The sequence below is a fragment of the Vulpes lagopus genome, chromosome 3 (genome assembly GCF_018345385.1).
Source record: "Vulpes lagopus strain Blue_001 chromosome 3, ASM1834538v1, whole genome shotgun sequence".
NCBI lineage: Eukaryota > Metazoa > Chordata > Mammalia > Carnivora > Canidae > Vulpes > Vulpes lagopus.
In genome coordinates this window covers 120,923,751-120,990,682 of record NC_054826.1, presented here as the reverse complement: position 1 = coordinate 120,990,682, position 66,932 = coordinate 120,923,751, and the positions used below count along the sequence as shown (strand labels likewise).

General features: G+C 49.2%; 2 protein-coding genes and 1 non-coding gene across 5 annotated transcripts; 1 reads left to right on the top strand and 2 right to left on the bottom strand.

The window, feature by feature from the left end:
• Nucleotides 1–13,102: 13,102 nt before the first annotated feature.
• On the bottom strand, nt 13,103–13,238 carry LOC121488585. The gene has a single exon (XR_005987189.1). It is a non-coding gene; the product is annotated as a U4 spliceosomal RNA (small nuclear RNA).
• Nucleotides 13,239–13,343: 105 nt separating this feature from the next.
• NUBP1 (nucleotide binding protein 1) lies at nt 13,344–34,433 on the top strand. Its single transcript, XM_041749664.1, has 11 exons — nt 13,344–13,416; nt 13,496–13,600; nt 15,520–15,653; nt 22,396–22,464; nt 24,998–25,030; nt 25,629–25,719; nt 26,347–26,501; nt 29,119–29,229; nt 29,499–29,601; nt 32,574–32,657; nt 33,190–34,433. The coding sequence occupies exons 1-11, from the start codon at nt 13,398–13,400 to the stop codon at nt 33,246–33,248; spliced, it is 963 nt and encodes a 320-aa protein (XP_041605598.1). The 5' UTR covers nt 13,344–13,397; the 3' UTR covers nt 33,249–34,433.
• On the bottom strand, nt 33,347–64,703 carry TVP23A (trans-golgi network vesicle protein 23 homolog A). 3 transcript variants are annotated; one of them, XM_041749665.1, is made up of 8 exons: nt 64,591–64,703; nt 64,269–64,348; nt 37,276–37,420; nt 36,682–36,771; nt 36,325–36,453; nt 34,914–35,045; nt 34,122–34,181; nt 33,347–33,574 (listed from the first exon to the last, which is right to left on the bottom strand). In XM_041749665.1, the coding sequence occupies exons 1-7, from the start codon at nt 64,597–64,599 to the stop codon at nt 34,122–34,124; spliced, it is 645 nt and encodes a 214-aa protein (XP_041605599.1). In that variant the 5' UTR covers nt 64,600–64,703; the 3' UTR covers nt 33,347–33,574. The 3 variants fall into 3 exon arrangements, with proteins under 3 accessions (XP_041605599.1, XP_041605600.1, XP_041605601.1); XM_041749666.1 differs by having other exon boundaries at nt 34,914–35,042; XM_041749667.1 differs by lacking the exons at nt 64,269–64,348; nt 64,591–64,703 and adding an exon at nt 37,936–38,062.
• Between the last annotated feature and the right edge of the window lie 2,229 nt (nt 64,704–66,932).

The following is a 66,932-nucleotide window of genomic DNA, read 5'->3' as shown; positions in this document are numbered from 1 at the left end:
AGAGCTGTCAAGAAAGGGACCAAAAAGACTCGGCGTATGTTTTAAGCACTAAAGGTTCATGTCTAAAAATAATAATGTGACTAATACTTAAGGGTATAAAGTAAAATTTGGGTTTCTCCCACTACCTCTAGTTATTTTCAGTCTTCCTAGATATAACTACTATTAATCAGAATTTGTATATTTTTCCAGAGATCACCCATGCATATACAAGCACATGCAAGCAGAATCTGGCTGAGTTGGGCTGGGACAGGGCTGGAGATGCTGTCTTCTTTCAAGTCCCCAGCTGAGGCTGGTCCAGGGACCGCACTTGGAATAATAGACTCTGAAATCAGTTCCACGAGGGAAAGGACCTTGTTTGGGATTTTCCTTGTCATCGCATCCACGGCACTCAGTAGAACACCTGGAACATAGTCAGTGCCCAATTTGGGTTTGTGGAATGAATGAAAAAAATGGATGGATGAGTGGATGGGTGGATGGATGAAGCAACAGAACTTCAGAAGCCGTTAAATGAGAAAGATGAGAAGAGTAGGCTATAGCTCAAATGAAAAAGGAATGGTAAGCCTGCCAGCACAGTTCAAGAGGCTCAAGGAATCAACTTCTAAACATTTAGCAAATGAAAATACTGAAAGTAAGGCCTTTGGAGTAGAGTTTTTACTTTTTACCTCGCCGCAGTGGGGCAGTGGCATTTCCAAGTTTCAGCCATGTTGTAGCAGATCTCAGGACTTTATTTCTTTTTGTAGCTGAATAATATTCCATTGTATGATGGATCGTTCATGTTTATCCATTCAGCCGTAGATGGACCTTCGGACATTATGAAAAATGCTGCTATGAATATTCCTATACAACTTTTCAATCCTCTTGAATATATATCAAGGAGTATCAAGGAGAGGGAAATGCTGGGTCCTGTGATAATTCTGTTTAAGATATTGTTGAGTTTTAATAAAGTTTCAAATTAGCATGTTTTTCTTGCTTATTCTCTATTAAACAGTATATGTAGAAGTTAAATCAGGGAACCCCTAGAGGGCACCTGGGTGGCTCAGAGGCTGAGCGTCTGCCTTCAGCTCAGGTCGCGATCCCAGGGTCCCGGGATCGAGTCCCGAATCGGGCTTCCCGCTGGGAACCTGCTTCTTCCCCTGCCTGTGTCTCTGCCTCTCTCTGTGTCTCTCATGAATAAATAAATAAAATCTTAAGAACAACCAAAACAAAGAACCCCTAGCTATGCAGTCAGCCCCGACACATGCAGGCTCCCTACACTCTGATTTGAGAGTCAGTTCCTAATGGCTGGGAATCGGTGGCGCTCTCTCTGGATACAATTTTCATCTCCAACCCCTTGTGCAGACAGTAGGCTTGATACACACAAGGGGAACCAAGATGGAAAGAAACCAGAACTTGGTTACTTCCATCTGTAATTCTGTGTGACCACTCATGCCCAGAATGTACAACAGTGAAGCAGAGAGTGACCTTCAAGGTATAATATTTTTATTTGGAAAGTGTACATTTTTAGTTCGTACATGAAATCTTTTCTGAATGCAGTGCCTTTAAAACTGAAATGCTATCTCTGTATTTGTCAGCTGTATCAAAACCAACCAGGAACAAAACTATTTCCCAAAATACTGTTGTATACAGGGCAGGGGTGTTAATACAATTATCTACTTGGGCTGTCAAATACGGTAGGTAGTCACTGATTAGAGACCTCTCATCCATCATGTTTTATTTATTCATTTTTCAGTCTCCCATTTTTTTAAAAGATTTTAAAAGATTTATTTATTCATGAGAGACACACACACACAGAGGCAGAGACACAGGCAGAGGGAGAAGCAGGCTCCATGCAGGGAACCCAATGTGGGACTTGATCCCCCGACTCCGATGTGGGACTTGACTCCCCCGACTTGATCATACCCTGGGCTGAGGGCAGACGCTCAACTGCTGAGCCACCCAGGGATTCCTCCCTCAGTCTCTTTTAAGACATGTGGATGGAAAACGCATTCTCTTTCTGGAATCTCTGTAGGAGGTGGATGGGGAGAGGCTGGGGAGCTGGGAACATGGACACTTGAGTGACCCCCCTCCCCCAGTGGGGCTCCCCATCATCAGCCAGCTCTGCCTCCCAAAAGGCAGACACCCACAACCAGCACTGACTACCACAATCTCTGCCTGGATCCCGCTGTAATGAGATCGCTGCTGACTTCCACGGGCTGTGAAGGGGACAGCTTCATGTCTGTGAATTTAATGGGAAACCCAATAGTCTGGGGAAGAAAAGAATCTTACTTAGGTGATGGCTGGAGCAGCGTTGTCCCATGGAACTTTCTGCTGCGATCAAATCAAATCAAACATTCCTTGGGTGCCCCCTGTGGGTAGGCAGGGATCTTGACCTGCACCTGCTTGGCAGCCAAAATTGGGGACTGGAGGTGGTTCCAAGCAGCGCTTAGAAAAATGACAAAATAGGGACACACGTGGAGGAAACAGAAAATCCAGAAAGAAGCTGCTTTCAATTCAGCATCTTTGTCAGATTGCATCATTCAAGAACAAAACCTGCATTTTACCATAAAGCGTTCCCCACTCCCCTTTGAATTTAAGAGGGTATCTTTTGGGATACCCTTGGCTGGTGTCTAATAACCCAGCAATCTTTCTGGAAATTTCCCTACCGATACATGCCTTTGTGAGTGTTAAATGCATGTTCATAGGTCCATGTATTATTCACAGCTGTGTTGATTGTAGCAGCGGAAAAAGGCAGAATTAACTGAGGTCCCCCGGTACGGGATGGCTAAATAAAAGCCATCTTTTTATGCTGTAGCATAAAAAGAAGATGGACTTGTAGTTGCTGATAAGAATGGATTTCTAAGATATAAGTAAAGAAAAGCAAGATACAGGACAGTTTACATGCTACAATGCCACTTGTGCAAATATATGTGTAGTTGTATACACGGAAACACTCCTGGAAGGATACATAGGAACCAGTATCAGGGTGATTACTCTTGGCGGGGAACAAGACTGGAATTGAGGGGTGAGGGGCACAGTGGGAGACTTTTACTTTTTGGTTAAGCCTTCCATACCAATATATATACACACACACGTTCACAAGATTTTATTTTAGCGTATACATGTATATATTTCATGTATGCTAATGTATATAGAGTCTGGTGTATATCTTATATATCTTCCATACTTATAACTTAATAGGACTTCCACTTCTGGCCAAGATTGGATAATAAAGATTGGCTGTACCCTCCCAACTGAGACAATTCAAAAACACTCAGAATATATGATTTTTAAGTCACTGGACATCAGACCATGAAGGACAGTCACCCCTGAGGGATGAGAAACAAATGAAGCCAGTTGTACAATTAGGCCAGGCTCACTGCCTGGACAAAGCTTCCAGACCGTGGCACAATTCCTTGAGTTGAGAAGACAGAGCTGGGAAGGCAGGACACCAGTGTGGCCAGAGTCCAAAGGACAGAGCTTTAAAGTGGAGGGAGCTACCCACAGAGAGCTCTGGACATATGCAGAATGGCCCTCTTCGGGAATCATCCTGAAGGATTAGAGGGAACCATCCCCAGAGCTCCCATGGGGTGCGGAATAGCTCCCTATCCCACCAACCACAGTAGAAAATTTCATAACTTGGGCAGCATCAAGTCAAATACTCAGGAGGATTTTGCCTTCATGTTAGGACAAAATTAGCCCAGGACTTCTAAGGAAGCTTAAAAGCAAGATCTCAAAAGATAAAAATCTTTCCAGTCAATTAACCATGCCCCAGAAAAAAAAGATCAAGAATACTTGTAAAAGGAGTAAAATTTTCAGCACTCAACAAGGTAAAATTCACAATGTCTGGCATTTAATAAAAAATTACCAGGCAGGCAAGGAAGCAGGAAAATATGAATGATAATCGGTGTGGGGAGAAATCAACCAATTGAAACCAAACCAGGAATCACACAGATAATAGAATGGGTAGGCAAGAACATGTTAAAGATTTTTAAAAATTTTATCCATTTGAAAGAGAGAGAGAACATGAGCAGGAGGGAGGGGCAGAGGCAGAGGGAGAAGCAGGATCCCTGCTCAGCAGGGAGCCCGATGTGGGGGTGAAACCCAGGACCCTGGGATCATGACCTGAGCTGAAGGCAGATTCTTAACCGACTGAGCCACCCAGGTCCCCTGAGAAGGACACTTTAAACATTATAACTCCATTACATGTGTTCAGGAAGCTAGACAACAGATAGGATACGTTGAGTGGAGGCACGGCAGATATATACACACACACACGTACACACACCTGAATTGAACATTGAGAGATAGAACTACAATGTCTGTGATGAAAAATACACAAGATGGGATTATAGGGCTGCCGTAAAGAATCACAGATTGGGGGGATTAGAAACAGCAGAAACAGATTTTTTTTTAAATTTCATTTATTTATTGGAGAGAGAGAAAGACAGCATGGTGCAGGGGTGGGGGGGATAAGAGGGAGAGGGAAAAGCAGGCTCCCCACTGAACAGGGAGCCCAGGACCCCAAGAGCTGAAGTCAGGTGCTTAACTGAATAAGCCACCCAGGTGCCCCCAGAAATGTATTTCTCACAGTTCTGGAGCCTTGAAGTCCAAGATCAGGGTGCCAGCCCAGTCGGTTCTGGCAAGGCTCTCTCGCTGGCAGATAGATGGCCACCTTCACCTTGTCTCTGTGTCCCAATATGGCCTTTCCTTATGTAGACAAAGTGAGCTCCTGATGTCTCTTCTTATAAGGGCACTAATCACATCACAAGACCCAAGACTCACAGCCACCCTAATCACCTCCCCAAGGCTCAGCTCCTAACACCACCACATGGGGAGTCAGGGCTTCTATATAGGAATTGGTGTGGGGTGGGGGGAGACCAACATTCAGTCCATAACTCGGCAGATTGGGATAATGCAGAAGAAAAAATCGGTGAAGTTGAAGACAAAGCAATAGAAAGTCTCCAAAAAGAAATAGAAGACTGAAAAAAAAACCTATAAAATATTGCTGAGAGAACTTTAGAAGAACCTAAATAGAGCGCTATATTATGCATGTGGACAGGAACCCTCCATAAGTGTTAAGATGTTACTTCTACCTCAGTTGAAGGTCAAAGTCAAAGCAAACTCCAATGAAAATCCCAGCAGGTTTTTTTCTTTTTTTTCTTTTTTTTTCTGGGTAGAAACTCATAAACCGGTTCTAAAATTTAAATGCAAATTCAAAAGACCTAAAATAGCCAAAAACAACTTTGAAAAGCAAAAAGGAGGAGGATTTAGACTTTCTGAATTCAGGATTTATTGTAAAGCTACAGTATGGTATCGGCATAAAGATAGACAAAGATCAATGGAATAGCACAGAGTTCTAAGAGATCAATGCAGAATAAAGTATCCAGAAATATATCCACATATTCACAGTCAACTGATTTTCAACAAAGGCACAAAGTTAATTCTGTTGAGAAAGGATAGTCTTCTCAACGAATGGTGCTGGAACTATTGGGTATCCATATATATATTTTTAAAAATGAATTTCAGCCCACACCTTGCACTGTATACCAAAATTACATATAAAAATGAGCTCCAAAAAAAAAAAAAAACGAACTCCAAATGGGTCACAGACATAAGTATAAAGTCTGAAACTATAAAGATTCTAGAAAGAAATGGAAAATCTTTGTGACCTCATGTTAGGCAACGATTTCTCAGATGTGATACTAAAAACGCAATCCATAAAAGAGAAAACTCGCAAACTGGGCCTCATCAGAATTAAGAATGGCTCCTCAAAAGGCATTAAGAGAATGAAAAGACAAGACACAGACTAGGAGAAAATACTCACCAAACGTATAATCGATGAAGGGCTCATATCCAGAATATGTAATATATTTTTTAAAGATTTATTTATTTATTTATTTATGATAGACATATATATAGAGAGAGGCAGAGACACAGGAGGAGAAAGAAGTGGGCTCCATGCCAGGAGCCCGACGTGGGAATCGATCCCGGGACTCCAGGATGGCGCCCTGGGCCAAAGGCAGGCGCTAAACTGCTGAGCCACCCAGGGATCCCCCAGAATATGTAATACTCTTGAAACGCAATATGAAACAACCAAAAATGTTTTTAAGTGGGCTTAGGATCTGAGCAGACATTTCGGTGAGGAAGATATGCTAATGGAAAATGAGCACATGAAAAGATGTTCAACATAATTACACGCTAGGGGAATGCAAATTAAAGCCGCGGTAAGATATAGCTGGGCACCTACAGGAACGTCAACGTATTTAATCTTCCCAACAACTAACCTTTTGAGGCAGTTAATATTATTATTGCTGTTTTATGGAGGAAGAAGCTGAAGCATGGAGAAAAGACTCAAAAGCTGGCAAATGGGGAGCTGGGATTTGGGTGCAGATACCTGGCATTGAAGAATGCATGTTCTTAACCAACATGAGTGGGGTTCCCTATATGTAATAGATCTCTTATTTTTTTACTCAATTTTATGTTAAGTGCCTGCAGTATATATAGATAGCTCTTTGTTAGATATTTTTGCTGGATCCATGGGAAGAGAGAGAAAATTCTCTACACCTAAAACTTAAATTTTCGGACTACTTTGATCATAGGTGGGGTGAGAATGCCACCTACTGGCACAAAGTGAAACTGCAGGCACCTCGAAAGCGTGTTTTCTCCACCTGCTTGTGTTTAAAATGCTCCCGTCCTGCTGAATCAGTACCGAAATGTTTAACCAGGTTGATCCAGGTGCTAGTCTTAGTTCATTCCCTAACCTGCTGTGTGATTTTGGGCAACTTTCCCCATCTGGGCCCCTGTTGCCCACATTTGTAAATAAGGTGCAGGATCTCACCCCAGCAGCTCTCACCTGCAACCCTGAGTCTACTTAAACACAACCTGTATTGGATCCTTGCTCTCTGGATGTTCTGTGTTTGGTGCTTTACATGAATCACAGTGTTTTATCCCTACGGCAACCTCACGGGGGAAAATAAAATGCCTTTATCACCCCCATTTTACAGGTGAGCAAACCGAGGCTGATGGGAAGGCATTTGCCCAATGTTGTTCAGCTCAAAAGAACTGGAGTCAGGATTTGAACATGTCCTCTGACTTCAGAGCAGGAGCTGTAAAGCCCGGTGTCATCTGCCTTCACCCATCTCACATATCCCCACCACAGGAGTCTGTAGTGCCATGGCTACTGACCCCGAAGGGTTATTTCTCATTTTTAAAAATTTTGACAATTTTATTGTTTAAAAAATAAGTGTCACGTTTGACATACAAAGTAATTTTAAATGTCCCTGAAGGGTTTTTGCTACAATTTATAATAAGTATCTATTTGGTCTTGCTCCCCATCATTGACACAAAGCTAAAACTCTGGCAATTTCTGAGTGAGTAAGGTGTATCTTGTTATGTTAATAAGGCGACTGCACGGACAGGGGCTGGTTGCCAGGGAATCAACCTCCTGATTGGAGGGATGGAATATTCAGTCCCTCCGCACCCCCAACCCTCCCACCCCCACCTGACCTCCCAGGGCCTGGAGGTTGAGCCAATCCCCAAGTGGCCAATGATTTAATCAAGTGTGCCTGTGTAATGAAACCTCCATAAAACCCATAAGGACGGCGTTTGAAGAGCTTCCAGTTTGGTGAACCTATGGGAGTTTAGGGAGAGTGTTGTGCCTAGTGAGGGCATGGGAGCCCTGTACCCTCTCCCTGTAACATTGCCTTATGCATCTCTTCCACCTGCCTGGTCCTGAATTATATCCTTTTATAGCAAAAACGGTAATCTGGTAAGTGGAAAGTTTTTCTGAGTTCTGTGGGTCACTCTAGCAAGTTAACCGAATCCAAAGGGGGTGGGGAGATCATGGAAAACTGACTTTGTAGCCACTCGGTCAGAGAGAACAATCTGGACTTTTGACAGGCATCTGCAGTCCAAGGAGGGGGTCACCGAACCTACAGCTGGGCAGACAAAAACACCGGTGACAACCTGGATTTGCAAATGACATATAATGTCGGGGGTGGGGGGTGGGGCAGGCCTGTAAAATTGAGCCTGTAACCTGTAGAATTGATCACTATCTCTAGGCAAAATAGCGTCAGAATCAAGGGACCCAGCTGAATTGTAGGGCACTTGGCTGGCATCCTCAGCATTGTGTGTTCAGAGAAACCACACCCCTCACATTGGAAACTGGGTTGAGAGCTTCTTTACGTGCCAAAGCCCCATGCCCAAGGGTCTAACTTAACTAATTGTGGGGGACTAGGTCCCTAGTATAAGGTCCCCTAGGGGATCATAACATGCAGCTGCCTGGTGCAAGCTACAGGTGACTTAGCACCCTAACTCCACATTTAAGGTCTAACAACTTGAGAAGCATAAACAAACTTTAAATTAAAAACAAAACAAAAAAAAAAGGGCAGCCCTGGTGGTGCAGCAGTTTAGCGCCGTCTGCGGCCCAGGGCGTGATCCTGGAGACCCCGGATCGAGTCCCACGACGGGCTCCCTGCATGGAGCCTACTTCTCCCTCTGCCTGTGCCTCTGCCTCTCTCTCTCTCTCTCTCTCTCTCTCTCTCTCTCCTCTCTCTGGGTCTCTGTGAATAAATAAATTCTTTAAAAAAATAAAAATAAAAATAAAAGAAAAACCCTACATTTTTAAAGCCGTTTTAGCCATACGGAAAAATGTATCACGAAGTTCGGAGAGTTCCCGAATATTCCCTCTTTACCTCCGCCACCCGGATTACCCCCATTATTAACCTCTGGCGTTGGTGTGGTCATCTGTTACAGCGGATGAACCATGATAACGATTCGTTTTCAGTAACTAAAGTCCCTGGTGCAAGTCAGAGTTGGCTCTTGGTGGTGTAGGCTCTGTGAGCCTTGACGCACGCATAACGTCAAGTCTTCAGCACCACGGCATCAGGATAGTTTCCCTGCCCTGAAAATCCCCTGCGCTTTGTCCAGTCATCCCTCCGCCTCCGCCTCCCCCAGGCCCTGGCAACCACTGATCTTTCTGCTGTGTCTCTACTTTCACAAACTTATTTTTAAAAGCACTTAAAAATGTAGCTAATTAAATCTTTTGGCACTTAGTAAGGTTTCCACATTTGCAACGACAACATTTCCAACTCTCGCTTTGTAGCTTTTAGTCGCTGCCACCTTTAATCGGGGGGACAGAAATAACAATTTTAAATTTAAAACCTATCAAACTCTCCAAACTAAATAAATGTAAAGGAGAGGTAAACAGACTTCTTCAAATGCTGGGTCTGGTTCAGTTTGCGGCGTTCACACTTTTCCACGCTGCTAAATACAGCAAACTGGGCTCCAACTTCTGGAACACGCCGCCGTGTTCAGGAAAGAAGGCAGTGGATTCCACAGGCCATTAGCACCTGCTTCCATGGGATGATGCAGAGAGGTGACCTGTCAGAGGAGGGTCGGCAGGGAGGACAGTCGTGACAAAGGAGCCGTGTGAGCCAGGATAATGGCTGGCGTACCAGGGAAATGTCCGCTGTTCAGTTTTAGAGCCTGGCACGCACAGTGGCACACAGTGAGCTATGGGGCCAGAGGGGTCAAATGGGCCGGAGGCGGGCACCGAAAACCATGTCCAGATTGGTGTGAACCTGGCCATAGGGAGCTGTTGAAGGTGCGCAGGTAGCAGAGTGACCCAGGCTGAACTGTGAGGGGAAAGGACCCTAAGACATGTGGCAGACAAACCCCCTGGGGAACCTTTTTGGGTGTGGCCGATTCTCCTGATGGAACGTATGTGATGAGGGGTCGATCCTGGCTGGAAGCATTTAAGCAGCATCGTACAAATCACACGCTCTCCCTTGAAGCCTGCATTCAGACAGTGGCAACAGGAGATGGCAGGGCCTCTGTCTCCTGAATCCCCGAGGAATGGCGAGCAGGTCTCTGCCAATGAAGCTGTCCAAGTAGCCGGAGCCAAAAACGATCTCTGCTGCCTTGAACCTCTGCAGTCTGCGGGATGTTTGTCCTGGCAGCAGAGCCTAGCAGGGCTGCTAGGAAAGTACTGCAGGCCCAGGGGAATGAGGGTCCAGAGGAAGGCAGCAGGGTGATGGTGTCATGCAGTGTCAGCTGTCTGTTGCCACCCCAGACTTGGGAACTTAAGATAATAAGTGTTTATTTAGCTTATGTGTCTGTGGGTTGGCTGGATGGTTCTTGTAGACTCACTCACACACCTGGTGGTTGCCTGTGGGTCTGGAGAGGTGGCTCTGCACCACTTGGCTGGAGTCTCCCTGTTGTCTCAGGGTCACTGGTTTGGAATGGGCTTGGCTGGGACCACCAGGTGGCTCGGCTCTACCCCATATGTCTTCCCTTCCGTGGGCTAGCCTAGAGATGTTCCCCTCGTGATGGCAGAGAGGAAAGCAAAGAAAGCAAAAACAGGCAAGTACTTGTTTTTTGTTAGGTCACACTAGCTAACGTCTCCTTAGCAAAGTAAGTCACATGCCTGAGCCTTGCGTCTAGGGTAGAACAGAGGCTCTGCCCGCAGTTAGAGGACACACATACAGAGAGGGGTGAGGAGTTGGGGCCACTTGGGCAACTACAGCATCACATCACAGAGGTGAAGCCACAGGACTTGATGCCTGATTGGACATGGGGGGGGGGTATCGTGACTCTTTACAGCCACGGCCACTAGCCTTTACCGCCACTGCTACACATGCCTGCCACTTTGTCCATCTACATGTGGCCTCTTTTTGGCTGCCCCGTGACTTGTTTTGACCAGTACGATGTGAGAAAGTGACCTTGTCTAGCTGCCACATAAAGGTGCTCAGGCTAAACCACTGAATGATTGGAGACCACGTGGAGAGACAGTGGCCACATGGAGGGAAACTAAGGCACACGTGAAAATGAGAATCTCCTACTCAATTCCCCTGTGGACGGTGCCACGTGAGTGAGCCCAGATAAAACCAGAGGACTCCTGAGAAATAATAAACCATTGTTGTTTTAACCACTATGAACATACATACATGGGGGTGACTTGTTATGGGGAGTTGCTAACTTGCTACAGGGGAGATGGTGAGAAGGAAGCAAGGCTGATGCTTAGACTCTGGACTCGAGTTCGTAGAGCAGTAGCATTCTCTAATATAAGAATTCCAGAAGGAGGAATAGGGTTTGAGGGAGGAGTTGTGGATAGAGGAGTGTGCCTCTACCGCCGGAGAGGCACCCACGTGGTAAAATCCGCCAGGTGGCAGCTGAACTAGGAAGAGCGGGGCTGGAACTTCATGATGGATAGTGGATGATGCCATGGACCTAAAGCTGCTCACCCCAGAAGGATGTGGAAAGTGTGCCTACGAGTGGGCCAAGGACAGAGTTTTGAGGCGCACCCCTCTTCAGAAGTGGTTCTCAAACTTTAGTGGACAGAACTGCTATCTGGTGAGAGTGTAAAGATGCGCATTCCCCAGCCCAGCCCTTGAATTTCTGACTCAGGTCAGGATGGGCCTGGGAATCTGCTCTGCAGCCTCGTGCTTGCCCTACTGCTCGCACGACCACAGGTGGAAAATTCTATCCCAGGTGAGACAGGAGTTTGGCCGGGGATGGTGGGAGAGAGATGGGAGCAAAGCTGAGGGGAGGCTTATTTGATTTTATTTCTTAGTGTAGAATGTGATCGTTTACAGCCTTGTGGGGAGGAGTGCGTAGTGAGGGAGAGACTGAAGAATGGAAGATCTTTCTTCCCTGCTACTGAGGAGACAGACTTGCTGAGTGGAAGGGTCCCCTGGGTAATCAGAGACTGCGGGGCTCTAATGTGGCACTGCTGCTGAAGACAGCTGGCGGGAACATGCCGGAAATGTCTGCGGGGACCTCAGGAGGACATGAAGCGGGCAGGCCTCGGGTCCCTACTGTGTGGCTGGGAGGGTGGGGAGGAAAGAGCCTATGGTCAGGAGAGTTGGGTGGAGCCTTCTGGCTGTGAGACCCTGAGCAAGCTGCTTAACCTCTCTGAGCCTCACTTTCTTCAGTGAAAGGAGGATAATGTGCATCCTGCTCCCAGTGTACGGCATAGTGGTCAGGAGCCCAGGCCCTACACCACAGTTTCCTGGCACCCTAGCTATGCTGCTTTCCAGCTCTGAGACCTTGGGCAAGTCATTCTTGGTGACCCTGTCTTCCTACCTGCAAACTAAGGTCACAAAAGTCCCTGCAGGTGAATTCCTCTCTGACCTCTCTGACCCCTGGGCTTGTTCATGCTGGTTCATTCCCTCTGAAATACCATATGTCCTCCCCACCGCCACCCCGTCCCTCCCTCGGCTTTAAGGAATCGCCCTGGTTGTCTCGTGTCGTAGCCTTTGTAAAGCTGTAGTTACCTGCTTCGTCATCTGCTGCCCCAACCAGGCTAGGTGCCAGGACGACAGGACTCGGGGCGGTTTGGTGGCGCCAGCACCTCGCACACGGCCACTTGGCACCGCGTATCACGGATGACAGCCCGGGTTCATCACTCTGGCTCCCTCGCTAGGAGCTGTGTGACCTGAGGAAGGAAGTTCAAACATTCTGTGTTCTCATCCGAAGGCACAATTCTGGAAACACTGCTAGAACGGATTCAGGCCAGAATGAGGCTGAGTGCAAGGCTGATGAACAGGATTCTCCCATGATCTCAACAAATCGCTTCAGATTCTTTCTTCGTCACAAACGGAAAAGCGGACCATCCGATGCAGAGGTGGGACGGACGCCACCTTCACCAAGTGGTCGAGGATGGGACCCACTGGTGTCCTGTGCCTCTGGCCGTGGCACAACAGTTGTACACATCCGTCAAGTACCTTCTGCCAGAATCTCTTAACCTGAATCTAATCATGAGGCAGGGAATCAGACAAATTAAGATACTGGGGTGGGTTTTCTATAAGGCAATTGGCCTACACCATATCCAAATGTATCCATGTCCTAAAGGATGACCCCCCACCCCACTCCCCAAAAAAGGGTAAGGGGTGGTGAGAAGAGGACTGTTCTGAATTAAAAGGCACTGAGAACAGAGGAAGGTGCGACTTTTGATTGGATCCAGGATGGGGGTGGGGGTGGGGGGAGCAGATCTTATTTGGGACAGCTGAGTAACCTTGAATATAAAGTTTATTTTAGCTAATAACTTTGCATCGGTATCAAATTTCTTGGGTATGAAAGGGCATGGAGGTGTCGCGTAGGATAACGCCCGTGTTCCCGGGAGCTCCGTGCTGAATAATTGACGAATGCTCTCGGCAGCTCAGTTTAAACCGGGACAGAAATTGGGAAAAGTTTTCAATTAGCAATAATCGCGCCTCGGATAAACCTCATTGGCTACGATACTGCCACTGCGCAAAGCTAGTCCCCCTCCCCCTCCCCAGCACCTGACGAAGTCCGCGCGTGCGCACAGCCCCCTTTCCGAGACTTATTTGGCGCGCCTGGAGAGTCAGATTGGCGCCGGGAGGCGGAAATACGTAAGGGCGGGTTCCGGTGACCGCGCAGACGTCGAAGGCGGCCGAATGGAGGAGGTGCCTCAGGGTGAGCGCACGGAGGGGGGCGTGGGTGGTGGGGCTGAAGGGACAGGAGCCACTCTAACTGTGACCTTGTCACCGCGCAGGCTGTCCCGGGACCGGCAGCGCCCAGGCGGGCCGAGGGGCCTCATGTCAGGGCTGCCCCAACCAGCGGCTCTGCGCTTCCGGAGCCGGCGCGGCTCCCGACCCAGGTGAGGAAGGGGCAAGGCCTGAACCGGAAGTGAAGGGCGCCAGCCAGGAAGAGGCGGGACCGGGAGGAGACCGGCAGTGGGAAAGCACCGAAGGAAGTAGCGGGATGGGGCGGAGCCTGAGGATCAGTGACTGGCGTGGAGTCCAATGGGATCTCAGGAGGGGCGGGGCTAGGGGTTTGAGCGACGGGGCCCCCGCGGCTGGAGAATAGGGTTTATAGACCTTGAACTAGGGGTTTGCTCGGGCTTATTATTTAGACAAAATTGGTTTTTTTTGGGAAAAGGAGCGATTTTCTCACTCACTTAGCATAAATACGTATTGATTTCTCCTGAGCATAGTGCTCTGCGCTGGGGTTACAGCTGTGAGACAGGGTTACTGCCCTAACGATATTAAGCTAATAGGGGAGACGCTCCATAAATAACTGAGCGAGCGAGGAAATCATCGCAGTGATAAGTTCGGCGAAGGACAAGTCGCAGGATGGGGAAGGCTCTGGGAACTCGCCTAAAGGATCTTAAAAAGCAGGAGGCGGGATCCCTGGGTGGCGCAGCGGTTTGGCGCCTGCCTTTGGCCCAGGGCGCGATCCTGGAGACCCGGGATCGAATCCCACGTCGGGCTCCCGGTGCATGGAGCCTGCTTCTCTCTCTGCCTGTGTCTCTGCCTCTTTCTCTCTGTGTGTGACTATCATAAATAAATAACAATTAAAAAAAAAAAAAAAGGAGGCTGGGAGGATGCTGAAGGAGTTGAGCGGGAGACTGGGGCTGGATTCCTGGGTCCTGCAAACGGGGTGACCTTGAGTGAGAGTCCTCAGGTCTCTGAGCCTCCGTTTCCTTATCTAAAGTGGAGGAGGGGCACCTGGCTGGGTCAGTCTGCAGAGCGTGCAACTCTTTTTTTTTTTTTTTTTTTTTTAAGATTTTATTTATTTATTCATGATGGGGGGCTGGCAGAGACACAGGCAGAGGGAGAAGCAGGCCCCATGCAGGGAGCCCGACGTGGGATTCAATCCCGGGTCTCCAGGATCGCGTCCTGGGCCAAAGGCAGGTGCCAAACCGCTGCGCCACCCAGGGATCCCGCCTCCTGCTTTTTAAGATCCTTTATGCGAGTTCCCAGTTCCCAGTTCCCGAGTTCTTCTTTAAATAAGAAGAAGCTAGTATAATTACCTCATGGTGTTATTTTAAGGAATTGAAGTGAAATGTTGAATGCACAGAAAATGTATGATCTGTGATAGTTACCTGTGACTGGTCCTCATAAGTGTTTGCTCTTTGTCAGGGACTCTCAACCTTGGCACTACTGACATTTGGATCTGGATAATTATTTGGGGTAGGAGGCTGTCCTGAGCATTGTTAGACCTTTTTTTAAAGATTTAGAGACAGAATGCAGGCAGGGGGAGAGACTCTCCAGCAGACTCCACTCTGAGCACAGAGCCTGAGACAGGGCTCGATCTCATGGCCCTGAGATCAGAGCTGAAACCAAGAGTCAGATGCTTAACCAACTGTGCCATCCAGGCACCCTGCGTTGTTAGCCAGTTAGCAGCGTCTGTGGCTCTACCCCCTGCATGCCAGTAGCACCCCTTTCTGGTGACAACCAGAAATGTCCCCAAGGCAGATTTTGCCCCTAGGTTGGGAACCATTACTATGTGTGGAGCTCTCCTGGAGCTGGGAGTGTAGCAATGAACAGTTCAGATAATTTCTATTCTCATGGAACTTGTATCCTAACAAGAGGAGACAGAGAAGTGAACTAATAAACAAGAAAATGTCAATGATGTCAATAGCCTTTGTAGTACTTACTACTGTCACTGATTATGTGGTATTTCACACACAGTCCTGTGAAATAGTCCCAGAGATTTAGCTCCTTCTAGTCCATTGGAAGAGTGACGTTTGAAATTTAGTCAGAGACTTCATCACCTGATTTGCTTTCTTTGTAGCCATAGAAGAAATCAAAGAAAAAATGAAGACCGTGAAACACAAGATCTTGGTGTTATCTGGGAAAGGTGGTGTTGGAAAAAGCACATTCAGTGCCCACCTTGCCCATGGCCTAGCAGAGGATGAAAACACGCAGGTGAGACCTTGGGAAAAACTGGAAGAGGCTCCTGTATGAGAGTTTGTGATGCTTCCTAGAGAACTGATCCCTTAGACCAAGTTGAATTGGTCTCGGGAATCTAGATCCTTGCAGAGAGAAGGAGGGAAATGCGTGGGGGAAATGCATCAGATTCTCTGGCTGTGAAAATGGATAGCAGGTGTAATGTCTCTTGGCATGCTGATTATTTTGTTAAGTTCAGACTTCTTTTTCTTAGCCACTTTCTACTTGTGTCTGGGTGTGCAAACTATAACCTATGGGCTTATTCAGCCCCTCTCTTGCCTTTCTATGGCTGTGAGCTAAGAATGGTTTTTATGTCTATAAATGGATGCTTTTTAAATTATTTTTAATAAAAGATTTTATTTATTTATTCATGAGAGACAGAGGCAGAGACACAGGCAGAGGGAGAAGCAGGCTCCTTGCAGGGAGCTTGATGTGGGACTCAATCCCCAAACCTGGGATCACGCCCTGAGCCAAAGGCAGACGCCCAACCAATGAGCCACCCAGGCGTCCCTATAAACCGTTGCTTTTAAATTGTTTTATAGTATCCTTGATTTTTGTCTACAAAACCTAAAATACTGTTGACCCTTGAACAACAAGGGTTTGAACTGCATGGTTCCACTTACATGTGGATTTTTTTAGTGGTACTATAATATATTTTCTCTTCATGTTTTTCGTAACATTTTTTCTTTAGCTTACTGTAGTAGTGCAGTGTATAATATACAAATAGGTGTTCATCAGCTGTTACCTATAAGCTTCTGGTCGGCAACAGGCTATCAGTAGTTAAATTTTGGTGGAGTCAGAAGTTACACATGAATTTTCATGTATAAGACCCCTAATTCCCACCTTGTTCAAAAGTCAAGTGTATTTTCTCTTTAGCTCTTGAGGAAGGAAACATTTACCAAGCCTTGAACTGGGCCTCTCACCTAGTACCCAAGTATACACATGAGCATGCAATCACCAAATTGCTCAGTAAAAATCCAGCTGCTCTCTGGATTTCAGCTTTAATGAAAGATGCGGTATGGAGAAGAAGAAAAAAATAATTTTCACCACAAAGTTGGAATGGAAATTTACAGTACCTGCGATTTTAAAAATACATTGGGTTATTCATGGGACTCATGATAATTTTGCATTGACCTTAGAAAAGTGATCCTATCACTTACTTTACACTTGATACCTAATAAAACCATGAATACTGTGTTTTCTAATTTTTTTTTAAACACGGAACACATTCCATCTTTGTGTTCTTGTAAAATGAAATTTTATTCAAAATTCCAGTGGAAAAAATGCTTACACATCAGAACTGCTAGAGCACCACGGATGTCTCTTAGAACCCAGCTCTCGGGGACGCCTGGGTGGCTCAGCGGTTGAGCATCTGCCTTTGGCCCAGGGTGTGATCCTGGAGACCCCGGATCGAGTCCCACATCAGGCTTCTGCATGGAGCCTGCTTCTCCCTCTGCCTGTGTCTCTGCCTCTCGCTCTCTCTCTGTCTCACATGAATAAATAAAATCTTTAAAAAATAAAGAACCCAGCTCTCTGTCAGGGTGAGCCCTGAAGCAAGAGACCTCGCTAAGGACTTGTGTGCTGGCTCTGTGCGTGCCCTGGGTTAGAGAGCCTACTGTTCTCAGGATGGGAATTGCCAATTAACTGCCCTCTCCCTTCTCACGACACTGTTCATGTTTCCTTTCCAGGAAAGCAGTTGTTTTGTTCATATTGAAAGCTGTGTCTCCCCATTTCAATTCTTCCCATGGTCTTCATGCCTTCTTCGTACATTGACTTATTTCTCAGTATTTGTTTTCTCTTCATGCATTTTGAATGAATTAATTTTATATATGAGGGTTGACTTTCAGTTCAGATTTCTCTTCTAGCAGATAAATAGCTTTTCCCCTTTGACTTAAAAAAAAAAAAAAAATACCAGTAGGGGTTGTAGAGGTACATTTAATCTAATGTTGAAATTTCAAAACTGCCACACATTGTCCTTTCTATTTTAAAACTCTAAAAGCTGGTTAAATTTCAGTGTTGTGTGCTAATAGTAGATAAGCCGTCCTATGTAAGCATGAAATCGTACTGTAAGACCTTAACATAAGACTTTATTTTCTCTGCAAAAAAAGTCAGCTACACTGGGCCCACCATTCTGACACATGCACAGTACACACACAGGCGCTGAGACACCACCCAGTCCCCAAGGACTCCAGGAATACAGTTTTCAAATCACTGGATTAAGAAATTAGAGTTTGCTTCAGGGGTGGGCAAACTTGTTGTGTAAAGAGTCAGATGGTGAGTATTTTAGGTTTTGTGGGCCATATGGTTCCTATAGCACCTGTCCAGTCCTGCCCTGACACACAAAAGCAGCCATAGACCATCTGTAAACAAACTTGGCTGTCTTTTAACACAATTTTATTGTCACTGATACTTGGATTTCATATAATGTTTATTTCATGAAATAGAGTTTTTTTAATTCCACCCCCATCCCCAGCCTTCTAAAAGTGTAATAACTGTTCTTACCTTGTGGGCTGTACAAAAACAGGTAGCAGACTGCGATTGGCTCCAGGAGCACTGGTGCTTGCTGGGAGAGTGCGTCTTTGGAGGAAGACTGAAAGTCTGGGCCAGCCTGCCCTTCTTGGGAGTGAGGAGGCTGGACTTGGTGAACTCAGTGTTCCTCGCACTTACCCAGGCTCTCCATTCTGCCTTATTCCTCCTTTCTGTTCCGATCATTTTCTTTTCTTTCTTTTTTTTTTTTTTTTTTAAGATTTTATTTATTCATGAGAGAGAACAGAGAGAGAGACGGGGGGGGGGCGCAGCGGCAGAGACACAGGCAGAGGGAGAAGCAGGCCCCATGCAGGGAGCCCGACGTGGGACTCGATCCCGGGTCTCCAGGATCAGGCCCTGGGCTGAAGGCGGTGCTAAACTACTGAGCCACCCGGGCTGCCCAGTTCTGATCATTTTCTAATAGTGGAGCTGTTTGTGCTGGCCTGCCAGTCGCTGAGGTGGGCTTCTCTGGAATCTGGCCTCCACCATCCCAAGATGTGCTCTAGGGATGTGGGACCAGGGAGAGATGACTGGGCTTGGAAAGGAGGTGCCTGGACTGTGAGGGGGACCAATGGGGTATGTGTATGTGGCTCCTCCAGTGAAGAGGGCTGAGGACGAGGCTGAGCCAGACTGGGGGAGGCTTTGAATGACCTGCTAGGACATTTGGCAAGCAAAGAGGCAGGGTTTGAGTGTTGCTTTGGGAGCATTGCAAGGATAGTCAGCCGAGTGTGTGATTTGGGTATCATCGGAGGGTACAGGAAGCTGGATGGGAATTGGTGTTCTCCTCTCCGTGAGCAGCCACGAGGATCCAGATCAGGGAACAAATGAGGGCAGAGTCAGGGAGGTAGAAGAAGCAGGGCCTCAGCACTTTGGAGCAGAGGGGCAAGTCAGAACTCTGAGCATTTGGGGCAAGGTGGTGGGCAAGGTAGAGCATGGTGGCCAGGAGTACAGGCTCTGCAGTCTGCCCAGGTTCACATCCCGCTTTGCCCATGCCGCCTCTCTGACCTTGGGCAGGTTACCAGCCTCTCTGCCTCGGATTTCCTTGTAGAATGAGAGTCCGGAGCGAGTGAGATAACGCACAGTAAATGTCCACGACAGCAATCAGTATTACTTTATCCACTGCCTGGAAGGTGGGGGAAAGGCACTGATGATTTCTGCTTTGGCACCAAGTTTGTAGCCTACCCCCACCAAATACAGTGCTGAGTAGGTTCAGAATCCACTTGTTGATTTATTCTTCTGTTAATCAACAATCTCCTGCCACCTGAGGGTCAAATTTGTATTGGCCAATTGGTTGGCCAAAAACTGATTATTTCTAAGAGAGTATCCGTATCATCCAGAATGCTCTTTGCTTTTAGAAGCTATCAGGCATGTGTGTGTACGTACGCACACAATTTTTTTTTATTTAAAATCAGATGATTAACATGGTGTAGTATTAGTTTCAGGGTAGAATTTAGTGATTCTTTTTTTTTTTTTTTTTTTTTTTTATGATAGTCACACAGAGAGAGAGAGGCAGAGACATAGGCAGAGGGAGAAGCAGGCTCCACGCACCGGGAGCCTGACGTGGGATTCGATCCCGGGTCTCCAGGATCGCGCCCTGGGCCAAAGGCAGGCCCTAAACCGCTGCGCCACCCAGGGATCCCCTGATTCATTGTTAATAGTGCTCATTACATGAAGTGCCTTACATGCCCATCACCCACTTAGTCCATCCCCCTCACCCACTTCCCCTCCAGCAGCCCTCAGTTTCTTTCTTAGAGTTACGAGTCTCTTATGGTTTGTCTCCGTCTCTGATTTCATCTTATTTTCCCCTCCCTTCTCACATGTTCATCTGTTTTGTATCTTAACTCTCTGAAGATGGGCTTTAACCAGGCCAGATACAAGTACGTACTTGGAAATAGAGAATTTTTTGCATATTATGGTGCTTCTGTGTAATTCTGCTCTGAAGTAGTTTGCCCGGACTTTGCAACTGACGGAAAATGCTCCATCCAGTGTGAAAATATGGCAAAGTAAGCTGGTTTTCTTTATGCAACAATAGCTTACCAAAAAAAAAAAAAAATCTGTACTTAGGAAAGTGTATTTCCCCACAAGTCCTACTCATGACTGAGAATGCCGCTGTATCCAGAGGGTGCGGGATGTTGACAGATCGTAGACTCCCGTCTGCCTGGTTGATTAATCTCAGCGCACATTCCTCCCTTCCCTAAATTCAGAGGGGAAACACCCAATCCCTTTTCTGTCTGGTGGAAGCTCATCCCTCTCAGCAGGACTGTTCTATGTTAGTGTTCAAGGCAGACAGGCGTCCGGTGGCTTATAGCAAAGGCCCATGAGCCAAGAGGGAGCAGAATTGGGAACCATCCCCACCCCCCCGACTAATCACAGGCCAGCCAGGGATGTGTGAGTTGTGGTGAAGGGAGCAGGAGGAGCCTTGGTGGTTGTACCTGAGCTGAGGGACACCAAAGACTATAGCATTAACGGGTCCACCTTGGGGCTTCCGGGCTGGAGTGTTTGAGGCTCCTGTGGCTTGTAGACTTTGGAGCTGGAAGGGGCCTGATGATTTGCACACTTGTTTCACAGATCAGAAGCTTCAACAAAAACATTTTGTAGGAGGTGACACAGCCATTTGAGTGCCAAGAATCAGGACTAGAGCCCACCTTCCATGACCTCTTCTTAAGGGGATGTTTGGGGGTGCTGAGTATGGGAAAGGTCTGGATCCTGACAGCACTCTGCTCCACCAGTCTGTGGCTGGAAGAGAGCTGTGGCAAAACCTGTTTGTCTCATCAGGTTTCTAGCACCTTCCACAGAGGCCCTGGTTAAGATTTACCCAGGCACTTTGCTCTCTGCTCAGGTTCTCTGGCCTGAGCAGAAAGGGAATCCGTTGGATAGATTTAGGGTAGTTACAGGTTCAGCAGGAAGTCCGCAAAAGACAGGACACGGGGCCCCTCGGAGGTCTGCATAGTGGGGACATGTCACAACTTCTTTGAGTACCACCCCAGGAGTGAATGCCCGTGATTTGTTTCCGCATCCTCACATCCTTCCACTCCATATTCACCTAATTGGTTGTGGGGAGCATAGTTCCTTGAAATGTTAAATTGTTCCTGAAAGCAAGGGCAGAGACTGAGTGGCTAGAAACTGGGAGTCCCTTTCAGTCTGTTAGGGTCGCGGTGAGGGTGTGGTTTCCTAAGTCTGGAGGCTCTGAGGTAGAATGTTTGCAGTCATTAATGCACTTGGTCCTTCTTTGTCTGTAGGTGAAGGCAGGCAGGTCGTCAGCCCAAGCATCGCTCTGTTGCTTCTTCAGTTGGTCCAGCAGAGGGCAGGGGAGGCAAGCGGCTGATAGGAGAATGAAGAGTCTTCCTGATTACAGTACAGAGTGAAGAAGCGGAGGTGGGGCTTTGCTGGGAGCAAAGAAACTAATTTAGGGCAAGTTAAAAAGTTACCCAGTGGTGGTGTACTTTAGATGCTTGATATATGAGCTTTCAAGATGAATATTAACTCTGCTGTTCAGACTGTCTCAGATCTTCTCGTTTCTCACACCCAGAAAACAGCGTGTCTGGGGTGAAAGTCTTCCGAGGTTGCATATTCACTAGCAAAGAGCTTTTCTAGACTTCCTTCTTATTTTCAGTTTTATTTTAGAAATTGAGGTTAAGCCATCCTTCACCTTCAGGATCACAAGATAGGTGAGCTTGGTGAGAGCTCAGCATGAGGTTCTACTCTGGCCCTCCTCTCCAGGCCCCCTGGGGTAGCAGAAAGAGCCCCGGTGTTGGGAATCACCAGACCTCAGGTTAGTCGTAGCTCTGCTGCTTGCTTACTGAGCAAGTCACTGGGCTTCTCCGGACCTCCATGTCCTCTTCAGGGTAATGATAAAGCAGGGTAATGATACTCACTCCTTAGGCATGTGGTAAATGCCGAGTGTATGGTGCTTGGGCCTGATACTGGGCCCAGAAGATCACCCTGGAGTTAGGCGCCAGACTTGGGGGATGGGTGTGGAAGTCAGTGATGTGTGGATGTGCTTTGCCAAGCTCTCTATACGAGTTCTAGACTGTGTGTCTGTGGCCTGGAAGATGAAAGTTGGAACTCCCCCGAGATTCCTTTCCATTTCCCCTTCCTCCTTTCAAACTCAGACCCTCTCCCCCTCCCAGTTGTGCACATCTGGAACATGGTATATTCTGTTGCATCACTGGTTTGGTCTCTTCTTGTTTCCCAGGTTGCTCTTCTGGACATTGATATATGTGGGCCATCGATTCCCAAGATAATGGGCTTGGAGGGAGAACAGGTAATAACTATAGTACGAACCTCAGGGAAGTATCCTCACAGCAAACCATAGCACCGAACTGCTAATCCCAAACCAAGGGGTCAACAGAGCCATGTGTTCTTAGGTGGCCATGCAAAGAGCAGCTCGGTGTTCCTAGCCTTCCGGCCTCAGCATCAACTGTGAGCTTTGGGGTTTGGAACCATATATAAAGTACACCCGCACCACTTGAGAAGCATTAGTTTCAGTGCCTTCTTAGAGGGGAAGGGAAACAGCAAGCAAAATGCAGAAGTAGGACACAGAGACTTCACACTGCTGGGAAAGCCAGACCAGTCTGTGCTTGGTTCTGTACCCTGGAAACAAGGGAATGTTTTTGCCCTTGTTGTCACCCCTGGGGAACTGAGACTATGAGGTGGGAGAGTGATGTGGGGTGGGGGACAGGCCGTGGCACCACCACAGTCCATGCAGGTACTGGTTACTCCCTCCTGGGTTGCAGGGAGCAGTCCCAGAAAGGGTCCCTCTTAAAGGCAGTGCACTGAAATGGGGCTGGGCGGGGGGTAGGGGGGTGCTTGGATGTTTCAGGATGTCGGATGGGTTCATTCTTTATGTGACTGTTGGGTGCTAGGATATAGTGGTGAGCAAGACAAATAAAGCCCCCAGCCCTGATGGGAAGAGGCAGCTGATAGATAGTAGAAAATGAAAGCTGGGTAAGGGGACGGGGTGAGCAAGGGTGTGGTCAAGGGCACCCCTCTATGGAGAGCTAGCGAAGAGCCTTATGGGCCAAGGGAGCAAATGCAGGAGTCCTGAGGCATGAGTGTCTGCAGCAGGATGACCGGTGGCAGAGGGACAAGGGGAGGGTAGCTGGACAGTGGCCTGAGGCATACAGGCCAGGCCTGTGGACTCTGCTCAGGGCTTGGGCGAGGCTGCCGAGGGTGCTGGAAAGGGGTGATTCCATCCAGGGTGGAGGCAGAGCTGCACTGTCCAACGTCTGTGCCCACGTGCCCATCAGTAACACTTTGTAGTACTCAGCCACAGTATGGCTGTGTGTTTGTTTACTTATGAGTTATATACATCTAGCACTGACTGTACCGGTACATGAGTGTTTGATAAACACTGATATTTTCATTATGGTGTTGAATGGTGAGATAAAACAAGTCCCACTATTTTCTTCTACACTGCGGGTCATTTCGTTTATTCCTCTTTTAAGCCTGTCACCATGGAGAATGAGTTTTAAATAGGAATGAAGAGTGATGGTTGTTTTTATTTTTATTTTTAAAATATTAGAGAGAGAGGGCCAGAGATAGAGCACGAGCAGGAAAGAGAGGGAGAAGCAGGCTCCTCGCTGAGCAGAGAGACCAACATAGGGCTTAGGACCCCAGGATTATGACCTGAGCCTAAGGCAGACGCTTAACTGACTGAGCCACCCAGGCGCCCCTTTTTTTAAAATTAAGACCTGGGTGAACTAGGTGCAGAGAATGAAGAGTACACCTTGGGTGATGAGCAGGGACTCAATGTATGGAATTGTTGAATCATTATATGGTACCCCCCAAAACTGATAACAATGTTGCACGTTAACTGTACTGAAATTTAAAAAGGACACAAAAATTAAAAAAGACTTTAAAGCCAGTCACCCAAGATAATGTATTACAGGGTTGCATTTCTATGAAGTGTCCAGAACAGGCACATCTGCGGAGGCAGAGAGGAGATGGGAGTCGCCTAGGATTGAGGTGGCATGCACGTCGGGGTGAAGGATTGGATGTGACTGTCACAAGGTGTAGGGTATCGTCTCGGAGTGATGAAAATAACTGACTGGTGCCCAGCTCTGGGAATATTCTGAAAGCCACTGAATTGTACACTTTGAGCAGTAGACTGGTGTGGTATGTGAATCAGATCTCCCTAGAGCTGTTAGAGAGGTAAGACTTCTTCAAGAAAATGGGCCTTCTGTCTTGGCTCCTAGGTTGCCCTAAAGCCCAGCTGCTGAGACTCGTGTAGTTAGAAGTTGAGTCAGTTCTAGTTTCACGATGAAGAGGCGGTGCAGAGTTGAATGCCAGCTGTTAAAGAATACCTACTGAAGGAGAGTGTGAATCTTGAAGTGGCCCCACCCTTCCTGTTGGCCCCCTCCTCCCAGGGGTGCAGCAGACCAGCACTGAGTCACTGACACTTAGGCCACAGGTGGGGCAGGTCCTGGGCTGCCCATCTCGCTGAAACAAACACCTTCACTCCTGGATTTGGCAGAGGCAGCCTTGCCCGCACCACAACCACCTGCGTTGCCCCAGCCACCCCCAACTGGTCCTTGTCCTATTTGTAAAATACCTTAGACGCCAAATTATGTTTGAATTCAGCCAAGTTTACCTCCTGACTAGATCTCTAAGCAGAGTTTCAGAACATTCCAACGTGTGTGTTGTGTGGGGGGGTACAGCTTCTGTTACCCGCTGCCTCTCCCCCAGCTGCTCACTCTCTAATGAGAATTGAGTGGGAGCTTTAAAGACAATGAACTGTAGTATGCCCAGAGTGCAGAATTTCTTACCGGTGAACGTCGATGTTTATGTTCATGCAGGTTCACCAGAGCGGCTCGGGCTGGTCTCCAGTGGTGAGTTTTTACACCTTTGTCTTATTTGCCGGGTAGTGTATTCCGGGTCGTGTGTTCAGAACGGCTATGGTTTGGGCGGGCAGCACTTTCCTCAACCCAGCTGTCTATCAGTTAAGTAACAATCAGCGTGCCCTTGTAGACATAGGGAGCACGGGTAATGTCAGGGATTGGCACACTGTGTCTGTAAAGGGTCAGACAGTACATATTTTCAGTCTGTGGGCCATACACTGTCCAGCATTGTAGCATGAGGGTCATAATGTGCAAGCGAATGACCATGTATTCCAAGAAAACTTGATGGACAGGGCCAGAAGGTGGGCCAGATTTGGCCCTGGAGGCTGCGGTTTGCCAGCCCAGGGGAGGGTAGCTAAGGACATACTTCTGCTGTGGTTTCTTCACTCTAGCACATGGCCCCAGGGGGCCTCGTTCAGGTCCCCCTGTATGATAACCCTTCCTCTCCCAAAATGATTTGTGAATTCAAAGAATGAATAGACCCAAGATCACATGATCATTTTGTTCTCAAAATGCTTTCAGCTCCGATAAACGACAAGGAAGTGACCTGTGCTGTGGTTTTAAGTGTTCTTTGCTTCATCCTCTCCAGTTCGTGGAAGACAATCTGGGGGTGATGTCGGTTGGTTTCTTGCTCAGCAGTCCTGATGATGCCGTTATCTGGAGGGGACCAAAGAAAAATGGTTTGCCATCCTGCTTTCTCTCCGTGAGCATGATCTTCCAAGAGCAGAACTACTTTAGGTTTCCTTTGCAGCCTGTCCCATCAGCATGGCAGCAGTCCTCTGCTGGGCTTTGCAGAGGATCATGGTTAAGCATCTGGTTGCCTCTGTCTTTGCTGGTTGAAGAGAGCTAGTAGAGATACTCGTTTTTGTTTTATAATTTATAATGTCTACTTTGAGTTTCTCTGTCTTTAAAGCCTATGTGACATTGGAATTGTTTTTACTCTAGTTTTATAGTAGCTTATTTAGGTCCAAGATGTGAGTGAGGTGAAATCCTAGCAGGTTGATTGGGCCCAGAGCTTAAAATAACAATGCAGAAGTGTCATTTGTAAGGCAGGGCTTCTCAGCCTTTGCAGTGTTGCCATTTGGGGCCAGATAATTCTTTGTTAGGGGAGGGGTGGACTGTGCTCTACACTTGCAGAAGGTTAGAGCACCCCGGGCTTCTACCCACTGGATGCCAGTAGTTCCCCGCACCCCAGTCATGACAACCAGAGAGGTCAAGTGTAAGTGAAGAACATAAAGTGCCTCTGTAGAGTTGTAGGTACGGAAAAGAGAGAAAAGGCATCACTGGCTCGCCCTCTCTCTCCTTAGGCATGATCAAGCAGTTCCTTCGTGATGTAGACTGGGGAGAGGTTGACTACCTCATCGTGGACACTCCTCCTGGCACGTCGGATGAACATCTCTCGGCTGTCCAGTACCTGTCGTCGACACACATCGATGGGGCGGTGATCATCACCACTCCCCAGGTGAGTGAGTGCCCCAGTAGAGCTGGCTTTGAACTGTGCTGTGTTGGGAGCTTCTTTCTCATATGGCTTTGAGACCCTTTTCTGGAAGCAGCTCCCCAGAACACATGCTCCAATAGTCCTCAGGGTGGATCTACAAAAACTTTGTTAGAAGTTTTATCTTTGGTATTTGCTGTTAACAAGTAGGCATTCCACGATTATGTATGTGCACAGATCAAAGCAGTAGTGGCTCAGAATTGCCCTTCACATTTCCTTCACTCAGCCGGCAAGACCACTGGTGCCATTCAGTTTGGCTTATCCCTCGTGGTCCTGTTACCTCTGCTGTGCTCATGCTTCAGTCCTCATAACCCTCAGTGCTGCTTCCGTGCATCTTTCCCACCAACTCCCAAGACCGCCTGGTTTTCTGTAGAGCCACCCTGGGGTGTATTCTAGATAAGCTGCTATGGTCCTTGCTGCTGCTTTAGCAACGCCCAGCTCTTGTTCCAAGCCCAGAGGCCATACTGAACCCAAACTGAGAGTGCGCGGTAGTGTCATCCTGAGTGAATCCAGCAGTGAATAGACGCAGTCTGGTCTGCGATGTGCTTTATTATTGTTGCCAAGAAACCAGCAGATTATTCTGCTCAGCTGTACCTTTTGTCATGATCCTCTTCTCCAATCCTAAGGAAGCACACCAAAGGGGGCCTCAGTCTGTGAATTAGTATCTCCTCATGCTTCACCAAACCTTCACAGAGCAGCACCTATCTGTGGCTCTGTGCCAGGCATCAGGGAGGAAATGGGCCTGTCCTCCCTCATGGCCTGTATGATTCACTGAGGAATGTGGGTACCAGACACTGCACACATGCAGTGCTCCAACAGCGGTGTGACACGCCCAATGGGCCATGTGAAGATGCCTGGGTCGGGGAGTGGTAGGACGGGATGCATGTGAGATGTCTGGTGCCCTGTGGAGGGTGTCTTGGAGGCACGTGGAAGAGCAGGATGCCGCATAAGTGGCCAGAGATAGGGAACACCTGGCCTAGGGGGTGGCAGATGGATTTGTCTTTGATAATGCTTTCAAATTTTTACAGTGTTTGGGCCCCACTCTAGACCAGCAGAACTGTCAAGGGTGAGTCCCAGACGAGTTACCTAAAAGGAAAAATCTTTTTGGAATAGAGCACTGTGCTGTGGGATGTTGATAGTGGGGACGTTTCATGGGTGTAGGGGCAAGGGACATATGGGAACTCTTTCTGCCTAGTTTTGCTGTGAACATAAAACCATTTCTCAAGATGGCCTGTCCAAAGCCACATTTACTGTGAAAAGAGGGTGTGGTGCCCCCCTTGGGCTCCAGAAGAGGGAAACAGATGGAGCAGATGCTGGCCCTTCTCCAGGAAGCCATGGGAGGACGCTCCACCCTTTGTGTGGAACGTTTATGGAGAGTGTGACTTAACACGAGGGTCACCCACCTTCTCAGAGCCCTTCACTGCCACTTGCACAAGCAGGTGACTCTTTTGGGGGTCCTTTTTGACAAAGCGGGGCCACCAAGGAGAGAACCACAGTGGTGCAAGGAGCACGGAGACTAATACCAGTTTATACTGGTTTACTTTCTAGCTAAATGCCTTTTTGTCTGTACCTCAATCTCATAGGGATGAAGAACCAAATGTGTGCCTGGGGAGAAATAGGTGACTCGAAGCCTTGAACCTTTGGGAACTCAGAAGCGTTAGAGCCACAGAGGGTAGAGTGTGGCCACACTTGACAACAGCAAGTGAGGAATAATGTGTCCGTGATACCGTGACCTAGGGGGCATAGAGAGGGTGCCAAGCCTGGATGTCACACTCTACGTATCACTGTAAAAGGAGCTTTTTAGAGTTCAGAAGTGAATTTGATCTAACTAGACTATTCCTCATTTTCTTCTTGTCTATAAAGTTGTTTGTGCTCATAATCTAGATCAAAGGTTAGCAAACTTTTTCTATAAAAGGCCGGATAGTAAATATTTGTGGACCACACGGCCTGTCACAGCCACTCATTTGTACCATTGTAGGATGAAAGCAGCCAGTGATAATATGTAGAGGAACGTATGTGGCTGTGTCCAGTTTATTTTAAAAAACAGGGGTGCCTGAGCGGCTCAGTTAAGTGTCCAACTCTAGGTTTTGGTTCAGGTGGTGAGATCAAGCCCCACGTCCGTTTCCATGCTGGGTGTAGAGTCTGCTTGAGATTCTTTCCCTCCCCCCATCCCACGCCCTTTTTCTCTCTTGAATAAATCTTTAAAAAAAAAAAAAAAAAAGCCAGACATTGAGACTGGCTCACAGGCCACACTTTGCTGTTCCCCTGACCTAGAAAATAGTGCAGTTTGGCTTGGTGTAGTATATCAATGAGAAAATTAGAACATGAGGATATGATAAAAGGTCCTTTTTTGTGCATTTGTTTTCTGTTGATATTTGGCTGTTCACATTTATCCTTTTGAGGTTTGGCGGGGAATAGCAGCTAGCATAGGGCTTAGTGCATGGATGACACTAACGAGATACTTACTGAATACTCTGTAAGGTTTCATGGTGGTCAACCTACTACATTGCACCAACCGTCCCTGCAAGCACGCCAACTTTTTTCTTATGCTTTGACTTTGAAATGGTGTTTTGAACCTTGATAGGAGGTGTCTCTCCAAGATGTCCGGAAAGAAATCAACTTCTGCCACAAGGTGAAGCTGCCCATCATCGGAGTGGTGGAGAACATGAGTGGCTTCATCTGCCCCAAGTGCAAGGTGGGGGCGCATTGGCCCATGGCTCGGCTAAGCAGTCCCTTCTGAGGAGGAGGAAAGCCTGGGGAGGGGTCTCTGTGACATGGTTTATGCTTTTCCTTGTCACTTTGGAAAGTAGAATCACAATCTCTATTGCTGATTTAATGAGAATTCTTCTAGTGGTTAATGTTTCACATTCAGACAGCCATTTTTTTTTAAGTTGTTTTAAAATGTCCATTTTTAATGATTCTGAAATAAAATCCTAATTCTTCCCTTTTTAACTTACCTCACAGAAGGAATCTCAGATATTCCCACCAACGACAGGGGGTGCAGAAGTCATGTGCCAGAATCTGAAGATCCCGCTCCTCGGAAAAGTGCCTCTGGATCCACACATAGGTGGGTGAGTCTAATTGCCATCCTGACCCTCCATTGCCAGATGGGGCCTTTACACCCTGCTCACTCCGCACGGGCATGACTGGGCAGTGCGGCAGCAGACGCAGAGCCCACCCTCAGGAGCTCAGCTCCGGCCTAGGGACACAGGCATGTCACCGTGGGAGTGAGCAGACCGAATATGAAGGGTGTGGTTGGGTGAGGCGTGGAGGGTGGGGCGAGGACTGGTCAGGGAGGTGCTGGGAGGCCCCAGAAAAGGAATCCACCAAGTAGAGAGGACAGGACAGGGAAATGCCATGGGTGTGTGCTGGGATCCTGTCTCAGACAGGAATTAGGTTCTGAAGTGAAAGGCATGAATCAGAATTAGCCTTGAAAACCCCTTAGGAAGACCGACCTGCCTCCTGGGAGGTCCAGCACAGCGTGGACAGCCCTGTCTCTCGGCATTAGATGAGGGCGTTGGCCTGCCTACGGGGGCCCCGTGCATGAAAAATGTTTCACCCTTTTCATCCCAGAGTCCTCTGGGTCCCTTCCATGAGCGGCAGCAAGACTGACGGAGGGGGTGGGGTGGTGGACCCCATCCCTATCCTGCACTCACTCTAGAGTGTCAGCTTGCTGAGCACCATGATCGGGAGGGCCACTCACATTCTTCAAATTATACTTGCCTCCAAATGTTTGTTTCCCTGAGGTAGAGTCAAACTTGCTTAAGTTAGCTGAGCCTGTGACGTGAGGAAGTGGTAGGGTAGTTGCGTCAGCAGAGGGGCCTGGGCCAAGGGAAGCCCGGGGAGAAGGCGGGAAGGCAGGCTGGAACCCAGATGTGGACGGCTCTGCAGCCAGGCCCGAGAGCTGGGCCTTCAGGGTGAGGAAATGAGAACCTGAGACTGAGAGGGAGGCCTTCAGGCGTCCCTGTAGGGGAGTGTGAGGAGGAGATTAGGGCTTGCCCAGACCTGGAGATGAGGCACACAGCAGTGGGAAGGGGACACGATTTGATGCTTGGGGAGAAAGATGGCAGATGTCTGCGTACTCTAGAAGATGGGGACAGCCCTCAGAAGCTGTGACCGTTGGGGGGGGGGGCAGTGTTGTTGAGGAGAGCAGGTTCCCTCGCATGTTGGGTCTAGAGGAGCCTTTGGTTGGTCAGCAGGCTCAGGGACATTGTGGGACGTGCCTATTCAGGCGACATTGCTGGGGGTGTGCAGAGTGGAGGAGCCAAGAGTGGGGTGGGAGGGCGCAGCCTTGAGGGGCTGCTCAGGGACTGACGGCTGCTCTGAGAAGCCTGGTACCTAAGTGCATATCCAGAGAACCTTCATCGTGTATTCTCCGGCCCTGAAACACCACTTTGCTCTGTGTTTTCCCCCATGAAACATGGAAAACTCCAGCTGCTGCTTTAGCGAGTATGCAAACACCCAGGAAGATGAATCTGTTTGCACTGACCAGACGTGGTGCCGAGTTTCCCCACCTTAACCCTCCAGGTCTAAGAGTGTCTCCTGCTCAGAGGCCCCTCGAGGCAGGTGGATGTAGGGATGAGTATGAGTGACTTGAGGCGGGTCACTGCCCGTCCTGGCTCACTCACTGCTGTCAGCCCCAGCATGTGCCACCACCTGAATGTGGCCCCGAGGACAGGCGTGGTGGGCAAGAGATTAGGGGGATGCCTGGCAGAGAACGGGCAGGCAGCCTGCTGAGGCTGGGAGAGCCTCAGACCCCAATGCAGGACCCAACCCCCGAGAAGGCGAGGGGAAGGGAGGCATCTGCCCTCCTGCCTGGCTCCAGCTTCTGCCGGGCTTTTCTTTTTAGGGCCACTTTTCACAAAGAAGTGAAGTTCTGAGTACTTGCCAGGAGCCAGTAGCACAGCAGATGCCCTGAGGGCAGCTGCTACTCAGTCCCAAGCTCAGAGGATGAAGGAGCTTCTGGGGAGTGGGCCTGTGTGACAAGTTACGTGGCCCTAGCCTCCCTTCTAGCTGAAAGCACAAGGCCCGTGGGCATCAGAGAAGGGTGGTTGGCGCTGTTCTGTACTTGAAAGCAGGACAAAACTGTGAGGTCACTGTGACAGGCCACCTCCCTCCCCGCCAGAGTTATTTTTGTCCAGCGAGAGCAAAGGCAGATCCCTGGGAATAGGACGGCGTGAGGGCACACATTTCAGCCTGTGCTGGGATCCCTGGCAGAAGGTGCCATATCTCTGGCACTGTGCTAAGCCTGTGGACCCACCCGGCTGAGGCTCTGGGGTCGATGTCCAGCCTCAGAGCCCGGCTCTTCCACCGCTAGCTGGAGGCTCCAAGCCCTGATGGCCTCATCTGTAAGAGGGGGTGGTAACCGTGCCCCCTGCCTGGGGAGTGGCAAAGATGACAGGAGAGGAGACCCAGAAAACTGCAGAAACCAGTTCTTTGGACAGTAATGCCTGGTCAGGGAGCACAGTGAGAGGGATGGAAGTTTTATTAAAACGGGGAAGGGGAGGGGGAGGGTCCCCCGGGGCAGGGAAGACTTGAACACTGTGAAAATTGTACCCAGTGGCTAGTATGTGACTCTTCTGGGACCTAGGACTTCCGGACCTGGTCCAGCACATTCCCAGGGTGACCCGGGTTCATTTGGACTCCAGCTCTGCCAGCCCCTCCTCCTGGCTTCTTTCCTCTCTCACTTTCCCTGGCTTCTGGGGCAGCTGGCCTTGCAGGGCCCAGCTGAGGTGGAGCAGTGCCACTGACTTGCTTTTGCAGTCGTGCCGAGCAGGCAGGCGCAGGGGGTCTGCCCAGGTTTGGGGGTGGGCAGAGCAGTGGAGGAGGGGCAAGGAGCACCTGCCTGGGCAGCCCCGAGGAGTGTAAATACACACGTTCCACATGTGTACTTATGCTCGCATTCATCTCGTGTGTTTCCTCAGCTATACTCTCCACTGCAAGTGAGGTGGGCTCAGGGTCTTAACATCACAGGCCCGAGAGGGCCTCCAGTTCACCTTGCCACAGTTTTCTTCATGGATTTTTTTATTTCTCTTCAAGGTAAGAGTTGCGACAAAGGACAGTCTTTTCTGATTGACGCTCCGGATTCCCCAGCCACTTTAGCCTACAGAAGTATCATTCAAAGTACGTGTGTGCCTGAGTCCTATGCCCTGCTGGGTGTGACCATCCCATTTAGAGCCATTTATGGGTCATTAGGGTCACTGCCCCTGAGCCTCGAGTGGGGACAGTAGGGCTCGCTCGTGAGGGCTGGGATGACCCCTCAGCCCAGGACGCCAGGTGTCCATGAGAAAGCTTTTGAGAGGAGAAAGCACATGTGTAGCCTGAGGGTGCTGGTGAGTGGCCAGTGGAGGCCTGGACGTTAAGGCAGCTTGGGCAGGGGCAGTCGTTAAAGCTGTCATGGCGTTCCTTTTACCTAGGAGAAGGGCATCCAGGGCGGGGAATGGCATTCCCAGGCTCTTGATCTGTGGAATGGGCCCATGTAAGATCTCGAGCCACACACTTAGGACCGTGGACAAGCACTTTTGAGGAGTCAGCATCGGCAGAAACAGGACTGTTTTGGGAGTTCAGCCGTGCAGGGCTTCAGCCTCACCAGCACAGGTAGGCTGCCTGAGAGAGGGGCACCACATCACCGCTTCTCTGTTGTCTCATGTTCCAGGAATCCAGGAGTTCTGTGGTCGCCATCTGCCAGAAGAAGGGCACCTCATCAGTTCCTGAAACATGAGAGTGTTCAGGACACAAGCTGACCCCGCAGCCCGGCCCAAGCAGCCTGGGGACACGGGCAGAAAGGGACCAGACGCTGGTAGGGCGTGAAGTCATTTTTTCAGAGACCCTTTAATTGTCGTATTCATACACTGTCAGCATACATAAAGGCATTCTTTACCAACATGCTGTCTTAAGAATAAAAACGTCTCAGGCCTCTCCGCTGAGGCCTACTTCTGGCAGGAAACCAACGGCTTATTGGTCAGGGAATTCTTCTCTGCTGGAAGCTTATTTAAGAACAGAACCTCTTGCTTCAGCCACTGCAGGCTCAGAAGAGAAGCCTAAAAAAGAACCAGAGGGATGGATGTGTGGCTTCATTGTAAAATCCAGTCGTGGTTTTAAATAACAGTCCAAACGCCATTGCTTCAGATTGAGAGGAAAAATGAAAATAGTCCCAAAAAGCCCATAAATCACCCACGTAAACAGAACGGGGGTCTGTGCCCCGTGCAGTAATATATGTGCAATGTCCAGTAATTTCCAGTGTCCTCCAAGACCATTTATGGGGTATTTTTGTTTTTTGTTTTTTGTTTTTTTTTTTAATTACATAAAAGAGAGTGACGTAAATTCTAGAATTCTCCTCGTTGCCGGGAGATGTGCAGGAACTGGCACCAATGAGGGAAGAGGTGATTCCCAAGTTCCAACTCCCTCTGGGTAGCTGTGGAGAGTTGGGCAAATCCCGTTGTTCTCTCCCCCCATTCCTGCCCCGTCCCTTGTGCCTGCACACAGGGTGGAGTTTGCACCCCTTCCATGTGAGCCAAGGGAGGGGGCCGTGGAGCCCTGGGATGACCCCCTACCCTGGCTGGCTCCCACATCGATCTCACTTCTTACCTAATGCTTGTGAATCTCCAGCCCCTCCAGGCCAGGCTTCTGGAAGTCACCCGGGCCAGCCTGCAAGAAGACAAGTCCACTGTGGCTTTGTCCCCACACATGAGGGGCCTGATTCTGCTGATTCAAGGGCCAGAGCAAACCCACAACATAACCAAAAACCTGCAGGGCTCATTGCTCAATCAAGGTCTTGCTTGGCAGAAAGCAGCACTGTTCAAATTTTAAGACGGGTCAAACCATTTTAAGAGGAGCTGGTCAAATTTAAAAGATCTCATGCTTCTAGAAATAAATGCGAGGTGTGTGTGTGGTACTTAATCCTGTAGTTTTTTTTTTTTTTTTTTAATCCTGTAGTTTTAAAATCACTTAAAGCTAATAGTGGCAGTCACAAAAGGACCAGTACTGCAGGATTTGACTTCCGTGAAGTTCCCAAAGGAGTCAGGTTCAGAGAGCCAAATAGATGGTGGGAGGGGAGGCTGGGACTTACTGTGTCATGTGGACAGAACCTCAGTTTGGGGAGATGAGAAAGTTCTGGAGATGGATGGTGGTGATGGCTGCATGACATTGCGAACGTACTTACCACCACTGATCTGTATGTTTAAAGTGGTAATTTTTATGTTGTATAAATTTTATGCCCCGCCTCCATGGGCACATGCATGTGCATGCACACACACACATACACAGAACACTGTGGCAGCTGACTTGATACGAAAACGGTTAAAACTGCATTTGCCACTAGGCCACCTGCGCTTCAAACATCGAGTGCAGGGGTCCAGGAGTAAGACTTCAGGAACTCACCGTCTGGAATACCGTCTGGGACAGAAAACTGGCTGTGACTTTGCTGAGGTCACTCTCACCTCCCATCTTACAGAGGATGTAACCATACAGGTTAGCGGCTTGGAGAGAAATCCCAGCTATCACAAGGGCCTGCTCACAAAGCAAAAGTAGTTCTTCTAAGAGCATGTATGGGAATGTTCCTCTCGAACCACAGAAGTGCTCTGGTATGTACTTAGTAACAACCAGACGTTTTTTGAGAACTCACAAATCATGGACACCTTATCTAGCAACAACAAAAGACAGTGCCATTATCATCCCGTTTTATAGGGAAGAAACTGAAACCCACAGAAACAAAAGTCTCAGAGCTGATGCATGGCTGGGCCAACAGCCAAACGCCAGAGTGCCCCCCACTTTTGATTACACTGCTCTTCTACTGTCTGTGGATGTTTTCTCACCGAAGGAGCCAGATCACAGCAATGAAATAGAATAATTAAAATAGGGGTGGCTGGCGGTTGAGCGTCAGACTCTTGGTCTCAGCTTAGTTCACGATCTCAGCATTCGGCTCCATGCTTGCTGTGGAGCATGCTAAAAAAAATTCTATAAAAACTTAAGAACTCTGAGGCTTGCTTTTAGAAAGAGTTCTAAGGTAGGATATCACATGGTTTTGCTTACAACTTCTCTCAGCATTATTCACAGGAGTCTGAAAGGTTCAACCAAATGTCCGTCAGTGGATGAACAGAAAAAAATGCAGCATGGCCCTACAATGGAATACTATGCAGCCACAAAAAGGAAAGAAGTCTTGATAAATGCTAGAACACAGATGACCCTTAAATAGACTACGTTAAGTGGAAGAAGGGTATAAACGCGTTATATAACTCCAGTTACAGAAAATGTTGGGAACAGGGATCCCTGGGTGGCGCAGCGGTTTGGCGCCTGCCTTTGGCCCAGGGCGCGATCCTGGAGACCTGGGATCGAATCCCACGTCGGGCTCCCGGTGCATGGAGCCTGCTTCTCCCTCTGCCTGTGTCTCTGCCTCTCTCTCTATCTCTCTGTGACTATCATAAATAAATAAAAATTAAAAAAAAAAAAGAAAAAAAAAAAAGAAAATGTTGGGAATAGGTAAGTGTTGAGACAGGAAGATGAGTGCCAGGCATGGAGGAAGAGGGGCACAGGGGAGGTGGTAATGGCTGGAAGGAGGGTACAGGACTTCTTTTGGGAGTGCCAATAATATCCTAGGATGGGCTGTGGTGCTGACCGCACACACTTGTGAATATACTAGAAACCTATTGCGTTGCATGTGCTGAATGGGTGGATTGTAGGGTCTGTGAAAGCTCAGCAAAGCTGTCGCAAATCAACAGCTAATAAAACCCACTTCTGCAATCCTGGTCTGTGCACATGGCAAAGCACTGTCCAAGTCAGGGTGTCGCCTTACCAGCCACTTGAGCTTCAGGGAGAATAAGGTGCTAAAGAGGAACACGATCCAAATAAGCGGGCAGATGATGAGGCCGAGCCAGAAGATACGTGCTTCAGCCTCTGTGGCAGCAATGTGATTCGGAGAGGCCTGTTTGGGAGGAAGACTGCATTTTCAGAATGAGTGAAAATGGTTGCAAAGTCACCTGCGGTCCTCTTGGCTTCTCGTCCATGAACTTCCACCACATGCTGGTGGCAGCGGCGTGCCTGCAGCAGTAGCTTCAGCACTGCGTGGGAACCCGATCTGCACAAAGCCCACAAGGGACCTGTGCAGACTTCCCACAGCCTTTGCCTTGGTTCAACTCCTAACGGACAATACCTTTCTGGCTTCAAAAATCCAGTGGCTTTTCCCATCTTCATCGATCTGGTTCCACCAACGAAGGCCCACCATGAGTCTTCCCGTTACGTTCTGGGGGAAATGGACAGAAGGACTCTAAGCACGCCGTAGGAAAAGAGTCATTGTCTTTTCACTGATGAACAAAGTAAAAGTCTCCAGTTGGTGTTGAACTTGCCCGGGGAGTGGGAGCAGGAGCAGAGGGGTCTGAGCTGTGGTGGGTTCTCAAAGCCAGCTGGAGGCTTCTAATTTTTAACCAAGCTTACCTTAACAAGCAATTTCCCCGCCCTGCAATACGTTTTACAAAAAAATGCAAAGCTTACGGAGTTGCCACCCTCTTGAGATACATATTGGTGACAGTGGCAGTTGAGATTGACATTTTTTTCAACTCTGAAACAACGTATTTTTCCTCTAATTTCAAGCAATACTGGTTCGTACTCTTAAGTATAGATCTGCTGTTTAAGCGAAAGCACCTCTTGGCCCAAACCAGCCACACTCATTGGTAACATCAGTGACGTTGAACTATGGCCCTCGTGTTTCAGGAGCGATGGCATCACGAGCCGGGGCGGGGGGCCTTACCTTCACAGACCAGAAGTCAAAGGACAGGAGGAGGAGCACGGTGACAAAGCAGCCCACAAAGCTTCTGCTGAACCAGTCACAGCACACATACGTGACAATGGCACTCACTCGGAAAAACAGATGGAAAAAGGTGGCCAGCGGGTGCCTAGGAAAGAACCCAGAAGCCCCCTCACTGCAAAGGCCAAGAGGGCAATCCCCGAGCTCACTGGGTGGGTTCTGACTTGTCACGTTTTCCCCAGTGCTTGTCAAGCCAAAGTCAGGCTGCAGCCCTGAGGACGTCAGCAAATCACAAGTTCTGAGCCACTCATTATTATACTAGAACCTTTCCCCTCTCGAAGAATCCAGTACTTTCCCCCAATTTGATTCCAAATATCATTTGCCCTCTTTGAAACACAGCCACCTTTGAAGTGAAACAGGACAGTGGTCACCTCCTTCCCACCTGTTAGCGATAAGGACCAGTTCCCTAAAGGTAAAGGTTGGGCTGTTCCACCAGTTACTGAGTAGTTCACATGCAGCCCACGGGGTGCAGTCTCCTGTCACCAAGGAACACGTGTTCTGGATAGAGGGAAATCCTGACTCACCCCGCACCAATTGCTTTAAAGGAAAAAAGTCTAGAAAGATCAAAGACTCAAAGTTAGCTCAAGAACGAAGACCACTCACCCATATCCAGTGCAGAGAGAACAAATGCCCACAGGGGTCAGGCAGGGGATGGTGGGTGACGCGGACCAGGCCAAAGACATGGCATTGTTCCCCCTCCCCGCCCCCCGTTGGAATCCACCTCGGTGGAGCACAGGTAGAAACAACAAAGCTCGAGAAGGCAACAGTGCAAGCCAGGTGGTGAGAGGCAGTGAAAGCCCCACCTGGTGCTAGGGAGCAAGGGGCAGAAGAGCCTCCTCACCCAGTACTGGCAGATCCTTTAGTTTCACAAGGAGCCAGAAATTGAGAGTTGCGACAGGAAAATGTTTTTAAATGATGGCGGCTAAGAATGTTGAAATACAGCAGGCTGGGTCTCACGCTGGCCCACGAGCCTCCACCTGGGTGGTCAGAGAGACAGCCAGCAGAGCCGGAGTTGCGTCAGGGAGGCACCTGCTTGTTCTCGCAAGGAAGGACCATGCCAAGTAAGCAAACTGGGGGCTCATATGGAATTGTGCAGTTTCTGACCCTCAAGGGAACATGAACTTCCTCAGAAGCAGGATTTATAGTGACTTCTGCATTTTACTCCTGGTGTTCCAAAGGAAGGAGCAGTGCCCAAACCCTAGCTGTCCACCTCAAGGCTTCTCATTTGTGCCTTCCAGATGCTGGCCTCTCCTGGCGGCCTGGGTGCAAGCCAGCCTGGGACATGTACCCGGCCCTGAAGAATCAGACGTGATCCCACACAACCTCCACATCTGGAATATTCCCAAAGATTAGAACCTTGGGTGTGTCTCGTATTTGTTTGTTATTACATTTTATTGCCTTTTTTTTTTTTTTTTTGAGAAAGAGAACATGCAGTGGGGAGGAGGGTCAGAGGAGAGAGAATCTCAAGCAGACTCCACATTGAGCACGGAACCCAACTTGGCGCTTGATCCCATGACTTGGAGATCAAGACCTGAGCTGAAACCAAGAGTTGGATTTTCAACTGACTGAAGCCACCCAGGTGCCCCTTCTCTCATACCCTTTAACCCTTAAATCTTCCTGAGGATCTTTTAACTAAATGTCTTAATACAATCTTGCCTCTTTGCCCTGAAGATAAGAGTCCCCCGTGCAGTAACTGAAAACTTTGAGGTCAGAAGCCATTTCTGAGATTATTTTATGTCCTCAATAGCACCTGGCATTTAAGATTTTCAGCAAATACTTACCGTGTTAAGCCTTGTAATCAGGTCTATATTGCCAAACAGTGTATTGTAGGACAGTATAGACGTAAAAGACGTAAAAGACCCACGTGGCCCATGATCCAGGGTAAAACCTGGAAGTTAATGCATATGAATAAATCCCCTGCCCACCCACTTTCGGCTGTGGTTTCTTGAAATGCAGAAAAATTCCCATTGTTGGAAGGTTCTTGGTTGGGTTCTTAAATGATGTCCTTAATGTGTAATGGAAAGTACTAACACCATGGCTACTGTCCTTACTCAGACAAAGCCCAGAGTAGAAAATGATGCTGACTTTGCTCTCAAATACTGCTTTCCTTTCATTTGATGCAGGCTGTCCTCTGGGCCACCCTCCAAGCCCTCCCTTCGGTTCCCCTCCGCGGTTGGCCCAGCCTGTGTCTGCCGCCAACGCCTACATGGTCTCAGACCAGTTTCCTGGTTTTGAGAGTTGCAAAGGTCATGGCTTACACCTGTCCACCCTTCCCTGCTGGGTCCCCCAGGGTTTTCTCTGCTACCTCCATGGGCACAGACCACACGCACACTAACAGTCATCTCCACCTCCCAATGCCACTGGCTTGCAACCCCACCCTCCCAGGCACCCACCTGGTGGCCCATCAAGAAGCAACCAGTACAGAGGTACCAGGCTGCCAGCATTCAAATCCTAGCTCCAACCTCAGACCAGCGCCACACACCCACTGGACACCTCAGTCTCCACTCCTGTAAAACGGGCATGCCAACAGTGGAACAGTGGCCACTTCGTCGCTATTAAAATATCAAGTGAAGGTGGCACATAAAAAGTGCCTGAAACCCAGATCGTGCTCAGGGACCGTGACAAGCTTACCTCAGCCACTCGAAACTGATCCACCTCCAAGGAGCCCCGCTGTGAAATTCCCCACCTGACCACAACTTTCTCTCTCACCAGCCAGGGGCAGACCTTCACCTCTGCAGGGATCCCCCACATCTCCTGACCGCTCCACATCCCCCCCCTTCCCTCCACATCACCAAAGAACCTTCTTCGTTTCTCCACTTTAACAGGCAGTGCTTCCTACTTGATAGCAAAGCCCTCACCCTCTGCAGGCCAGGTAGGAGCCTGGAGGCTGACAGGAGGAGGGGAGGACAGACGGGAACAGAAAATGAGATTAATGCAAGGGTGGTGAAGGTGGGGAAAATCTGTGGGTGCCTGGATGGCTCAGTGGTTGAGCATCTGCCTTTGGCTCAGGGCGTGATCCTGAGATCCCGGGATCGAATCCCACATTGGGATCCCTGCAAGGAGCCTGCTTCTCCCTCTGCCTGTGTCTCTGCCTCTGTGTCTCTCATGAATAAATAAAATCTTTTTAAAAAAGGGGGGGTTGGGGAGAGTCTGGCTGGGTTTCTGTTTCAGTTCAAATCCATTTTCAAAAAAAAATTAATAAAAAAAAAAAAAAAAAGGGATCCCTGGGTGGCGCAGGGGTTTGGCGCCTGCCTTTGGCCCAGGGCGCGATCCTGGAGACCCGGGATCGAATCCCACGTCGGGCTCCCGGTGCATGGAGCCTGCTTCTCCCTCTGCCTGTGTCTCTGCCTCTCTCTCTCTCTGTGTGTGTGTGTGTGACTATCATAAAAATAAAAAAAAAATAAAAAAAAAATAAAAAAAATCCATTTTCATGGATCTGGGACCCACAACTGAGATCTTCCCTCTTGGAGGAAAGCGCGGCCCAGACCCAAATTTTACAAGGAAAGCCCTGCTCTACACTGGATTCGTAAACTCTGGCCCAAGAGCCAAATCTGGCCCACTTCCTGTTTCTGTAAGTAAAGTTTTATTGGAACGCAGCCATGCTTATTCATTCACTCGCTGGCAGTCGGAAATATTTACCCAGAAAGTATGCCAATCTCTGCTCCAGAGCTATCCTGAACAATGATGAAATTAGGTGCTGTTGAAAACAAACCCAAATAAAGCAAATTGCTACTAATGGCCCCTCCCCACCCCCAAAAAAAGTCTGCTTTCAAAAGCTGCAGGGTGAAATCTGGCTGACTGGCAGGAGCAATGGATTGTACTAGAAATCAGAGTAGTGTTATCTATGGGGACGGCTGAGGGGACAGTGCCTGGGAAGGTACAGAAACAGGGCTCCTGGACACACTCCCATATCTTTTTTAAGATTTATTTATTCATGAGCGATACACAGAGGCTGAGATGCAGGCAGAGGGATAAACAGGCTCCATGCAGGGAGCCCGTCGTGGGACTCGATCCCAGGAGCCCAGGATCACAACCTGGGCCAAAGGCGGATGCCCAACTGCAGAGCCACCCAGGTATCCCCCACATTCCTATATCTTGATCTCATGTATATACACATAACAAAAGTCCAAACCATCTATTCAGATTAGTGCACTTTATGTACATCACAACTTTAAAAGTTTTGATTGAAACCACTACCCAAAGAGAAATCTTTGCAAATCACCCTAAAAGTTCTAAATGTGATCCTGTCCAGCAATCACACCACTCAGAATTTACCCAAAGGGGTTGAAAACTTGGGTCCACGCCTGCAACAGGACACAGATATTCGCAGCAGTGTTATGCATCATTGCCCCAAACTGGGAGCAACCCAGGATGTCCTTACCAGGTGAATGGATAAACTGTGGTGCATCCCACACAGTGGCATATTACCGAGCACTAAAGGGAAGTGAGCTCTCGGGACGCCTGGATGGCTCAGCGGTTGAGCGTCAAGCCATGAAAAGACAAGGAACCTTAAATGTGTATTACACAATGAAAGAAGCCAGTCTGGGATGGCTGCATACTATAGGACTCCAACAGTAGGACATTCTGGAAAATACTATAAATACTATGCACACAGTAAAAAAAAATAAAAGGCTGCCAAAGGTCAGTAGGGGAGGGAAGGGATGAATAAGCAAAGCAGAGGGGACTTTCATGGCAGTGAAACTACTCTGTATGACACAATAATGGTGGGTCGTTGTCATTACATGTGTCAAAGCCCAGGCAATGCACAGGGATAAAACTTTACATAAATGGCTTTAGGTAACAATGCTGCGTTGGCTCAGCATTTGTAATAAATATAAGACACTAATGCAAGATGTTAGTAGGAGGAAGTTTGGGGTGGGGGGACTTATGGGAAATCTGTACTTTTTGCTGTTTTCCTATAAACCTAAAAGTACTCTAAAAAATGGACACAGGCAGTGGGTGGGGGTGGGGTTGTGTCTAAACAGTAAATAGAGTAAAATCAGGGGAAAAAAGGTGTCCCATAAGCACACATATCTTCTTTCACATAAACTTTTTCCCCCCCATAAACTACTAAAGCAAGTCTGATCCGAGAGGAAAGGCGGGTGTAATCCTAAAGTCAGCAAGGATCAAACAGCATCCTAAAGCATTGTCCTTCATTGCACTGTTTAAATTACTTTGAAAACCCGTGCTCTGGTTTTTAAAGACTGTCTCTGGCTTTAATTCCTCAGCAAACAACCTATTTTAAGCTCTCTTCCTTTAAAAACCTCACTCTCAAAAAATAAAAAATTTAAATAAATGAATGAATGAAAATAAATAAATAAATAAATAAATAAATAAATAAATAAATAAATAAATAAAACAAAACCTCACTCTCCAGACACTCTGGGAAGCTCTCTGCTTTTCACCAGGACAAAGGTTGAGGAAAGACTTAACCTTTCCTCCTTGGCTTTTGCCACTTAAAACAAAAAAACCCCAAGCATCTGAGATGATGCCTAGGATCTGCTTCCCAACAAGCTGAGGCCCCCAGAGTGGATGGGGGAGAAGAGGAAGTCAGCCACGTGCTGATCCTGACGGAGGCTCACTGTTCCCCATACTTTGAAGTCAATCTGAATTTAAAAAGTAGAAAAACAAATCAGAGGGACCCTCCACTTTGCATTGAGGCAAGACATCTTTCAGAATAAACCAAGCCCATGCATGGGCTGATATTCTGGGGGTTCTCTGTGGTCAACATAAAAAATCCAGACCTAAAAATCCCCAATTGAGTAACTGGCCATCACAGTTGGATGCATGAGGAAAATTTCAGAAAGCAGGTCCTTCCTTCTGGACTTACCAGTTCTTCTGGAAACAAAACAAAACAAAAAAAAATAAACCAACCATAGTGGGGAGACGGGGAGAGGCCACCCCTACTTGGAACATAGATGCGCACCGGGCCCCCACCTGGACAGAGTGGGCTGTGAGAGCCAGAGCCTACCTGCGCATTCGCACGCCATCCTTGCCCTTGCAGGTACACTGCCCCGGACAACGTACTACCATCCAGGGCCTTGGTGTACTCATCTGTGAAGTGGGAGGACAACATCAACCCTAGGTGCCTGAGGTTCCCGGAGAGGAAATACCTAGGCCACCAGGCCGGAGGGGACCTCGGGTGGCTGTGGCTGCTCACTCCAGTTACTGTCTCTCATTCATCGTCACAATTTTTGAGAGAAGTGACGGGGGGGGGGGGGGGGAGCGGGAAGCCTTGGCCAGTGGTGCTCTTTTTGGACATCCCGTGTCAGAGGTTTTCCCCCACTGTTAAAAATGAACAGGGTGCTGCTGTTTATTTCTTCAGCCCCAACGCCCACTTAGAGTCAGGTGGCTCTTCCGCTCACGGTGGCGGCCGCCAGGAAGATGCGAGAGGAAAGGGACCCCCACGCGCTGGGGGAGACAGCTAAGGCACCACCTGCCCCTCCCTCAGCCTCTCCCCTTGCCTGCCGGGACCTTGTTAGAAATGCAGGATCAGGGGATTCCCCCCCCCCCCCAGACCTCCTAAGCCCAAATCTGAGTTTTAACAAGACCACGGGGGGACTCACAAGCCAGGGGCCCTCCTCCATCCCATCTGCCAGGGAAACTCAGCTTAAGGAACAAAGCAGAGGGAGGCTGGAGGGACCCACACCTCGGAGAGCAGAGACCCCGATATGGCCTGCTAAAGCCTGTGGGCCTGGCGAGCTGCGGGGGGGCGGGGGAAGCATCTGGGTGGAACCTGGTTTTTTTCCTCTAGAACGCCCCAGAGGCAGTGTTAGCACCCCTGTCCTTCAGACTCTGGCCTCTTGCTTCAAATGACAGCACGTCCCCCTCCACTCCTGGGATCTCAGCCCAGGACAGGCAGGTTTGCAGACACCTGGGATGTCTGTGTCCTCACTGCTTCCATTCAAAGGGCAGCATGATAGAGGTCTGCGTGTGGACGCAAAACAAAACAACCCCCCCCCCCCCAAAAAAAAACTAAAAAACCAGACTTCCCTCTGGTCACCAGGGTTTTAACTCTTGTTTCTGTTCTTTATTTCTTCTTTTTTTTTTTTTTTAAATTTTTATTTATTTATGATAGTCACAGAGAGAGAGAGAGAGAGAGGCAGAGACACAGGCGGAGGGAGAAGCAGGCTCCATGCACCGGGAGCCTGATGTGGGATTCGATCCCGGGTCTCCAGGATCGCGCCCTGGGCCAAAGGCAGGCGCCAAACCACTGCGCCACCCAGGGATCCCTGTTCTTTATTTCTTCTTAAAGAGACATCCCAACTTTAGAGGCTGGACAGGCTTAGTGGCAAATCCAAGTGAACCCCCCAGGGCTGAGTCAGCGGGGATGGGGGGCTGCTCAGCCTAGGCTGGGCCCTGCTGGGAGGGATCCTCCCCTCTTCTCCGGGGGGGGGGCACCTCGACATGGCCCAGAGTTTTCAAAACACCTAGAAGCCAAGGAGCTGAAAAACCTGTCTTTGAACAAAAACTTGGCACATGCATGTTCGTAAGAGCACTAAAGGGAAGTGAGCTCACCATCCTCAAAAGGTGGAAACCCGTGTCCCTCACCAGATGAACAAAGTGTGACCGACCTGTCCACACAGTGGGACGTTACCCCGCTGTAGACAAGAATGAGGCAGGGACGCACGTGACCATGAGGACAGACCTGGAAAACATGAGGCTTAGTCACAGAAGCACAGGTAGTGTAGGACTGTCCTGAGAAGAGGCCATGGAGGGGCAGGTGGGTAGGACGGCCCGGGGCCTTGGTGTGGGCTGGTAGGAACGTTCTAGAGACAGATGGTGGTGATGGTGGCACAGCAGTGGGAACCTATTTACCACTGCTGCACGGTACATGAGAAAATGATGAAGACGGGGGTGCCTGGGTGGCTCAGTCGGTTAAGCACCTGCCTTTGGCTCAGGTCATGATCTCAGGGTCCTGGGATCGAGCCCCATGTAGGGCTCCCTGCCCAGCAGGCAGCCTGCCTCTCCCTCCATCTGCCTCTCCCCCCTGCTTGTGTGTTCTCTCTGTTAAATAGTCTTTTTTTTTTTTTAATTTTTATTTATTTATGATAGTCATACAGAGAGAAAGAGAGAGAGGCAGAGACACAGGCAGAGGGAGAAGCAGGCTCCATGCGCCGGGAGCCTGATGTGGGATTCGATCCCGGGTCTTTTTTTTTTTAAATGGTGAAAATGGTAAATTTTAGATTAGGCCTATTTCACCACAATAAAAAAATGTGGCAAAAGTTAAAAAAGGGAATGAAGCCATACTGGCCAATGCTATAACATGAAGGAGTCTGGAAAATATGATTGTGAGCAAAAGCAGCCAGGTCACGTACTGTAGGATCCGGCTCATAGGAAACATCTAGAAACAGGCCAATCTAGGGGGATGGTGAGCGCCTGAGAGGCTGCCTGGGGCTGGGGGCACAGGGGGGTTTGTGTTTAATGGGGATGGGCTTCCTTTTGGGGGTGACCAAAAGGGACTGGAACCAGATGATAGTAACGGCTGCACACATGTCACTGAATTGTTACTTTACATGGTGAAAATAGTCCCTTTCGCATCATGTATATTTAACTGCAATTTATTTATTTATTTATTATTTTTTTTTTTTAACCGCAATTTAAAAGCAAGAGAGGGATGCCTGCCTGGGTGGCTTAGTGGTTGGGCATCTGCCTTGGGCTCAGGGTGTGATCCCGGGGTCCTGGGATCGAGTCCTGGGTTGAGCTCCCCGCAGGGAGCCTGCTTCTCCCTCTGCCTCTGTCTCTACCTCTGTGTGTGTGTCTCATGAATAAATAAATAAAATCTTTAAAAATAAATAAAAGCAAGAGAAAAGAAATGGAGGAATGAAAGGCACAGCTTTCAGGAGTTCTGCAGGAAGAAGGCAGGGCAGGGGAGCAGGGGGTAGTGGGCACAAATTCAGGCATGCGCACACACACGTCAGCTGCCTGGGTGCAAACCCCAGCACCACCCCTGGAGACCTGTGTGACCTCGAGCAGGTAACTTCACCTTTATGAGTCCCAGTTCAGAGTCAGGGTTGCCAGGGGCTTCTGGTCAATCACAGTTCACGTGAGGCATGTTCCCTCCCTCAAGTTGTGCAGCCTGAGAGCCGCTAGCGGCACCAACTGCATGCGCCAAGCTGCGGGGAAGATCCCAGAGAACCTGCGGGGCTCAGGATACGGCCCAGTGGGCGGCGGGGCTTCAGGAAGTGCCAGGCGTGACCAGAAATCACGCGCTTGTACTGGGGTGCACTCCTTCCACCAGCAGAAGCCCCTTTGCTGCACGGACATCTCACCTGGGTCTCCCGTTAAATCAGGATGCGGACTCAGAAGGCCTGGGGTGGGGCCTGCACTTCATTGAGCACCAGGTGATGCCGCTGCCCTTGGGGCCGCAGGAAGAGGGGAAAGCAGTCGCCCTGTATTCCTTCCTTCCCCCGGCACCGCAAGCAGGGGTGGCTTCAGACAGAAATTTCTCTCCCACAGCCTGGAGGCCAGAACTCCCAAATCACAGTGTGCACAGGGCGGGCTGCTGGAGGGCTGCGGGGGAGCCTCCACCTCAGGCCTCTCGCCCACCCGACCTCCTGATGGCAGCTTAGGCCTCCTCGGCCTGTGGCTCCTCGCCCCAACCTCCGCCCCCAACCTTCTCCACGGGTCTGTCTTCACAGGGCTGGCCTTTTACAAGGACACCAGCCATGCTGCAGTAGCAGCCCCCCTCCACCCGCCGGCTCCTTTTAACTACGTCCACAGAGACCCTACTTCCAGATAAGGTCACCTTTGGGGGGGGAGCTAGAACTCCCACCTGTTTTGGAGAGGAGACAAGTCAGCCCCTAACACCTACCTTGGTGTAGCAACAACTGAGCCCAAATAAGCCAGGTAGGAAGGACCTAGAGAGATGTCCTGCAGAGGAGGACGTGGAAGCCCAGGGAAGCGAACCGTCCCAGAGTCTGAGCAAAGCAGCATCGACGACGCAGGGGATGGCAGCTGGAATCAGGCCCCCCTCCCGTCTCCGGCTGGGCGCCCTCTCCGGGGAGGAAGGTTTGCACGAAGCCCTAAGGGGCTGCTTTGAGCCCCAGCTCAGCCCAGAGCTTCCACGCCGCCCCAGCTGCCCCACGGGGAGCCACAGATCAACGGAAAGGGGACCCGTACTTGCTGACGACAGTGACCCCGGCCCCCACAATACGTCCACTAAGAGATGGCAGTCCGGGCCCACCTGACGCACATCGTAGCCACAGAGCCTGGGGGCTGAGGCAGGACACGCACCCGGATTCCTGGCACGGGTGGAGAAACGCGCGCGGTGAGGCCTCGGGCAGCAGGGAAGCCGTCGGAGGCTGCCAGAGTTGGGTCAGGAGGCTCAGAGGCCGCCTGCTAGGGGCGCCCCGCGGCGAGGCGGGCCAATCCGAGGACCAAGGACCACGCACCTTCCCCCGCGAGTCACCTGAGTCAAGGGGCCCTCGGCGCCCACCCCCGAGGTGCGAGAGGACTCCCCACCAGAACGCACCAGGGTGAAGGGCACGCGCCTGACGCGCCTTGTGCCTTTTCTCTACAAAGTACACCTGGCAATGACCTGCATGCCGACGAGGGGAAGTTTCTGGATCACTTCGGCTCACCAATGAAGACCGAATGACAGGACTGGAAAGCATCTGGACCATGACCCCGAAAGGACCCAGGGGTGGAGCCGCAGAGGACCACCAGGCACCATCCCGGGGTCCTGGGATCGAGTCCTGGGTTGAGCTCCCCGCAGGGAGCCTGCTTCTCCCTCTGCCTCCCCTGGGGGAAGCATGCCCCCGCCCTCTGAGGCTGCTCCCCCAAACAGCCACACCCGAATCTCATCAAGCCTCCAGGTCCAACTACTAATTAGCAAGAAGTAGAGCGGCGGAAGGAAAACACCGAAGGGCGTGACTTAAATCCAGATCCCAGGAAGCTCTACAGAACGTCAGCATGATGGCAAAGGGGAAGAAAAGACAGGGGGCAGCCGGGGAGCCCATGGGTTAAGGACCTAAGGAATCCAGCAGCCCATCGCAACCTGTGCACGTTACTGCACTGCAAGCTCCAACAAATAATACAAGTTATGAGACAATCAAACTCCAGGCCCCAGCTGGATATTTCATAGTATTGGGGGATTATTCATTATTTTCAAGTGAGTTGATGCTATTAAAGGTGATGCTAATCGAGGTGTTGGTTTTAAAACTGAGTTCTTGGGACACCTGGGTGGCTCAGCGGTGGAGCACCTGCCTTTGGCCCAGGGCGTGATCCCGGGGTCCTGGGATCAAGTCCTGCATCCGGCTCCTTGCATGGAGCCTGCTTCTCCCTCTGCCTGTGTCTCTGCCTCTCTCTCTGTGTCTCTCATGAATAAATAAAAAATAAATAAAAATAAATAAAACTGAGTCCTTGGGGGTGCTGGGGTGCTTAGTTGGTTAAGTGTCTGACTCTTCATTTCTGCTCGAGTCACAATCTAAGGGTTGTGAGATTGAGTCCTGGGTCGGGCTCTGCACTGGGCATGGAATCTACTTGGGATTCTCTCTCTCTTCCCCCTGCCCACCTCACCCTCTCCCTCCTCCTCTCTAAAAAAATAAAACTGAGTTCTTTCCAATATGACAGAGTATGTTTGAAGTGGCGTGATGTCTGGAGGTTTGCTTCAAAACGATCAGAGTATAAATGAAAGATTGGTCCTGAGTCGATCATTTCCGAAGCTGTGTGATGGGTACACGGAGTTCATTATTCTATTCGATTTGGCATATGTTTTGAACTCTCTATGATAATAGGGAAGCAGATGACTGCCTTGCGAATTTCAGTTCTGCCATTTACTGTGTGATCTTAGACAAATGACTTAACTTTCCTGGTCTGGTTTCCTCACCTGCAAAATGGGGATAATCACATCTACATCATAGCAGGGCCTGGAGCACAGTGGGCACTCTGTAGACACACATGCATTTGTTCCTTCTTTGGGCGAGGCTCTGAGATGCTCCCCAATGACCCCAACCTTCTGGTGTGCACACACTTGTGTAGTCACCTCCCACAGTGAACCAAGGCTGGTCTGCCTGCCTGATAGAACAGACTAGACGTGACCATACGTCACTGTTGAGACCAGGTTATAAGACACTTTGGCTTTCTGTCTTAGTCACTTGCTCTCTCGTGCTCTCCCTGAGGGAAGCCAGCTGTCGTGCTGGGAGCAGTGCTGTGGACAGGCCCACATGGCAAGGAGTTGGGGCCTCCAGCCAACAGACGTGTGAGGGCACCATCTTGGGAGTGGCTCCTTCTGCCCCAGTTGAGCTTTCAGATGACCTCAGCCCTGGCCGATCACTTGACTACAGCGTCATGAGACCCAGAACCAGAACCACCCAGCAAAGAAGTAGAACTCCTGTGACATTTCAAAACATATTTGTGCTTTCTGGCAACAAAAGCTTATGCCAGATCCAGTCTGAGTAGTTTCCACATCCAGATTTGGAACTGGCTCCTCTCTAAGGAGCCCTGGGTTCTTTGAATGGCGAGAGAATCGAAGACCAAAATCTGGGGCCTGGGGTGCAGCTAAGAGGTGGTGGAGGAAAAAGAAAAAAATGCCACTTCTAGGCCATCTTTAGTAGTGACAGAGCTTGAAAAAAAAAGTCTTTTTATGAGACAACACTTTTTTTTTTTCTGCAGTATTTCTGCCAAAAATCATCACTTGGCTTTAACCATGGATAATATCAGACAGACCTACGTTTAGGTACATTTCTCCAGAAAGCTGGCCTTAGTTCTTCAAAACAACCTATGTCATGAAAGATTAAGAAAGGGTAGAAATATCCCAGAATAACTAGATGCAGTGGGCAATCCCCATTGGCATGCATTCACACCTCCATACACACCTATGCACACACACACAGCAAAGTGCCAACAACTGGTGAACCAAGGTAAAGCTAAGTCCTTTGTACTACCCTTGCTGCTTTCTGGTAAGTTTGAATTTATTTCAAAATAAGAGGTTTAAGTCATTTTAAAGATGTTGATTCAAAATATTATTTTCTAACAACATACTTCGTTGCTGTGATTTTCTTCCTCAGGCATTCCATCAACCATTGCATTGAAAGCCGTAGGCTTTGTCACTGCTGCACATGCGATTTTATTATTTGCAGGTCGGTGTTCACTTTGGCAGGACATATACTAAAATTAGAATGATATTGTTTGCAGATCATTTCAGTACCCCAAACAATTAATGCTAAAATTAAAACGGTAGTTTAAATTGTCCAAGGGCATAGAATTATATTTGCAACCCACATATAGTTTATGTTGATTTTCAAAATTGTTTAAGAAATAAGTACATTGAGGGACACCTGGCTGGCTCAGTGGGTGGCTTTTGTGGTTCTTGATCTCAAGATTGTGGGTTCAAGCCCCACACTGGGTATAATAGAAATTACTTAAAATTTAAAATATATATATTTAAAAATAAAAGAAGTGAGTTTAATAAATAAATAGAGCTGAAAGCAATGCCACCACATTTGTTAAGCACCTACTATTTACCAAGCTCATGTGGGTGAAGTGCAGTGAACAAATGGACCAAGTCTCCCCCTCCCCCACACACAAACATCACCAGTGTCTCAGGAGAGGCAAAGAAGCAAATGGGCAATTTCAACTCAGTGTGAAAAGTATCATTAATGAGATAAGCAGAGTCATAATCAAAATAGTCAACAACTTTACCCCAAAGGTACAGATGCAGTGAAATGCCAGGACACCTGCACCCCAATGTTCACAGCAGCAATGTCCTCAATAGCCAAACTGTGGAAAGAGCCACAATGTCCTTTGACAGATGATGAATAGAGGAGATGCGGCCTATATATATGATGGAACATTACTCAGCCATCAGAAAGGACGAATATCTACCATTTACATCAACATGGACGGACCTGGAGGGTATTACGCTGAGTGAAGTAAGTCAATCAGAGAAGGACAATTATCATATGGTTTCACTCATACATGGAATATAAGAAATAGTGAAAGGGATTATAGGGGAAAGGAGGGAAGATTAGGGAGGAAGACAAACCATGAGAGACTCCTAACTCTGGGAAACAAAGGGTAGTGGAAGGGAAGGTGGGTGGGGGTTTGGGGTAACTGGGTGATGGGCACTGAGGAGGATGCTTGATGGGATGAGCATTGGTGTTATATGTTGGCAAACTGAACTTACTTATTTACTTTGTAAAAGATTTTGTTTATTTATTCATGAGTGACACAGAGAGAGAGGCAGAGACACAGGCAGAGGGAGAAGCAGGCTCCATGCAGGGAGCCTGAGAGGAGGAGCACCTGGGATGCTTCTTCGCAGTGATGAGAACATGTTCTGGAATGAACCACCCAGGCATCCCTAAAAACCACCTTAAAGGGGTGACAATTGTGATATGTGAGTTATATCTCTGTTAAAACATAAAGAATTTTTAAGACTATTTGAAGATCTAAAGGACAAATTTGTCAGCAGAGAGCTCAGTGTAAACCAAGGCCAGTGGAGGGTGTGGGGGGTGAGCAGGAGTGTGGAGGGCTCAGGGTAAGTGGTGTCAGATGTCCACACACAGCGTGAGCCCTGACCCCTCAACCCCCTAATGGCCTCAGGAAGTTTGGGGAGAAAACCCCACCATCACAGAGGAATTCCAACTCAAGGCCTCTCGCTCCCCAGGAAAGTGGAGGAAATTCTGCTGTAGGATCAGTGTTCACTCCCCGCTGTCCTCAAGGGGTGGGAACAGGGAGTGTGTGTGTGTGTGTGTGTGTGTGTGTGTGTGTGTGCAAATGCAGGTGCTCAGGGCCTAGCTGGGCAGGGAAGTAAGTCCACCAGAGCTGGGTGAGGGCCGGGCTCACCCAGATGGAGCAGATCCCAAACTCAGCCCACTCCTGCAGCTCTCACAGCTTTCCCGAGGAAGCCAGCAATCAGTTACTTGTTTTAAATGATTTCATTGCATCATATTACTAAGTGAAAGAAGCCAGTCTCAAAAGGCTGCATACGATGATTCCAGCTACCCAACGCTCTGGAAAAAGCAAAACTATAAAGACAGGAAAGAAGATCCGTGGCTGCCAGGGGTTGGGGGGAGGGAGGGATGAACAGAGCGCAGGGAATTTTTAGGGCAGCGAAGCCAGTGTGTAGGATATGCTAAGGGGAATGTGCAACATGAGACCAAACCCTAATGTAAAGTGTGCACTTTGGGTGATGATGTAGGTTCGTCAACTGCAGGAAATGTTTTATCTGGGGGGCGGGATGGTGATTTGGGGGAGGCCGTGCATGTGTGGGGGCAGGAGGCTGTGGGGACATCTGTGTACCTTCTCCTCAGTTTTGCTGTGAACTTAAAACTGCTTTTAAAAATAACATCTTTAGGGGCATCTGGGGGCTCAGCAGTTGAGCATCTGCTTTCGGCTCAGGTCATGATCCTGGGGTCCTGGGATTGAATCCCTCATGGGGCTCCCCACAGGGAGCCTGCTTCTCTCTCTGCCTGTGTCTCTGCCTCTCTCTCTCTCTCTCTCTGTCTCTCATGAATAAATAAAAAAAATCTTTAAAAATAAATAAATAAAAATAAAAATGATGTCTTTTTTTAAAATCGGAGTTCAATTTGCCAACATATAGCATAACATTCGGTGCTCATCCGGAAAAATGACATATTTTAAAAATAAAAAAAATACCACGACAACAATGTATTGGGGTGAAATTCACATCACATAAAATTAACCGTTTTAAAGTGAACATTTCAGTGTTATTTAGAAATTCACACTGTTGTTCCAAAACCGTCCCATCATTCCAAAGTAAAACCCCAAACCCCATCAGGCACTCTCCTCGTTCTGTCCTCCCTGCAGCCCCGGGTGACGACCCAACTGCCTCTTGTCTTTGGTTCACCTACGCTAAGCAAGTCAGGTTTCTCATGTGACCTGTTCCAATTTTTTAAAATTAAAATTCAAACTCATTTAAAATACTTCCCCAGCCTAAGAGAGTGTGAGGCTCGGAATCTGTATCCCTGACTATCCTTTTGTAATTCCTTTTCTAGAGTATTTTAAAATCCAGGGGAGAGAGACATCTCTGTAGTGAAATGCAGGGAAAATGTGAGGATCCACGGCCTTGACCTGTGGCTGTGTCTGAGTCATCCTGAAAGCGCCTTGCTCCTGTGACGAGTGAGGAGTGACTAAGTAGCCCTGGGACACCCAGGGCTCAGCTCCTGTGTGAGGATTCCTCCCAGGGCTGGAGAAGGGCCTGCCCCAGGCTCTGTCTCCTTGAATTCCAGCTCAAGTTCATTGCGTTGGTCTTACTAAGGAAATGTCATGAGCATCACTCGCCAGAATTTATAGCTAAGCTCTGTACCAACACAATACCCCCCACCCCGTGCCAAAGAAGGTGATCACACGCACGCACGCACACTCTCACACTCTCACGAACCAGTGCGAGCATTCCTCCTTCACTCACAAATGGACAATCCAGAAAACTCTGCCACGTTGCTCAGGGCACAGCAGAGTCACGCTGCGGGAGACTTTCATACCCATCTCAACATGTAGTCAGCATCCTCGGGGATGGAGCCCGAGAACCCCAAGTCATGGCCCTTCCTTGAGTTCCCCGGGGATGCTGATGAAGTCAGGACCCCAAGACCTGCATCGAGGCCCCACTGCTCCCAATCATCTCCCTCCGACCTGGGAGTCTTGAGCCTGCAGCTTTGCACCAAGTCCCCTGACGTGTCCCTGGTGTTCAGCTGGTCCAGGCCACCCGCATCTTCCACCTACACCCTGGCTCCACCAGCCCTAAAATACACACCCTGCCCCAGGGCCTCTGTGCTTGCTGTTTCCCTGCCAAGGCTCTCCTCCTGTGCCTTTTCCCATGCCTGGCTCCTCCTCCACATTCGGGTCCCTTGGTTCAAATGTACCTCTTCCAAGAGGACACTTCTGAGCCCCCCTAATCTGAAGGAGCCCCCCATTTGCCCACACACCCCTCTCTAGGGCTTACCCCTCTCTGAAGTTACTTCGTTTATGGATATTTGCTTAGATGGTCACTGTCTTCTCCTTAATTAAAATGTCAGCTCCGTGAGGGTCAGGACCAGGCCTGGCTGGTTTTCTCTGTGTCCCCCAGAATGGCATTCAGCACACAAACATTCTTGAAAATTTTTGTTGATTTTTTAAATTTTTATTAGATTTTATTTATTTATTCCTGAGAGACACACACAGAGAGGCAGAGACACAGGCAGAGGGAGAAGCAGGCTCCATGCAAAGAGCCTGATGTAGGACTCGATCTTGGGACCCCAGGATCACGCCCTGAGCTGAAGGCAGACACTCAAGCGCTGAGCCACCCAGGCATCCCTTTTTTTTTTTTTAAATTAGTTCCTGATTTAGTGAATACATGAAATGAATGCAAGAATAAGCCAGTGGTTCCCAAAGAGGAAGGGATTTTGTATCCCACACACACACACACACACACACACACACCCCGCGATATCTGGAGACATCTGTGGTTGTCCCAGCTGAGGGACTGCTACTATCTAGTGGGTATGGCCAGGAGTGCTGCTCAAGACCCAACAGTGCGCAGCACCGCCCCCACACAAGGAATGTCTGGCCCCAAATGTCAATGGTGCCAACCCCTGAATGAATGAGTGAGTGAATTAGACACTCCCGGTCCACGAGGTCAGCCTGCCGTCCAATATCAAACATCAGGGAACCTGAGTGGCATCCCCAAATGCCTTCCCTGACTGTGTGGGTCCCACTTCAGCAGAAATCTCCTCTCGGTGATTTTATCGTTGGCTGGGCTTATGCAATTTCAAGTTAACGAGAAATAAAAATAAGGGGAAGTTAAGCTGCTGTAGATGTAAGGAGTTAATTTCAAAATATGTAATTCCGTGCCCTAATCAAAGAGAACTGAAATTCGCCTAGTTCCCTGATTCTGCGGGTTATTTTCCTTGGTAATCATGGACCTTCCTCAAAACTAAACAATCAGCTCTTGGTGGGACCTGCTTATGTGTTATTATTTCTACATTTTTAAAATACAGCTTTCAGAGTGCGGAGTGAGGGGCAGCACGGGACACCAGGGACAGGGGTCTCACTTATTGAGACTTCCTGGAAATACAGCAAAGAAAAACCAAAATTCCTCTCCTTAGAAAGTAAGAGCATGGGGTGCGTGCATGCGTGTGTAGCAACAGAGCTGCACCTGCCTTGCATGTGGCCACCAAGGCTCTGTCTGTGGTCACCTGCTAAGTGCGGCTTCCTTACCTCCCACCTTGCCAGCTTCCCTTGCGACAGTGTCAAACACAGAGGTGTCCCGAATGCTCTGGGTCCCCTCAAATGCACATTTAATTTACCCAAACCCAAATCCAAACCCCAGAGAGAGAGAGAATAATCTCATCAAGGTTCTCAATAGGAGTGATTCTGCCCCTACGGGACTTTTGACCACATCCGGAGACATTTCTGGTTATCACCCCGAGATGGGGATGCATTGCTAATGCTGCTAAAAATCCTACAATGCACGGGATAGCTCCCATAACGAAGAATTATCCAGTCTAAAATATCAATAAGTGACGAAGTTAAGAAAATCTGCTCTAAGGGGCGCCTGGGTAGCCCAGTCGGTTAAACATCCGACTCTTGATCTTAGCTCAGCTCTTGCTCTCAGGGGTGTGGGTTCAAGCCCTGAGTTGGGGTCCACACTGGGCATGGAGACTACTTTTAAAAAAAGAAAAGAGAGACCCTTGGTGGCTCAGGGGTTGAGCGTCTGCCTTTGGCTCAGGGCATGATCCCGGGGTCTGGAGATTGGGTCCCGTATTGGGCTCCCCACAGGGGAGCTTGCTTCTCCCTCTGTCTCTGCCTCTCTCTGTGTCTCTCAGGAATAAATAAAATATTTTTTTTTAAAAAAAAAGAAAGAATGAAAGAAAAGAAGAGCTGCTCTAAAAATTGGGAACAATTCTGCACTCTCACGGACACAGGGAAAATGTAAAGTATTCCCCAGAGTAAGCATAAGATGAAAGCCCTGAACATTCTGCTCCCACGGCTCATCTCTGAGCATCCCTCCCTACGTGAGCATCTGGCCTCCTAAGCAGAGTGTAACACAAGACTCAGACTCTAAGGGTTCAAATCCCCATCCTGCAGCCTCGTAGTGGTGTGGCCTTGAGCCAGTCACTCAACTCTCTCCATCAGTTTATTGAATCTTCAAACAACTAAAAAAACCCACAGAATCCACTTCACAGGTTTGCAACACAGATTAAACACATCATTATAACTCTGACACTCAAAACAGCATAGTACGTGCTGGTTAAGTCTTTGTTACTGCTCGTACTACTTTCCATTCACTATAACTTCCCCTCAAACAAGCCAACGATTTCATCTATGGCTTATTTTTGAGGAACAGCTTTTGCATCCAGCATGGGAAGAGAGAGACTTCTTCAGAGACAGAACATTATTCTGTGTGATGAGCCCATCAGGGATTTGCAGGGGGTGAATGAGGACCAGCCATGGAACATGGACCCACCAACCCACCAGCCTTGATAATTAAGACCAAAATCAGATCTAAGAACTCTGCCCACGGTAGGAGGAAACCATCCTACTCTGAGTGGGAGGCCACTGGATCCCATGCCCTTTGGGTCTAAATGAATTTTGTAAAGACAGTACCTTGGAAGTATAAACAAAACTTACAAGAGGAGAGTCTCCAGCTCCCTTGTGACCTCCTGTTCCAATTGAGAACCCGCCTCCACCCTGGCCCTGCCCACAGTAGCAAGACACAGAAGTCACCAGAAGGCAGATAGGAGGTACCGTTCATGGAGCCCACACAAGGTGTCAGGGGTCCCGCCCAGCCAGTTATATACATTTGTCACCTCATCTAGTCCCCTTTATGCAACCTTATGAGGGAGCCAACATCATCCCCATGTTACAGCTGAGACAATGGGAGATCCAGAAGGTTCTCTGATCTGTTCAAGGTCACTGGGAGTGAAGGTCACTAACATCAGGCCTGTGTGGGAATGATCTGGGTCTCCTAGGGCAATGTGGCACCTGCCCGCTCCTAGCATGGAACTGCCCCTGGGTTGCAGAGGAACTGGACCTCAGTGAACATAGAAAAGAGAATCATAGAAAAGGCTGGTGAGAAAGGGAAGCCGAAGCTTCTAGATGACTCACAGCACTTTGGCTGATGCACCTGGCACCCCAATATGGCCCATGTAGGTGGCAGGCACAAGAAACTGTGGATCTCCCGACAGGACAAAGACGCGGTGTCACTGGCCTGCATCTCCTTCCATAGGATCCCGAATCCATGTAGTTTTGTCAGAAAGCCTGCCTGTGAGGGGCCCCGGCATGACTCAGTCAGTGAAGCAACTACCTTCAGCTCAGGTCATGATCTCAGGGTCCTGGGATCGAGCCCCACGACAGGCTCTCTGCTCAGTGGGAGCCCACTTCTCCCCCTCCCTCTCCCTCTGTCTATCTCCCTCTATCTCTCTTTCAAATAAATAAATACTTTTTTTTTTTTTAAAGCCTCTTTGTGTCTTGTGAGGCTGTCTGCTAAATTGAACCCTTAACCACAGTTAGTTGGCTGGAGAATGGTAGAACCAGGACCTAAACCTGGGTCTCTCTGATCTCGAGTCCAAGCTCCTTCTACTCCGTGAGGCACCTGGGAGCCCAGAGTACTCACTAAAAGTTGGTCTGCAGCACAGCATGCCTAAAACATAGAGTTTATTATATGGTTCAGCCACTTCCCTCCTAGGTTAATGGCAGAGAGAACTGGAAACACAAGCTCACAGGAAAACTTGTACACGGATGTTCATAGCAACACTTTTTTTTTAACACTTTTCTTTTTAAATATTTTATTTATTTATTCATGAGAGACACACAGAGAGAGGCAGAGACACAGGCAGAGGGAGAAGCAGGCTCCCTGCAGGGAGCCCAATGCAGGGCTTGATCCCAGGACCCCGGGATCATGTCCTGGGCCGAAGGCAGACGCTCAGCCACTGCATCATGCAGGTGCCCAGCGCTTCTCATAAGAACCAACAAGTAGAAATAATGCAAATATCCATCAATTACAAATGGATAAACTAAATGTGCTCTAGCCATACGATGAAATACTATTCAGCCTTAAAAAGGAATGAAGAAATGTCAAAACATGGACAAACCTAGAAGCATGATGCTCAGTGAGAGAAGCCAAAGGGCCACACACTGTATGGTTCCAACTCTATAGAATTTCCAGAACAGGCACATTGGTAGGGACACTGATTGGTGGTTGCCAGCAGGCCAGGGTGGGGAGGAGGCGATGTGGGAAGAACGACTGCTGAGTAGGCACAGCGCTTCCATCTGGGGTGATGAAAACTTCTGGAACTAGACAGTGGTCATGGTTGCCCAATCCTGTTAATATACTAAAACCCACACTGAGCTGCATTCTTGGAAATGGTGGTTTACAATATTAAGTTATATTTCCAATTTAAAACACGCCCAATGCAATATGGTACCAAAAGCAACAATAACTAAAGTATAAATAGACAAATAGAACTACTTCAAACTAAACCACTTTTGTGCAACAGAGGACACAATTGATAGAGAAAGGCAACCTATGAAAAAGGAGAGACTATCTGCAAATTGTGTATCTCATAAGGGGTTAATATGCAGACTACATAAAGAAGTCCTACAGCCTGATGGTAAAAAAATCCAGTAACCCGGTTTAAAAATGGGCAAAGGACTTGAATGGACATTTCTCAAAAGATGTACAAATGGCCAATAAGCACACAAGATGATGCTCACCACCAACAATCAATGGGGAAATGTCAATCGCCACCACAATGAGATATTGCCTCACGTCCATCAGGATGGCTCCTGTGAAAAATCCAGGGAATAACAAGTGCCAGTGGGGATGTGGAGTAATTAGAGCCCTGCACATCACTGGCAGGGCACTAGAGCACTGCACATCACTTGTAAAATGGTACAAGGGTTATGGAAAATGGCATGAAAATGCCTCAAAAAATCAGAATTACTATGGGACCCAGCGATTCCACTTCTGGGTATATACTGAAAGCAGGGTCTTGAAGATAGATCTGCACATCCGTGTTCTTTGCGGTACTATTCACAAGAGCTAAAACATGGAAGCAAGTCAGCGTCCACCGATAGATGAATGGAAGGACATGATGGGTTGGTACGTCCGTACGATGGACCACTACTCACCCTTTAAAAAGGATGTTAGGGGAACTGAAATAAGCCAGACACCAAATCTATATGACTCCACTTACATGAGGTATCTAAAGTTGTCACATTCATAGGGACAAAAAGAAGAACGATGGTTGCCAGGGGCTGGGGAGGAGGAAATGGGGAGTTGTTTAATGGGTACGAGAATTTCAGATTTGCAAACTGAGAAAGTTCTAGAGATCTGTTTCATCACAACATAAATAGCACTCAGTGCTACTGAACTGTATACTTAAGAGTGGTTATATTGGTAACTTTTAGATTGTGGGTTTTTCCCATAATAAAATTGAAAAAAAAAAAAAAAGAAACAGGAAAAGGTAGCCAGTGGGGAACACACGTGCGTGCGCGTGCACACACACAGCATAGCTAACAGCTCCTCCACCTGCCCAGGTGTGCTGCAGGGTCCCATCCTCCCCTGATCCTGCCAGGTGCCCTGCCCTAAGAGCCATTACTACAATACTGTGCCTTGCTGACCTAGAACTGGGGACAGGAAGGGGAGGACCAGCTCTGGTCTTTATCCTAGGGCTTGGCCCAATACCTGGTACCCAGCAGATGCTGGATAAATATTTGCTGAACAAACTTCATAAAAACCATGTGGTAGGGGATCCCTGGGTGGCTCACTGGTTTGGCGCCTGCCTTCGGCCCAGGGCGTGGACCTGGAGTCCCAAGATCGAATCCCACATCAGGTTCCTTGCATGGAGCCTGCTTCTCCCTCTGCCTGTGTCTCTGCCTCTCTCTCTCTCTCTGTGTTTCTCATGAATAAATAAATAAAATCTTAAAAAACAACAACAACAACAACATGCAGTAAGGTCAGGCTGGTACAATTATCCCCATTTCACACACAGGCTACTGGAGCCTCAGCAAGGCAAGGTGACCTTTCTAAAACCACAAAACCAGCAAGTGGTAACAGAAGAGGTGACCCCGATATCCTAGACTCCTGTTAGATGGCCCTTCACAGTCAGCCAGGCCCCTATTTCAGGAAATTCCAACAGGAATTTCCAAATAATAATTCTTGCCTTATATTAGTGACTCTTAACTTTTTTGGATCATGGACCCGTTTGGCAATCTAATAGAGGTCTGAGTCCTTTTCCTAAAGCAACACACATGTGAGACTTAGACGATAGTTTTTAGTTTTTAGGGGGATCCTGGACTCCCCTGAAGTGCATTCATTGACCTGATTAAGAACTCTCTTTCCACCCTGCTATCTGGGGGGCTCATTTATCCTCAGGATTTTAGAGTCATCTCTATATTCTTGAGCATCTGAGTCAAGGAAAGATATTATTTTATTTTTTAAAAATTTTAAGATTTTATTTATTTATTCATGAGAGACACGGAGACACAGGCAGAGGGAGAAGCAGGCTCCCTGCAGGGAGTCTGATGTGGGAGTGGGACTCGATCCCGGAACCCTAGGATCATGCCCTGAGCTGAAGGCAGATGCTCAACCACTGAGCCACCCAGGCATCCCAGGATGTTATTTTAAATTCATACTCCCAGGCCCATCTCTTGTGGATCTGGTAAAGTAGGCATAGGGCTGTGCCCAGAAATCTACAGAAGGTGCATCGGAGGATTCTGGGATTGATGGCTCTGAGGCACACGGGGGGCTGGAAGCTGCTGCCTCTCAGGCTTCAGAATGCTGCCCTGAAGATCGCCTAAGCTCCCAGCCTCTGTCTTCAGCTACCTACCAAACCTGGCTCTTAGCCATTCCAGCACAACCCAACAAGGACTTCCTGAGCCCAACATCTGTGACCCCAGAAGTGCTCCTTTACTGGGATCACTAGGCCAGAAACCTGGGTGTCACCATTGACTTGTCCCTGTCCCCACCCCATATCTCGACCATCACCAAGGCCAGCTGATTCTATTCTCTATGTGCCTCTGGGCACCCCCACTTCCCTCTATCACCCCTGCCAGCACCGTTGTCCATGCTTCCAGCTTCTGCCCCCTGCTTCCATCTGCCTGTACCATCCATTCTCCGTCCTGTGTCTCTGATCCTGTCACTGCCCTGCACAGAGCTCTACCGTGGTGATCAAACTCTAGAGCTGCACTATCCAATATGCTAGCCACACATGGCTATTTAAATTTAAATTAAATATCCAAAGTTCTGCCCAAAGTTCACACTCATTACATATCAATGGCTCAAGAGCCGCATGTGGCCAGTGATTACCATACTGGATGGTGTAGATAGAGCACATTCCCATCTTCACAGAAAGTTCTAGTGGACAGTGGAGCTCTACAACTTCACTTATGAGCCCTTCAGGGTCTGGCCCCAGCCTCTGCTCAGACCACTCCCCAGCATCTCTGGTCTTGAGCCACAGTGAACCACTCTCAACAACCTAAACTCACGCTCTCACCTCTAAACCATTGCATGTCATACCCTTCCTGTCTTTCTTGCTTGGCTAACTCCTACCCACACTTCAGGTCTCCGCTGTCACTTCTACCCAAACCAGGATAAGTGCCCAAGCTTTTGCCAATCACAGCAGTTAAAACATGGAGTCATAACAGCCATGGGCATGCCTACACCCATTACAGCCATACCAACAATTTTCAACGAGAGGCAAGTTTGCCCGCCCTTCCTGGGGGACACCTGGCAGTGCCTGGATTCATTATTAGCGAGGTGCTACTGGCACCCAGGGTAGAGGCCAGGAACACTGCTAACATCCTACAGTGCACAGGACAACCCCCACACGGCAAAGAATCATCCGGCCCAGAATGTCGGCAGCGTTGAGGCTGACCATGCTTGTTCTACGCTGGACAGCTCCATAACGGAAAGGTGTGTGTCCTGTATGCCCAGCCACCAGCCCAGGGCTGGGCATAGAATGAGTACAGGGGTTCTCTAAGAGTTTCCCCAGGATTCCAGTTCTCTTACATGGTCTTAGAATGACAGTCATTGATCATTACAGCAGGCTGAATAATGTCCTCCCACCCCGCCACCCCAATATCCAGGTCCTAACCCTGGAACCTGTGAGCGTCACAGGTATATATACATGGCAAAAGAGACTCTGCACGGGTGATTTAGTAAAGGATCTTGAGACAGGAAGATTCTCCAGGATTATCCTGATGGGTCCTAAATGCCCTCACAAGCCCCCCTAGCAGAGGAAGACAGAGGGACACCTGACAGAGAAAAGGCAGCGTGAAGATGGGGCAGAGAGATTGTAAGATGTCACAATGCGGGCCGTGAAGATGGGGAAGGGGCCCCAGCTGGCATCCACTGGAAGGGACAGATGGTCCCCCCGAGTCTCCAGCAGGGTGTGGCCAGGCTGATGCCTTTTTTCGGCCCAGGGAGGCAGATTTTGGACTTCTGACCTCCAGAACTGTGTGTTCTGGATAGACAGGTGTTTCTGTGATTTGCCCTGCACAGCTGGGACCAGCGGGTAGGTAGGCAGGCTAAAGAATGTTGTTCGTGAGGCTCGTGCTGCATGGATGACCTCGGGAGCCCAGTTGTTTGGGAAGGCAAGGGCTACCAATCTTGTCTCACACCCCCTTCTGCTCCTGGACTCCCCCGCAATGGAATCCGGAATCGGGGAGGGGAGGTGGGCACACGAAGCCCAGGCTCCTTGAAAATGTAAAAGCCTGATAACATGGAAATGCAGCTCGCTCCAAACTGCATGTAGGAGAACAAATGTTTAACTTCAGACCCCATCATTTGCCCTATAAATTCGGCCCTTATGGGGAGGGTCAGCTGAAGGGTCAGCTGAGAGGAGGATGCTCTGCCCAGACCTCCAGCCCGGCTTCTCCAAGGGGCTTCCCAGCTGGTGAGGCCGAGGTTGTAAACATCTGACCTGATGTAACTCCGCTGTAGTCTCGGGTCTCGCCCACTGTTACCTGCACGGATTCCCCGCTTCTCCTGGCTGTTAGGTTTCAATACGTTAATTAACGTTAATAATAATGTCATTAACGTCATTAACGTTAATAATAACGTTGTCATTCCTTTTCGAAACTGACACAATGGCTGCTGTGAATCTTTTGCTCACAACGCTGTGAGAGGATACACATCTGCTGTTTCTAGGCCAACACATTTCTAGTCATTTGTTACAGTGGCCCGAGGACACTCAGACAGTCCTGTTCCAACCTGGGGTTTATTGGATTTGGATCAGAGACTCGGAAAGGAATGGCGTTTAGGGGAGGCCCCCCACCCTGCTGGCTCTGAGGGCAGGAAGGAGAGATGGTGAGGGTGCCCGAGGCACGTGTTTCTAGATGGAGGTGCCCGGGTCGTCAGCCCTGGTGTCTGTGGGTCATTCCTCACACCTAGTCCTGCTGCCTCCAGGGGTGCGGGACGTCTCTGGTAGCAAGGGACTTAGCTCAGGACACTACATCTGTCTGGTGCCGAAGCGAGGATTAGAATAAGAATGGAAGTTCTTGTCCAGCTCCCCAGCCTCCCTGCCAACCCCTCTCCCTTCCTCCACTACCATCCAGACACAAGGGCCTTTCTCTGACCTTCCACACAGCCCTGGGGCCTCTGCACCTGTTATTCTTCTGCTTGGAACATTCTTCCTCCAGAGTCTCCCATGGCTGGCTGCTTCTCCTCATTCAGGTCTCAGTGCAAATGCAGCCTTCTCCCAGAAGCCCTCCTCGCTTGCACCCGGGGCCAGGGCCCTTCACATCACCTTCTGTCACCACCCGCTGATTTCCTTCCCAAATCATCTCCCGCTGTAACGATCCCATGACCATCTTTGTCTGCTCACGGTTAGTCCCCTGCAGGCCGGACTGCAGGTGCCAGGAGGGCAGGGACCATGTCTGATCTGTCCAGGGTGTGTTCCTAGCCCCACGCCTGGCACACACCAAGTGAGTGAATGTGAGCAAGCGAATTTGCAGCCCTGGAGGATGCTTGCCACACGCCAGGTCCTACGTACCTGATCTTGGCTTTCCGAAAGGCCAGCTCGTCTTCATTGCCAAAGTCCAGGGACACGTCCTCAGTATCGTCCACCAGCGCCTGGGGGACACCAAAGGCAGGTGGCGGGCGCTGCGCATCCCCACCCCCACCCGCTCTGCCGGCGGGGCCCCTCCCCCGCGGCTGCAATCCGAGGCCTCCTGCGCATTTGGGGTGCGGCCCAGCCCAGGCCGGGCTCGTGCATCCTTCCTCCTCCCTTCCCCTCCCCTCCCCCCCGGGCGCCCCCGCAGCCTCCTCCCGTCCTCTCCTCCATCCTCCATCCCCCAGCATCCCCGCGGCCCTACCTGCTTCATCCTCCCCGGAGCGCACCTGAAGACCCCAGCCGAGGGGCCGGGTCCCCGGAGGGTGCGGGGCGCGGGTCCGAGGCGACGCCCCGCGGAGCAGGTCCCGGGTGGGGGCGGGGCGCGCGGGGCCCAGAGCGCAGTCGCGGGCTGGGGAGCTGGGCTGGGGCGGGCGGGGGCGGGGCTTGGCTCGCTGGGGACCCCCGGAGGGAGGAGGGAGACAGCGGATGCCCAGAGTGGAGGGATGCAGGGCGAAGACCGAGCGCGCCCAGGAGGGGACGATTAGGTGCACTCGGGGATGGGGACGGTGGCCCTGGGGGAACAGAGGGGTGGGCCCGTGAATGAGCTGGATGTCCCATATTGGATGGGTGAGGGAACCAGGGAATGAATGTCGGTGTTGGGCAGCCTCATTTAGGGTTTGCAGAAGGCCAGTGTTTCCCCAAAGTCTCTGAGCGGGAGGAAATCACCCCTCTCTGGGTCCTGATTAAAAGCAGATTCCCAGGCCCAGCCCTGGAGATTGGGAAGGCCTGGGTGCAGGCTGAGGCACCTGCTTTTAACCGGTGAGTCCGAAAAAAACAAATTAAATTAAAAAAAAAACAAAACAGGTGAGTCCGCTGACCACAGCGAGATCTTCCCTCATCTGGGCGCCAACACATACTGAGCACAAAAATAAATATCATGGGCAGTTCTGATAGTAGTTCTGGACGGTGAGAGCTCCCTGAGTATCTCCCAGGAAAGAAGGCTTGCCACCTGAAAGTCTTTCCTGGCCCCCGACAAGGTCACGGCCCTCCCTGTCCTGACCCCCTGTCCCCCAGGAGCAGAGGGCTGAAAGTCTACATGCCGAGGCCCCTGGTCCTGCCTTTGCCCACCCGACACGGGCAATGCGGGCCTTTCCCCCATCCCTGGTGACCTGTAAAAGGACCACTGGTCCACAAGCTCCTGACACAACCCCTTCACTGCTGGCCCCCTGAAAGGACAAGTGGCCTGGGGTGTGCCCAGGGGGAGCAGTAGGAAGCACAGCTGCCTGAGCTCTGATCCCTGGGTGAGTACCGCTTCCCTCCCCCCCTCACCTGACCCAACAAAGGGCCTGGCAGGTGTGTGGGGGGAGGATACTTTCTCCTGGGGACAGAATGCCATCCTGAGGGGTCAGCAGCTCTGGGCTGGCCTGTAATGCGTCTCTCTAACAAGCTCCCAGGTGTTACTGATGCTGCGGGCCTCTGCACCGCCCTCTGAACCATAAGGACTTACATTACTGAACTCGGGTTTCTAGAAAGGCCTGTTGTGTCTTCCAGCCCAAAGTTGGCTCCAGGCACAGGAGAGGGTCACGCTGAGTGGCTAGAGGACCCTAAGCATCCCCTACCCCGCGAGTCCCCAGCTGCCTGGGATACGCAAGGGAGGGCAAGTGGAGGTGAAAAGCCGTTGCAAAATATTTAGGGGCTTTTCCTACAACCCTGAAAGTCACCAGCTGTTGCTAGCTGCTAAGTCTGGGCTCAGAGTCCCCAAGGGGTGAGAAGGTAGGAAAACCCCCTTGGAAACCCCACCTAGGGACAAACTGTCATTCTTGCCCATCAGGTTGGGGATGCCTCGAGAAACAGCCATGGCCCCGCCATGTAGAAGTCACCCCACAAACACAACGTCATGCCACACTCCCCCTTCCTGACCACATCAGGGCACAGGCTAAGGATGAAGGTGCCAGGGCCAGACCCAGGGCCTAGGCATTCCCTCCCCAGGAGAAAGTGCTCCCCCTGGATATATACCCAGCTAGCCCTCTGCAGAGTCGGCCAGGAGAACTGGGGGCGTGGGCAGAGAACCCATCGCTTCTGCAAAGAATTCATCATTGGCTTTGAAATCAGCTACAGTGGATTTACCTGAGGCTGCTGGTTAACAGGCAGATTCCAGGGCCCCGCTCCAGGCCTTCTGAATCGCCAGGGCCAGGGCCTAGGAATCTGCTTTTAATATGGGCTCTGGGGAGGGGCACCTGGGTGGCTCAGGTCGTGATCTTGGGGTCCTGGGATCAACCCAGGAGCCTGCTTCTCCCTCTGCCTGTTACTCTCATGAATAAATAAATTATATATATATATATATATATATATATATATATATATATATATATATATATATAGAGAGAGAGAGAGAGAGAGAGAGAGAGAGTGTGTGTGTCAGTCTCTCTCTGGGGAATTCCTGAGCACAGAGACCTTGGGGAAATACTGACTTTCCCCTTCACGCTGGTGCCACTGAATATGGCCACTGGGGTCCTGACACGAGTCGCCTTCTGCTGGTCCTGGCTCAGGAGGAGTGTGGGGAGCAGTCTGAAAGAGCAGGCTCATCTCTGATCCCTGGCTCCC

Excerpts from the sequence above, each read along its gene's own strand:
- NUBP1 (XM_041749664.1), top strand. Across the intron at positions 13,601-15,519 it reads CGGCGCGGCTCCCGACCCAG|CCATAGAAGAAATCAAAGAA; the intron begins GTGAGGAAGGGG and ends CTTTCTTTGTAG. Across the intron at positions 25,031-25,628 it reads GCTCGGGCTGGTCTCCAGTG|TTCGTGGAAGACAATCTGGG; the intron begins GTGAGTTTTTAC and ends CATCCTCTCCAG.
- TVP23A (XM_041749665.1), bottom strand. Across the intron at positions 37,421-64,268 it reads TTTCGGAAAGCCAAGATCAG|GCACCCGCTGGCCACCTTTT; the intron begins GTACGTAGGACC and ends GTTCTTTCCTAG. Across the intron at positions 36,454-36,681 it reads GGATTTTTGAAGCCAGAAAG|GCCTCTCCGAATCACATTGC; the intron begins GTATTGTCCGTT and ends CCTCCCAAACAG.